This window comes from Thamnophis sirtalis, unplaced genomic scaffold, assembly GCF_051295495.1.
Source record: "Thamnophis sirtalis isolate CommonGarterSnake01/CBP01778 unplaced genomic scaffold, rThaSir2_p1.2 scaffold_2, whole genome shotgun sequence".
Classification (NCBI taxonomy): domain Eukaryota; kingdom Metazoa; phylum Chordata; class Lepidosauria; order Squamata; family Natricidae; genus Thamnophis; species Thamnophis sirtalis.
Genome location: NW_028261382.1, coordinates 18,084,124 through 18,156,212, shown reverse-complemented (window position 1 = coordinate 18,156,212; position 72,089 = coordinate 18,084,124).

Here is a 72,089-nt window from a genome sequence, read left to right as displayed (position 1 = left end):
TCTCTGTCTCTCTCTGACTGTCTCTCTCTCTCTTTCTCTCTCTCTCTGTGTGTCTGTCTGTCTGTGTTTGTATGTGTGTGTGTCTGTCTCTCTGTCTCTCTCTGTCTCTCTCTCTCTCTGTGTCTGTCTGTCTGTCTGTGTTTGTATGTGTGTGTGTCTGTCTCTCTGTCTCTCTCTGCCTTTGTCTCTGTCTCTGTCTCTGTCTCTCTCTGTCTCTGTCTCTGTCTCTCTCTCTCTCTCTCTCTGTCTCTCTCTGTCTCTCTCTCTCTCTCTCTCTCTCTTGGTGTGTGGGTGTGAGAGAGAGGGGGGTCAGACAGAGTGTGGAGAGGATGGAGGGAAAGACACATAGGAGGGAAAAGGCTGCAACAAGCTCTATAGCAGATGTATAACATTTTATGCTCAACCTGGCAAACACAATAACTCAAAAACAAAGGACTTGAATTACAGAATAGCATTCAAATGCATGTTTTCCAAAAAGCCCAGACAAGAGTCTGGGTACCCTTCTTGAGACAAAAATGTGGGAGAGAAAAGGTGCTAAAGAAAGCAAGCAAAATGAGTTAACAGGAGGGGAATGGACAAATGCACAGAAGGAAGGAAGGAAGGAAGGAAGGAAGGAAGGAAGGAAGGAAGGAAGGAAGGAAGGAAGGAAGGAAGGAAGGAAAGAAGGAAGATGTTATTGTTATGTATGTATGTATGTATGTATGTATGTATGTATGTATGTATGTATGTATATTTGGGGATAGTCAAAGTGGCAAACATCCTGTATCCAATATTCCCTTCTCCTATTTGCCCACAACTACCCTGTGAAATGGGTTGGGTTGAGATAAATGGACTGGCCCAAACTAACCCAACTACCTTTCATGCCTAAGGTGCCTAGGCTAGCACCTTCACCACAACACCAAGCTAGTTTTAATGAGTCAAATGGTCCATCTAATGGGATAGACCCAAAACGTTTCTCAAATGGATGGATATTTTAACCATTAATAACATAATATAACAAAATAATATGGCGTATAAAGGGCCCATAGTCTATATATTTAAAAGATACCTTGCTTTTTCTATGCTTATTAAAGCCTTTTCTCCTAAAAGTAGAATATCATCAGAAACACTCCTCCTCTTTCTCTTCCCTTCCTTTCTCCTCCTTCTTCCCTTTCCTTCTTTTTCCCTTCCCTTCCCTTCTTTTTCCCTTTCCTTTCTTTCTTCTTACCCTCCCCTCTGCTCTGTGCATCTAGTATTTTTCAGCAGATTACATATCTATTATCATTTTTTTTTCTGATCTGCACCACACAAGGATTTTACAACGTAAAATCCTTGTGTGGTGCACTTGTTTGTGCAAATGCTGCTCTGGAGCATTTCGTTCTCATCCAGGCAATCTGTCCTCAAAAGTTGGCTTTCACTTGCTGTGTTCAAGCCATTGAGTTAACCAGGTTAACTGAACTGAGAGACTGCAATTATACAATGTACTAAACTGGATTAATTCCAGTCTTGTTTTGTTTTGTCTGCGGTTGACATATTCCACAGCCCAAGTCTGTAGGGTTACTTTATGGAGTGAAATCAAGAAATTGATAAGTGGGTTAAGTAGGTGATGTCAATACCAACCAGGGAATCAATATGTTCATTTGGCTTCAGGGGTGGATTTGCGAGTTTGTTCATTTGTACATTCGTGAGATATTTTTATTTAGTGTGACATACTGGGATGTCTTCCATGGTCTACAGGCTGCATTACACAGGAATTAATCAGTTCAGTAATAAACCTGGTTAGTTTATGGATCAATATGCTTCTCAAACCCCCAAAATGAATTCCTTGGGTTAAGCATATTTGTAAGAGATTTAACAGATTAACAGAGTTGGAAGGGACCTTGTAGGTCATCTAGTCCACCAGCACCACCCTGCCCAAACAGGAGACCCTACACCATTTCTGACAGATGGCAGTCCAGTCTCTCCTTGAAAGCCTCCAGTGATGAAGCTCCCACAACTTCTGAAGGCAACTTCTGTTCCATTTCTCCTTATTTCTAGGTTTAATCCCTCCTTGTTCAGTTTCCATCCATTGTTCCTTGCTTGACATTGGAGTCCCTTGGAAAATAGCTTGACCCCCTCCTCTATGTGGCAGCCCCTCAAACATTGGAAGTCTGCTATCAAACAGCAAATGAGATGCTTAAAATTTGGTACATTTCCTTCACTGCCTTCTTTTTTCTGGTCACAGTATGGAAAAGTCAAGAACATCTGAATGTAATATCTAGATCTGACACACACACACACACACACACACACACACAAACACACACACACAGTGCAGTTGCAAAGTCATATCTGACCCATCACAACCCCCATGGATCCCATGGTTCCTCCAGACTTTCCTGTCCTCAACCATCCCTGGTTGAGGACAGAAGCTGGAAGGTGATGGCCTTCCAGCTTCAACGGGCCTTGGAGGAAGCTAGCTATCTTGACCCCTTCCAGTCCGGCTTCAGACCCAGTTACAGCACTGAAACCGCTTTGGTCGCATTGACCAATGATCTCTGGAGGGCCAGAGATGGAGGCCATGCGTCCATCCTGGTTCTCCTTGACCTCTCAGCGGCTTTCAATACCATCGACCATGGTATCCTTCTGTGATGACTGTGGGAGGTGGGGGTGGGAGGCACTGTTTTGCAGTGGTTCTCCTCCTACCTCTCGGACAGGTCGCAGTCGGTGTTGGTCGGGGGGCAGAGATCGTCCCTGAGTCCCCTAACATATGGGGTGCCGCAGGGTTCGGTCTTATCCCCCCTACTATTTAACATTTACATGAAACCGCTGGGCGAGATCATCCGGAGGCACGGGATAAAATGCCATCAATATGCGGATGATACGCAACTGTATCTGTCCGCCCCGTGCCAACTCAATGAAGCGGTGGACGTGATGAACCAGGGCCTTGAGACCGTTAAGAACTGGATGAGCGCTAACAAACTGGTACTCAACCCGGACAAGACCGAGTGGCTGTTGTGTTTCCCTCCCAACAATTTGGCCGACATTCCAACACTCAGGCTGGGGGGTCAAATTTTATACCCCTCAGATAGGGTCCGTAATCTAGGAGTCCTCCTGGATCCACAGCTGACTTTTGACCATCAGTTGTCGGCTGTGACCAGGGGGGCATTTGCCCAGGTTCGCCTGGTCCGCCAGTTACGGCCCTACCTGAACCGGGAGGCTCTCACAACAGTCACTCGAGCCCTTGTGATCTCTAGGCTGGAATACTGCAATGGGCTCTACATGGGGTTGCCCTTGAAGTGCATCCGGCGACTGCAGTTAGTCCAGAATGCAGCCGCGCGAGTGATAGTGGGCGCACCTCGGTTCGCCCACATTACACCCATCCTCCACGAGCTGCACTGGCTACCTGTCGATCTCTGGGTGCGCTTCAGGGTATTGATGACCACCTTTAAAGCACTCCATGGTAGTGGATCTGGGTACTTGAGAGACCGCCTTCTGCCGATTACCTCCCTCTGACCGATTAGATCGCACAGATTGGGCCTCCTCCGGATCCCATCTGCCAGTCAATGTCGACTGGCGACTACACGGAGGAGAGCCTTTTCTGTTGCAGCTCCGACCCTGTGGAACGATCTCCCCGTTGAGATTCGTACCCTCACCACCATCCAGACCTTCCGCACGGCCCTTAAGACCTGGCTCTCCCAGCAGGCCTGGGGATAAGTTCTTAAATTACCCGCCCGAGTGTTGACTGTTGAATGCAAGTTGGTGTTTTATTATTTATCTTGTTTACTCACTGTTTGTCTTGTATTATTGCACCCCTTCCCATGATTGTAAGCCGCCCTGAGTCCCCTCAGGGAGAAGGGCGGCCTATAAATCTTAATAAATGTATAAATGTAAATGTATCCCCTGGAGTCCATTGAAGCTCACGCCTCCTGCTTCGGTGACTCCAGCCAGCCACCTCGTTCTCTTTCGTTCCCTTCTTCTTTTGCCCTCAGTCTTTCCCAGCATGAGGCTCTTCTCCAGTGAGTCCTTCCTTCTCATTAGGTGGCCAAAGTACTTGAGTTCCTCTTCAGGCTCTGGCCTTCTAAAGAGCAGTCAGGGTTGATCTCCTCTAGGACTGATCAGTTGGATGGCCTTGCAATCCAAGGGACTCGCAGGAGTCTTCTCCAGCACTAGAGTTCAAAGACCTCCATTCTTTGGTGCTCAGCCTTCCTTATGGTCATGTAACATACAACATATAGAATCTATCTATATACTATATGTGTATGTAATATATGGTATATATGCTATGTATGTGATGTATGCTATATGTGTATGTAATGTAGCATATAGAATCTATCAAAAAATAAAATCCAAAACGCTTTGGTAACCTAAAAAACCCCAGTATTTTATAACAACAACAACGATGCCATCTCTTTTATAAATAATCTTATTGCATATGACTTCAAGGTATTTGCATGCTTTGCCTGGTGATCCAACACAAGACACACAACGTGTGCCTACTGATGCCTATACACACTCCTGGCAATGGATAAAATAGATTCATTAGCTTTGATTAACCTTTTCTTTTTTTAAAAAAAAAAGAGAGAGACTTTAAAAACCTACTGCAGAAGGCTATTGCTACCGAGACAGCAAGATGGTTTATCATGTTTAAGACCCAATTACTGTTGTCCCAAATAAGGATAAAACATCACAGTAAAAATGTGGCCCACACGTTGTGTTCAAGCACACAGCAAATAATCATTAATTTATAATTCCGACTTTTACTCTTCCTGTAGTTTTATTAATGGCTGCAGTTTGAGTTGAAAACAATGTCACGTAAGACTGAACAGCTAGGGAAATCATTTGGTTTTGTGGCTGTTTCCTGGTTCTCTCCTTCCTTCCTTCCTTCCTTCCTTCCTTCCTTCCTTCCTTCCTTCTTTCCTTCTTTTTTTCCTTCATTCCTTCCCCTTTCTGTTCTTCCCTCCCTCTTTCTATTCCTTCCTTCCTTCCTCTTTCTGTTCCTTTCTCCCTCTCTCCCTCTTTCTATTCCTTCCTTCTTTCTTTCCTCTCTCCCTTCTCCTTCTTTCCTTCCTTCTTTCCTTCCTTCCTTCCCTCCTCTTTCTATCCCTCCATCCCTTCTTCTTTGTATTCCTTCCTTCTTTCCTTCTTCTTTGTGTCCCTTTCTCCGTGTCTCAATCTTTCTATTTCTTCCTTTCTTTTTTCCTCCCTCCCTCCCTCCCTTTTCCTTCCTTCTTTTCTACCTTCCTTCCTCTTTTTGTCCCCCCCTCTTTCTAGTCCTTTCTCCTTCCCTCCCGCTCTCCCTTTTCCTTCATTCCTTCCTCCTTACCTCTCTCCCATACTTCTCTTCTTGTTTTAAATATTGTATGTTACATAAGTTGAATGGCTACACCTGAGATCACATCCTCACTCCTATAAGATATATTGTCTCAAATCTGATTTTAGAAGATTATGGGAAATTAGAGTTTTGCTTTCCTTTTATCCAATATTGGAGGGGAAACATAAACAAATAATGGCACTCATAACTATTGTTTGTTTTATATCAGAATGAAATGAAATCTGGAGAAGAGTTTAGCCAACATAGTAGTAGGAAAAGTGATGCCTGTCAAATTTCATAGAAACAGTACAGTTGAACGGTTTAATCCAAGTTATAAAAGTGCCCTTAACAAGTTTTCTTTGCTTTTCTTTTTTGCTTTTCTAAATGAAACGGCAAAATTGGTGGAAAACTGGATCATCAAGAGAGGACAAAGCCTGCTAGATTTTGTTAAGAATCAGTGCTGAAGTCAAGGTACATAGTTTGTCTTATACTAGCTCACACCACTTTGGCAATATTGTCAGTAATCCTTTGTCAGCACAATTTGACGGAGGCATTGCCACTATGTCTGTCTTCAGCCTTTTCAATCTCTCCAATGGCATTACAATATTAACACACACAACACACACACACACACACAGAGGGGGGGAGAGGGAGAGGGGTAGGTAGGTATTAATGCAACCAAAACAGGACATAACTCACCACTTAGAAGGACAAAAGGCAGAAAGATACAGGCATAACAATACATTATTTACAATTAATTGCAAAACTTTTTAATATGCATGTATGTATTGTATGTATGTATGTATGTATATAAGTAATAGTACGTTATGGGTGATATGTAGGGAGGGTAAAGGAATGAGGGAGAAGGAATATTAACAGTAAACAAAATAAATTTTTGGGAAAGAACAGGAGGAAACAAAGATTGAGGAAGGAGGAGCAAGCAAATGGAAGGAGGATCAACCAACAATAAATTAGAAGATACTGACAATATAAATCAGATTTTTTTATATAGAGAGAGCGAGAACAGCCTGATGCAACTTCAATTCCTAAATCAAATATTCATCCTTTCTCAAGTTATACAGTGACTAAGTGGAAACATTTACAAAAAGAGCTGCTTTTATTGCTGATGTTCCCTTTCTTTTTTTTTCTCCCTTTATTTTGGGTATGTTGAAACTTTGAATTGGAGAGAGTGAATTAAATATTAGTCAGACTAGAATGAGTACAACAACTATTAGATCACATCCTGTTCAACACGAAACCATATTTTGGAAATGACTATTATGGGGATGCAGTGAAACTAAATACTTTATTGAAATATATTCTTTCATTTTGATAAGAAGAAATTACAATTTGAGATTTATCTCCATCGCTGGGTAGCAGGACAGGGAAAATGAATTGACGCGTAAAAAATGATAAATGAAATGATATAATCAAAAGATTTATTGTTCGACATCAGAAACACAAATATATGGCTCTAACTATTTAGTGGGTTGTAGAATTAATTAATATACATCAACCATGGATGACTGCAATGAATCATGGCTTCAAATTTTTCAATATATGGGTATTTATACAAATGTGCTTGGTACATAGTTGTCTCCTTTTTCCTTTTTTTATTCTTTTCTTATTTTTTTAATTTAGTTATTTTTTTTAAAAAAGTAAACATAAATGAGGACAAGAACCATCTCCCTCACTGAACCAAATGGTCCCATGATGCCTATGATAAGAACCTAATCAGAATACAACTGGAAGGGTCCTTGGAGGTCTTCTAGCTCAACCCTCTGCTGAAGCAGGAGACCCTATATCATTCCAGACAAGTGGCTGTCCAGTCTCTTCTTGAAAGCCTCCAGTAATGAAGCACCCATAACTTCTGAAGGCAACGCAATTAACATGAATTTGGGCAAATTCTGGGAGACAGATAGGAGATGTGTGATATGATGATCCATTGGATTGTGAAGAGTTGGACACAACTTAGCAACAGAACAACAACCACAAATAATGTACTTGTCAAATTATGTGAGGAAAAATGCCTCATCTTTCTCAGTATACATCAGAGGTATATGAATATCTGATGCTTTACTGTGTTCAATACTTGTCAGCTACTGCTCCCATGTTCTTAATCAATCCCAGGAGAATATCCCCAACAGAAACTTTTCCCAGGTGACTTTTTCAATTGTGGGACCATGGTTCTGGCCTTGGAAAATGACTGAGTATTTTTTTTTCCTTCTGAGATTACTTGAGAAAGCCTACCACCCAATTTTCTCTGTCCCACAAGTGAATAGAAACATTAAAATGGTCATAGGCATCCAATTTTGAATAACTTTTGCACTTATCCTATAACAATAGCTTTGTATAAACTATTGAACTTATCCACTTATATTGGAATAAAAGAGGAAGGCAGGAAGGAGAAGGGGAAGGGAGGAAGGAAGGAAAGAAGGGAGGAAAGAAGGGAGGAAAGAAGGAAAGGAGGAAGGACAAGGGGAAGAGACGAGAAAAGGAAGGAAAAAGAGAAGGAAGAAAAAGAGGAAGGGAATGGAGGGAGGGAGGAAAAGAAAGAAAAAAGAAAGAAAATTAGTTTGACTTTTTGTTCTTTAGAAAATGTTTAAACCTTGAAACATCTTCATAAGTTATTTAAATTATGTTTTCCACATATGTTTCAACACTGGCATCTTGCTCAAGAAGAAGAAAGGCAGCACAAATCCCTTGACTGCAATTTTTGGATGCAGGTGTGATCTTAAACAAGAAAACTAGACACTTTACCCTTTACAGCCCGTGAGAAATATCAGGGCATCCCTTGTTTACCTCTTGTGCCATGCTGTATAGTTAAGGGGGTCTGGGAGGCAGAAGAACAGGATTTATTTGGGTTTGAGCGGAATGGGAACAATACGCAGTGAAGTGCTGCAGCTCTCAGGCAAAACAGAGGAACGACAATTAAAATGAACGAAAATTCTTATGCTGAAAAGAGGCAATTTCAGCCGGGAAGCTGATTTAGGCCACTTGCTATTTTGGGGAAGAGATAATGGCACTTAAATCTGCTCACTAGAACTCGCTCTGATTTTCATTTTCAGGCAAAATCTCAGAAAGGACAAGGACAGTTAAACACATTTGAGAAGATTATTAAAAAAAAATAACACAAAATTGAGAAAAGTTTAGAATTGGTTAATTACCGGTTGATACGCCAGTTGGAAAATGCAGCAGAATTTTATACACATTTTGTGGTCAAAGGGTAACTTATTTTCGCCAGTGTCATATGTTAGGGTTGGTTTCGTAATCAGCCAGATGTTCAGACTGGAGTTGGCATTTTTTTGTGCAACTTAGTGGGTCCTTCCCAAGAACCTGGGATGGGCAGATGTTGTTGCTTAATAATAGGGCTTGAGCAGGGGGCTGGACTAGATGACCTACAAGGTCCCTCCCAGCTCTGCTGTTCTACTCTGTACAAAAAGCATTGTCTCAGGATGTAAGTTGTCTCAAGTAAAGCTGCTTTTGCAATTGACTGATGGGGATTTTGTGAATTGTGATGGTGTTTTGTTTGTTAGTATTATGATTAGAGCCGTGGTGGCGCAGTGGTTAGAATGCGGTATTGCAGGCTAATTCTGCTGTCTGCCGATTGCTAGCAGTTCGTCAGTTCAACTCTCACCAGATTGACTCAGACTTCCATCCTTCCAAAGTCAGTAAAACGAGGACCCAGATTGTTGGGGGAGGGGGGAATAGGCTGACTCTGTAAATTGCCCAGAGAGGGCTGTGAAGCACCGTGAAGCGGTATATAAGTCTAAGTGTGATTGCTTTCCAAGGGTGCCTTAAAGTCAGCGTTGACTTCTAGTGATTGCCTGGATAAGTCCCTGCAGTTCAAAGGTGCTTTGAAAACAGTTTGCTCTTTTATTTTCCCCCTAGAGGTGTGTGAGAGAATGACAATGTTCTGACCTGGCTCCCAAGCACGACAAACCCTCTGTAGTTAAATCAATGGTTCCTTTACTATGAGCGCCAGCAGCCCCGGCAAAAAGTCTCTCTCTCACACACACAGCAGGCTAACAAGTCTGATGAATAGTTGTCTGCCACATCTATTCATCTCTGCCCTCTGCCTTTCATCCCCAGAGCTAGGGTGAGGCTTCACTAGCAGCGATGGCTTTTCCGTCCCAAGGATCAGCCCATAGATTTCCACTGTTCTCCTCTCCTCTGCCTTCTGCACATCCATGCATCCGGCACTGCATCCAGCGGTTCCTCCTCTTCCTCATCATCCACCTCCAGACCTGGAGGGTTTGACTGTCCATCTGAGGGCTGATGGACAGCCCAGGCTCTGCCTCTCCCTCCCTCCCTCCCTCCCTCCCTGCCTCCCTCCCTCTCTCTGACAGCTCAATTCCCTCTTATTCCTTGGAGCTCTCAGATTGCCTTGATGCTGCCTCTGATTCCCATGCCACCTTCTCGTCTAATGCGGCCGCTGGAGGGGCCAGCAGCTGACAGGTCATAACAGGCAGGTCCAACTTCATCCTCTTCATTTTGTATGTAAGGTGGAACTAGAACTCCTGGTTTCTAGTCTGATGCTTCAACCACTAGAGCAAATTTGTTGCGGCCTGCCAGCAGCCAGCAGAGCTGGCAGCAGATTTGGACAGTGAGGAGGTTGGGGAGGAAAATGGGCCAGTCCTGGAGTCTGGGGAAGGCTCTGATGAGGGCTCTGTGTCAGAGGCAAAGAGGGGGCCAGGGCCATATGCCAGTTATTAGCTGTCTTCAGAGTCAGACATCAGTGAGGCAGATGAACAGCTGGAGCCTGTTCCCAGTGTGCCCGTGCGCAGAGTTGCCAGACGAAGGGAACAGCTAAAGAACAGGGGTCAACTTGGGAGTAAGGCCACAAGTGGATGATGAATGGCCCCCTCCCAGAGGGAATAAAAGAGGAGCGAAAGGGGCGTGAGTTTGCAGGAGACAATTAGTTCACTTAATTGGCTCATGACTCTCCGAGATTCCTGGCCAAGTTTTGTAGATATCGGCCTGGCAGCTCTCCAAGCCAGATAAGTTCTGTGACTATAAATCCTCCCTTGAAAGACTTTGCTGGAGGTGAATGAGCAGAATTCACAGTCAATTAATCAAAGGGGTTTTTGTCGGGCAAGGAGTTTGTTTCATGCTTTTGGGCAGCCTAGGTCAGAACGAAACTTACTTCCTTGTATCTTGCAATGATTGTATATTATGGTAGTTGCAATAAACTCTGCCTTCATCCCTGCGAACCATGGAAGCTCATTAGCTTTGGCAATAAGACGGTGCCAAGAAACACTGTGCTGCAGAATGTTCAGAAAATATACGTTGACAACGCCAGACTGCTGTGAAAACATCTTCAAAAGAAGACGGATTTAGTGTTTCATTGATGCGGCTGATAGAAAAATTTGCAAAACATCAAACAAATACTAATACCGATACCTTTGGAAAGCAAATTAGGAAAATTGATGCTGACAAATATTCCCACCGACATAACAGTGGGCGTTGGTGAGCCTTTGTTTACAATACCCCATTATGAAAAACACCATAAATGCCTCAAAGAAATATGTTTATTCATTTAAACGGTACTTTCATCTTTGGTTTTGGTGACATACAGAACATGTTCTCCTTGAAGCTTATTATCTTTTTCTTTTCCCCTGAAGAGGAAAAACAACTTTTCATACACAGGGTGAAGACCTGAAAATGGTGTAGAGGCCATGATGGTGCACGATGTGAGCTACTATTGAAATCAAATGCCTTTAGACTTAATTATGCTATGCTAAGGTTGAGGTTTTTTTTTTTTTTTTTTTTTTTTTTTGCAATTTAAGTCATTGTAATTTCGACAGAATGCAAAGATCAGAAACAAGAGGCAGGGTTACATAAGCATGTCTTTCCAGATGGGAAAATACTGGGAGAATAATGGTTAGGGTGGTTAGAAATAGCGGACTCCCCAAATTCAATATTCTTTATTTTTTTTTCTTGTTTTACTCCCTGTACCTTTTCTTCAGCTGATGCTGCCACTGAAGAAGACGAAGGATCTTCTGAACTTGGATATCCTGACAGTTGGGTCAAGGCTAACCCAGAAGACGCCAAACATCCAGAGATGATTTATAAGGAAGGTCTTCAGAAGAGGCTCTGAAGAAACCCTTGGATTGAGAGGCTCCTCTCAGCCCTTGGGATCAAGGGTGGGCTTCAAAAGTTTTAGCAGTGGGTTCTCTACCCAGTTGCTGGGTGGGCGTGGCCATGGTGGGTCTGGCCTAGTTGGACTCCTGCACCATGGAGGGGGGATGTTTTCGCCCTCCCCAAGCTCCGGAGGCTCTCTGGAGTTTTTCTGGAACTTCTAGGAGGCCCATTTTCCGCCCTCCCTGGAGGCTTTCCTCGAGCCTCTGGAAGAATGAAAAAGGATTCCCTGGGGCTCTGGAGGCTGGAAATGGGCCAGAGGTGGGTTCCTACCACTTCGCACTTATTCGGTAGAACCGGTTCATCAAATCTACCAAACCAGTTAGAAGAGGTTCCACCAGTGGACCCGGAAAGCAGGCCACACCTACAGAAGAGGTTCCAAACTTTTTTGAAACCCAGCACTGGTCCTTGGATATGATTATTCTACACTATCATGCTCCTATTTATAAAACTCAGTGCCTCTGTGAAAGGTAAGGATGACTACTGCGTTTGTGCTGCAATCAGAACATTGCGTGTGTTGAAGTTGTTTTAACGCAAACCAAAGATGCCTTTTAAAAAACAAGTTTACATCATATTCTTATGCATGCCAGTCCTGTGTGTGAAGTAATTTAAGGTGGTTCTGACAAGTGTCGTCGGCATCTTCATGTCCGGTCACATGGGTGGCAAGCCACTCCCATCTGGTCACACGGGTGGTAAGCCACTCCCACAAAGGAGGCCACACCCACAGAGTCGGTTCGAACAATTTTTGAAACCCACCACTGAAATGGGCCCATTTCCGGTTTTTTGGATCCTCCGGGAGGCCAAATTTTCACCTCCCACAACCTCTGCATGGGCCCTGCACTTACCTGACATCCAAAATGGGCTGCATGGAGACTCCTGGGAGGGGCAGGGTGGGTGGGGCCAGCCAGGAGTGGGATTTCATTTTTTAAAATAAATAAATAAATGTATTGAATGTTTTAATCTTTAAAAACAGAAAGAAAAACACAAGAAAAAAACAAAACACAAAACATACATAACAATATAAAGTAATTATACAGCCTTCTGTATCAGAAGGAGTAGGATTTAGGAGTGGGATTTCAAACCGCGCAGTTCGCCAAACCGCACAGAATCTTCCCTAAAGGGTCGCCCAAACCCAGGCAAATCCACAGCAGCTCACGCTTGCTGGGAATATATATTAGAAGGTGCAAATGTGGATAGACATTTGGTTCTGAAAGGAAATATCAAAGATTCAAAAATAAGACAAAAATAAGGTTCTTATTAAGAAGCTGAAAAACAGAAAGGATCTACTGCAGCTGAACCATGGGTAAAGTAGAGCTGTGCTCTCTCTACAAAATTCTGTAGCCTTAGTAGTAGACAAACAGTGTTTTTAGATAGCTCCTGGTTTATTTGTTTCGAAGTCTCCTGATCTCCCATCTCTTCCTGAATATTCTGATTTGAGATGGACACTCAATGCCCAGGCCAGGATAATGAAATTTATTTATTTATTTATTTGGAGTTTTTATATGCCGCCCAATCCCAAAGGACTCCGGGCGGCTTACAGAAATATAAAAAAACACATAACAACAAAACAATTTAAAACAGCAGACACCCCTCATACGTTCATTCTAGTTGGGGCCGGACCTCAACAGTGAGGTCAACAGCCCCAGGCCTGCCGGAACAGCCAAGTTTTTACAGCTTTCCTGAAGGCCATCAGAGTGGGTATGCTCCGGATTTCCAGGGGGAGCTGGTTCCAAAGAGTCAGAGCAGCCACCAAGAAGGCTCTCCTTCGAGGGCCCGCCAGCCAACATTGTTTGACCAACGGCATCTGAAGGAGGCCCAATCTATGGGATCTTACTGGCCGCTGGGAGGTATGTGTCAGCAGGCGGTCTCGAAGGTATCCTGGCCCTAAGCCATGTAGGGCTTTAAAGGTAATAACCAACACCTTGAATTGAGTCTGGAGACCAATAAGTAGCCAGTGCAGCTCACGGAGGATAGGTGTAACGTCAGCACACCCAATATCGCCCGCGCGGCCACATTCTGTACTAACTGCAGTCTCCGAACGCTTTTCAAGAGTAGCCCCATGTAAAGCGTGTTACAATAATCCAGCCTCGAGGTGACAAGGGCATGAGTGACCGTTAGAAGTGCATCCCGGTCCAAATAGGGCTGCAATTGGTGCACCAGACGAACTTGGGCAAAGGCCCCCCTGGTCACAGCCGACAGATGATGTTCCAATTTCAGCTGCGAATCCAGGAGGACTCCCAAATTGCGAGCCCTTTCTGAGGGGCGTAAATTTATTCCCCCCTGTGTTAGGGATGGACTGTCCAAACAGTCCTTCGGGGGCAACATCCAAAGCCACTCAATCTGTAGACAAGGTCACAAACACCTGTCTGAACAAGAAAAGGAGTATCAGCAATGCTTAACAAAAACCAAACAATAAAGATTTGGGGTTACCCAAGAAAGACAATCAAGGAAACCAAAAAGAGGAACATATTGGGAGAATTAAGAATATAAATTTAAGAATATATTTGCATGACAGCTGTTCCCCCCCCTCAAAAAAAACCCCTATAATACATTAAAGGTTTGAAGCCCTGAGTCAGGTAGGAAAAAGCTATCTCTGCCTTTAGAAGTCAGGCCTCTGGTAACAGTGATGGGCTTCGTCTTGGCCAAAATAAATACAATGACTTGACTTTCCAGTCTTTTCAAAATTAGAAGGAACATGTGTCTTGTGGTCGTATGGAGGCAGGGGTGGGATTCTACCAGTTCAGACCAGTTTGGGTGAACCGGTAGCTCTGATGATCAGCTGGGCCCACCCACCGGCCCCTGCTATAGCCTGTCCTTTATTTCCTGCTCATCTCATTCGCGTGGCACAGTTGATTCCATCCCCAGCTGTTTTACTTAGTCTTGCTGACTTGGAAGGTAAACACCTGAGCTTCTAAATGCTCCATTTTCAGCACTGTGTGCACGCACTCATCAAACCAGTTGTTAAATGGGCAGCATTCCACCACTGTATGGCGGTAGGCTAGTAATTCAGTTCCAAAAATCTGCCCATTTCAAACATAGAGGACAGAACATTAAACTTTTTTATGTTGGTCAATGGCCATAGTGAAGATTTGTTTCAGTTGATGTTGATAAACCGCTCCACCGTGCTTTACAGCCCTCTCTAAGCAGTTTACAGAATCAACATATGCCCCCCCCCCCAATAATCTGGGTCCTCATTTTAATATCCTTGGAAAGATGGAAGGATGAGTCAACCTCGAGCTCAAACTCTGGCAGTGGGCAGAGTTAGTTTGCAATACTGCATTCTAACCACTGGGAGAGAGGGAGGAAGGAAGCAATAGGACTTATATACTGCTCCATACTGCTTTACAACCCTCTGCAGTGTTTTTCAACCTTGGCGACTTTAAGTCCTGTGGACTTCAACTCCCAGAATTCCCCAGCCAGCTGTGCTGAATGAAGTTGAAGTCCACAGGACTTAAAGTCGCCAAGGTTGAAAAACACTGGTTTAGAGAGTCAGTGTATTGCCCCCAACCATCTGGGTCCTCATTTTATTGACCTTGGAAGGATGGAAGGCTGAGTCAACCTTGAGCTGGTCAGGATCAAACTCCTGCAACACTTCATTCTAACCATGTGCCATACCGACTCATTTTTGATGGGAAAAAGGGGGGAATTTTTTTCTTTTTTTCTTTAATTTATGCATATATTTTTATTACAATTTTATGCTGCCCCTCTTCCCTGTAAGGTGACCTGGGTGGTGAACATATTCTGAAGTACTGTCTGCAAAATTGCCTTGGCATTCACTGTAATGCAGCTAGGAGCTAAAGAGAAGATACAGTGGGATACAGTTATTCAAAAATAAATCGAAAGAAATGTTGACCCATCCAGTTGAAAAATCCCACAAATCATATTCATCTGAAGTACATGTTGTTCCTTCTTATGCTATTAAATAATTGTACATATATGCAGCTTCTCTCTTGAGATTCTAGCTAGATTCTTTGTATTTATTTTTTTACTTCCTGAAAATGAAAGTTTCCTCCCTAAATGTTTGGTTACCAGAGCTATTTTATCATGCTTGGGTTTTTGTAACTATGTATGGGTTATGTGTAGGGGAAAGATATCCACCATTAACTTTAATATCCATCATAAGGGAAGCTACTTTAGTTAGTATTTATTTAGGGAGCACCTTGAAAAAATGCTATGCCTGAATTTATTGCTATGAGACATGGCTCAACCAGGTTGCAAACCTCCCTGGTAGATATTTGTTCCTTTCCAAACAAGGAGAAATGGGAAACACAAGGATGGTTGCATGCCAAAGGCCTAAACAAACAAAAAGAGTTGATAAAATGTCCCGTCAAACTTTGTTGGTTAAGATAGGAAGCTGTGTCAAAGGAGCTTTTTCTCCAAGAGGCAACTGGACTTTCTTGTTTTTCTTTGAAGACATTTCACTTCTCATCCAAGAAGCTTCTTCAGCTTGGATGAGAAGCGAAACGTCTTCAAAGAAAAACAAGAAAGTCCAGTTGTCTCTTGAAAAAGCATCTTTGGGACAATCATGATGTGGATGATTGAGAATTTCCATAGACAAGTGGGGAGTAACAACAGCAAAAGGCCTTGTTGGGGGAAAGGGAGGGAGGAAGGGAGGGAAGAAGGAAGGAAGGAAGGAAGGAAGGAAGGAAGGAAGGAAGGAAGGAAGGAAGGAAGGAAGGAAGGAAGGAAGGAAAGTCCTAGCAAAAATCTAAGAGATGTAAATAAGTATTTCTTGGACAGAATATGCAAAGCTATATAACTGGTCCGTCAAGATTACAATGATAAAGACAAGTCAACACTCCAATGTGTCAAGCCAGATGTTTTTCAGTAATGCAAAACCTTTCATCTGGGGAAAAAGCCAAGGCCTTCTAAATCCAAACTATCAAATGATTTTCTCTACTCTTTCCCCCCTAATGCTCCGTCAAAACCTGCCTTGATATTTCTCCTGTTTTCATTTTTTTTTGTTTTTCTCCAGTTTTTCTAGATTATTCTCAAATTGCTTAATCATTCCATTCTATTTTCTTTTGCTTCAGTTTTTGCATTTCCAAAGGGAATGGAGGTGATCATCATCATCACCATCACCATCACCATCACCTTTGTTTAACGACCCTATAATCCCTTGCGGGGTGAGGTCTGGGCAACAGCAGAATGTTTTAATGGCCAGATGCCCTTCCTGTTGACAATGAGGAGTTTTGTTCAGCAGATATATTCTCATTGTGCCCAGAGAGAGAAATATCTGCCTCTACCTGGGATCAAACTCACAGCTTACTGATTGTGAGGTGGAAGCTCCACCTCTAGGCCAGTGGTGGGTTTCAAAAATTGTTCGAATCTACTCTGTGGGTGTGGCCTCCTTTGTGGGAGTGGCTTGCCGCCCATGTGACCGGATGGGAGTGGCTTGCCGCCCATGTGACCGGATATGAAGATGCCGACGACACTTGTCAGAACCACCTTAAATTACCTCACACACAGCACTGGCATGCATAAGAATATGATGTAAACTTGTTTTTTGAAAGGCATCTTTGGTTTGCGTTAAAACAACTTCAACACACGCAATGTTCTGATTGCACCACAAACGCAGTAGTCATCCTTACCTTTCACAGAGGCACTGAGTTTTATAAATATGAGCATGATAGTGTAGAATAATCATATCCAAGGACCAGTGGTGGGTTTCAAAAAAATTTGGAACCTCTTCTGTAGGTGTGGCCTGCTTTCCGGGTCCACTGGTGGAACCTCTTCTAACCGGTTCGGTAGATTTGATGAACCGGTTCTACCAAATAGGTGCGAACTGGTAGGAACCCACCTCTGCTCTAGGCCACCGCACCACTCCTTCTAAAGGGAATGAAGGTTATGGTGATGAATTTGGCAGGGCATTTTTCCATCATTATAAAACCTCCCTTCCAAAACTCGGGGACAAAATCTATGGAAGAAATTTCTTTTCCTGGAACCAACAAGATTTGTTGTACGCTTGGGAAGCTGGGATGCAGTGGCTCAGTGGCTAAGACTCTGAGCTTGTCGATCAGAAAGGTCGGCAGTTCAGCAATTCAAATCCCTTAGTGCCGTGTAACGGAGTAAGCTCCCATGATTTGTCCCGAATCTGAAAGCTTCCAGTTGTTCCACACCTAAAGTAAAGTCAAAGTCCCTTCCCCTGCAGCCACATGTCCATCACATGATCCAATCAGGTCCCCAACACAACTGGAGTTGTTTCCCAGTCACACCTCTCCAGGTGCAGGCTGAACGTCCTTGACTCCCAGGAAAAAGAACGTTGTTATGGCTGTCTCATTCCCATATCATCCCATCTCCATCCAACCCTCCTCCCATTTCCCACAGCATGCCCATCCACCGAGTGTGGCAGCCCTGAAGACCCCAAGTAAAAGATGGCCCCCAGGGCTGACATAATCCCTAAAGCAGTGTTTCTCAACGTTGGCAATTTGAAGATGTCCGGACTTCAACTCCCAGAATTCCCCAGCCAGCATTCGCTGGCTGGGGAATTCTGGGAGTTGAAGTCCGGACATCTTCAAGTTGCCAACATTGAGAAACACTGCCCTAAAGCAATGCTTATCGCCACCAAATCTATGTCAATATCCTGTCCAATCCAGTCACCATTAACAGCTGACAAAGTTACAATGGAGGCCACCATAAGATGAGGGCAGATTCGGTGTAACATACAACTTGATTGGCAATTCATTCCGCGTGATATTTCCTCACTTATACAGAGATGTGTTGTAGCTGTTGTGTTTTATGTTATTATTTCAATATTGGTCAGTGGCAATAATAAAAAGATGACAATGAAGAATGCTTCTACAGCCTGTTGGCATTATTAGAAAATAATAACACTTTTTAAAAAAAATTTAGAATGATCCATTATCTGTTCAGGATTTCTTTTTTTTAAAAAAAAGGAGAAAAAATAAAACTGAGCTATAAAAGACAGCAAAAAGGAGTGTCATCACCAGTTTGTTTCCGTTAAGTGACCATTTTATGACTACAGGTATTCCTTGACTTACAAACGTTGGTTTAGTGACTATTCGAAGTTACAACGGCATGGGGAGGAAGTGACTTATGACTGTTTTTCACACTTATGACTGTTGCCGCATCCCAATGGTCATGTGATCATTCAGACACATGGCAATTGATTCATATTTATGACGGTTGCAATGTCCCCGGGTCATGGGATCTCTATTTGCAACCTCCTGGCAAGCCAAGTCAATGGGGAAGCCGGATTCACTTAACAACCGTGTTACCAACTAAACAACTGCAATGATTCACTTAACAATGGTAGCAAGAAAGGCCGTAAAACAGAGCAAAATTCACTTAACTATGTCTCACTTAGCAACAGAAATGTTGGGCTCAGTTGTGGTCATAAATTGAGGACTACCTGGCATCATGACAGCAATTTTTGTGTGTGTTTAGATACCCCAATGATGGGAGTTGTGGTTGGAGAAAACTATCTATTACCATTTTCTTCCCTATTTCTCCCCTTCTTCGTCCCTTTTCTACTTAATGATGTATCGTCTGGGTTCCAGATCTTCCACTTACTTTCTTTTTTGTATGTCTTTCTCTAACCATTCATAAGATCTTCCCCGTGTCTTGAAGTACATTGATTCCTCTTTATCCTTCATTTTCAAAGTCAATCTGTTCATCTCTGCACAGTCTATATTTTTTTTCTATAATCTCCTCTTCTGTTGGTACCTTATTTAATTTCCAATTTTGAGCAAATACAATTCTTGCTGCTTTAGTTACATGTATAATCAAATAGGTGTCTTTTTTCTTATATTTTTCTGGGAGGAGACCCAGTAAGAATGTCTCTAGTCTGGGCTCTACCTTCTAATGTAATATTTCCTCTAATCATGTTCCTATTTTGGTCCAATAATTCCTTGCTTCTGCACATGTCCATCACGTATGATAGTATGAACCTGTTGATTGTTGACACTTCCAACATTTTGCTGATTTATCTTTAAACATCTTAGCTACTTTTTCCGGTGTCATGTGCCACCTATAAAATATTTTATATAGGTTTTTTTTATAGGCTGTTGACATGGTTAGTTTATAGTTTCTTTCACATAGTTGCTGCCATATTTCTAGCTCAACCGTGTAAGCAAAATTCTTTTATGAGTTTCCTTGACCACTTCTTCGTCTAATCTAATTCTTAATAAACAACTATACAATTTCTCAACCAGCTCAGGAAATTCCAAATGTTGATCATAGATAAAAGAGAATTGGGACTATCGTAACTGAGTTCCTTAGAAAGTGCTCAACAATTACTCAACTCAAGCTGCTGGCCAGCTTCTCAAACTTTCTTAGTCAAACTACTTGAAGTTAATAGAGATGCTGAAGATCTGGAGATTTTTCATCTCTACTATTGATTGGAGTAGTACTTCCCCATTCAAGAGTAGTGTGCAATTTGGGGTTTAATCTTAGTTTCACAATTCTTGTTCAGTTAACCGGTGGCCAAGATAATTTAATGCACAGCTCCATCCGGAAACACAATGGTGTGTCTTCCTGGATCAGAACATCCCTCAAGTAGTAATCCATGACCTAATCATTCCACCCTATGTGGGATTGCCCTTGAAAAACACATGGGACTTTCAGATGCCCCCCTCCCTAAAAAATGCAGCAACACAGTCAGTGTTGGACATGCCTGTTTCCCCATGTGGCGACCCTTCTCTATGAGCTGCATTGGTTACAATTCTGTGTCAGTGGTGGGATTCAGCCATTTCGCACCTTGCTGGGAGAACCGGATGTTAACTTTCTAAGCAGTTCAGAGAACCGGTTGTTGGGAAAAAATCCCCTTTTATCTTTTTTCCACTTTACAGGGCTAATCCTGTAAGGAAGGCAGGAAGGAAACATTCTGGTGTTGCTTCTAGCCTGCAACACCTGCTTGACAGAAACTGCCTCTCCGGTTAACCCTTATTACATTGTAACAGCTAAGGCCAAGCGCCCATCGACGTGAGTGATGTTGAGTTGGCCATGCCCACCCGGTCACATGACCACCAAGCTACACCTACCAAACTGGTCATTAGGGCAGGGAACTGGTTGTTATAATATTTGTATCCCACCACTGTTCTGTATGCTGTTTTCTTGCTGCATATTTTTTATTGTCTGCTCTATCGTGGGCCAGCCAAAGCCAGTCCAGTGTCCTGCGGGGCCTAAATTGAATAAATTCATAAATGAATCAGATTGAATGTGTGATATTTGATGTGGAATGTTGCGCTCCACAGGTGGGAAATCTGTACTGCCTATAGATAGAAATATCTATAATAAGCTAAACCGAATCGGTACCTTTGGAAAGGAGTTAAACAAAGCATACCCACGTAACTCTCGAACTAAGTGTGGCCCAGATGATTAATAACCGTGTTGAAAAAAATGTGTAGGGTTTGTATTTACTTTAACAAATCAATGGGATTTGTATTTTCTAGAGTAAGAGGCGCCATGCAGTTAGACTTTATTATTAGAATAATTTTATTTTAAATGTACACTAATCGGCATATATTCAAATGAAATTTCATTGCATACACCTCTTAAAGGGTCACTACCTACACTACCCACTACATAAACATGACAAAATAAACAAACAAATAAAAAACAAATACATACATACATAGGTAAAGGTTCCCCTTGCACATATGTGCTAGTCGTTCCTGACTCTAGGGGTTGGTGCTCATATCTGTTTCAAAGCTGTCTGAAGACGTCTCCGTGGTCATGTGGCCGGCATGACTCAACATCGAAGGCGCATGGAATGCCGTTACCTTCCCACCAAAGATGGCTCCTATTTTTCTCCTTGCATTTTTATATGCTTTCGAGCTGCTAGGTTGACAGAAACTAGGACAAGTAATGGGAGCTCACTCTGTTACATGGCACTAGGGATTCAAACTGCTGAATTGCTGACCTTTCTGATTGACAAGCTCTGCCTCTTAGCCACTGAGCCACCACGTCCCACATACATACATACATACATACATACATACATACATACATACATACATACCATTATCTAAAGTTCAACTATATACACAGAGACAGAAAAGACACAATTGGAGCCCTGGTTTTAAGCTGTTCAGCCAAACTGCTTGAAGTATTGTGTTTGTAGAAAATTAGCATCCAGCCCTCTCCTAGAAGAATGAAATATTTTAGCAAATATTAAAAAGGCAGAATATTTCCCCTAAAAGAGAAATACAAGCATCTATTTGGATACATTGATGAACTTAAAGTCCACATAGAGGGAGGGTATATTTTCTTTTAAGCACTTGGCCTTATTTTTGGGGAGGTCTTATTATTTTTGAGATGCAGGAAATGGCTAGTGTGGTCACTTCATGGCTGCAGCTGTGTTGCAATATTTTCAGGGGAGGGCTTATTTTAGCGCATGTGCTCAAAAACTCAACTGGTCTTATTATCCAGGAAGGTCTTATTTGGGGGGAAACAGGGTATATGATACAGAGAAACAACACAACTATCTTCTGGACTGTGCCTTGCTCTGAATTTTGTAATAAAAAAAAGGTTTGTACTGCAAAGGTACTTTTACAGTCCGTTCCTTTCCTTTTAGTTTTATTGCATTGCATTGATTTTTATCATGCACTTTAATTGTTGTCTTATGAACTACTAGGAGGAATTTCCGTAGAGATGCTGAAGCTTGAAAGTGCGACCTTTGTTGGGGTTGCACAGGAATCTCTCTCTCTCTCCCTTTCAAGTGCCCAAGGGTGCTGCCTCAATATCTTCCTGTCTCGGAACAAACTGTGCATTTTATATTATTATCAGTTTGATGCTAAAGAATTCTCCAGGTTTGATGTAAGGAACTATATACGGTCAGATTGATAGCTTTCTCCAGTAAGTCATAAAGTAGACATAACCAGTTCTCAGATTTCATACTGGGGAGAGGTTCAAATGCTTGCAGGAGAACCTCTCTGTGGTCTTTAAGTTCATCAATGTATCCAAATAGGTTCCCAGGCTTTTAGTAGCTGGACATATGAGGCATATCCAGGTGAAAGTAAAGGTTCCCCTTGCACATATGTGCTAGTCGTTCCTGACTCTAGGGGGCAGTGCTCATCTCCGTTTCAAAGCCGAAGAGCCAGGGCTGTCCAATGACATTTGTATTTATTTATTTATTTATTTTATTTATTAGACTTATATACCGCTTCATAGGGCTTTCAGCCCTCTCTAAGCGGTTTACAGATTTTTAGCAAATTGAGTCAGCAAATTGCCCCCACAGTCTGGGTCCTCATTTCACCCACCTCGGAAGGATGGAAGGCTGAGTCGACCTTGAGCCGGTGAGATTTGAACCGCTGAACTGCAGATCACAGTCAGCTGAAGTGGCCTGCAGTACTGCACCCTAACCACTGAGCCACCTCGGCTCCTTTTCCCTTTTAGGGGCAATATTCTGCCTTTTTAATATTTCCTAAAATATTTCATTCTTCTAGGAGAGGGGTGGATGCTAACTTTCTACAAACAAAATAATTCAAGCAGTTTGGCTGAACAGCTTAAAACCAGGGCTCCAATTGTGTCTTTTCTGCTTCTGTGGGAGTATATAGTTGAACTTTAGATAACGGTATGCAAGCTCCTGAAATATTAAAATTATTCTTAATGCATCCGTGTTTAGCTGAGGAGGAATGTTATGGAACTCCATACAATTAGCTTGTAAACATTCAAATTAGGACTGAAATCTACCTGATATGACAAGCCCCAAAACTCACAAATGCCATAAGCAATCGCTTCATTTGCAGGAATGCTTTTGTAAAACATGATCTTGTAATTTTACAAATGCAGAGAGAGAAAAAAGAGGAAACCTCTATCATTCTGGGAGAGATAATAGAAAATGCTAAAAGCAATTCGCAGCGAAGATTTCAAGACACTTTAAGAAGTGTGAATACATCTGATAATGAACAATTATGTATAAATTAAGTGTGAAGCACTCTTCGCTAACTGAAATTAAATCTCATGAGAATGCAAACTAAGAAAGGATGAAGGAATGGGAGCAATTACTTCTACCATAAACATGTGAAGGCCACTACATATGAGAGAAGAACTAAGAAGACAATGGGATTGGTATCATTTTAAGCCTCAAACCCCAAATTCAGATAGCAAAGAAGACAAATGAAGAACTAAACTATTCAAGCTGAAAGAACCTCCAAATCTCTAAATCTGTGATGTAGAGAAAGTGAAGGTATTATCCATGAAGTCCCCATATTGTTAGTAGCTGAAGAGGGCATTCCATAAGTCACGTGAAGTATTAGTACCACTTTATAAAGAGTAACATCACACCTGGAATAGTGCCATCAATTTTGGTCACCACATTACAAAAAAGATGTTGAGACGTTGGAAAAAGTTTAGTGAAGAGCAACTAAGATAATCAAAGGCCTGAAGACTAAAACATATGAAGAATGGCTGCAGGATTTGGGTTTGGCTAGTCTAGAGAAAAGAAGAACTAGGGGTGACATGATAGCACTATCCCAATATTTGAAAGGCTGTCACAGAGAGAAAATGAGGTCAAGCTATTCTCCAATGCACCTATGGCAGGAGAAGAAACAAAGATGAAAACTATTCAAGGAGAGAAGCAACCTAGAACTAAGGCGAAACTTCCTAACAGTGAGGACAATTAACCAGTGGAACAGCTGGCCTTCAGAAGTTCATCACTGGAGGTCTTTTTTAAAAAAAAGACTGGACAACCACTTGTCTGAAATAGTATAGAGTCTGGAATAGAAGACTTCCAAAGGTCTTCTTCCAACTCTATTCTATGCTATTCTTGCAACAAAGAGCAGGGAAATTGAATAATGCAAGAGAATACCAAGGATTAGCTGATTTTGAGTGAAAAATTGTTAACTGAGACATCAACAGTGTCAAAAATTATCAATTTTATAAAAATACCGAAGGGGCTGCCACAAAGAAGAGGGCCACAAAGCCATTGATGGAAACTATTCAAGAGCCAACTTAGAACTAAGGAGAAATTTCCTGACAGAACAATTCATCAGTGACAAAGACAAATTCCTTGTGTGTCCAATCACAGTTGGCCAATAAAGAATTCTATTCTATAAGTAGATATTTCAGATTGGCTGAGTTTTGGGTGGTGATTGGCACAAAGGACGGGAAGGAACAAGATTTTTTCCCCATTCCTTTTAAGAACTAAACAGAACTACTGTGTGAATCTTCCCCTACATTTATCAGTCCCAAGACTTCTGCTAGCAATGTCTTGCCAATTAATGTTGACCTTTGGGAGAAACAAAATATATCAAGGGATGGAAAATGAATTCCATTTCAGAAAGGTAGCCAAGTTGCCGAAGACTTCCAGCTGCTGTACTTTAATAAAAAAAAGGAGTCCGAAGGGAGGAGAAATTCCAGTAAAACACAGTCTGGGAAAGGGGTAGTAAAATTAGCTGAGAAATATTTGAAGATCCGTTTCCATCCAGCTTTAATTATTTCGCCCCCTGTGAAAAAATGAAATAAGTCTGTTGAAAGCTTAATCTGAAGATCTCACTGAGCAACAGTCTTTTGGGTGGGATTTATTTTAGTTTAGTTTTAGTTTGCTATGGAGGAGGAAGAAGAGGAGGAGGAGGAGGAGGAGGAGGAGGAGGAGGAGGAGGAGGGGGGAGGGGGAGAAGGACTAGACAAATCCAGTTTGAACAGATAGGTGGATCACATCATGAAGGAAAGAATGACTGCACTTGCACAAAACAGAAGCCAGATGGCTTCTTTTGTTCTAAGTTTGCTAGTGACTTATTTTGCTTTTCTGTTTTGAAAAACAAACTTTGTTTTCATTTTTGTGTTTCTCATCAAGTAAGCATGGCTTCATTTATTGACTTAAAAGGTGAAGTCTTCAAGTTAAGCTCTACTCTGGGTGACTAAATGGAATGCACCCAAGTGTTCTCTTGATGATAAAATGAAAAGGGTTGATTATCGCTGCCTTTTGCAATTTATTTATCCACATGCCACTGTAACCTAAGCCTAAATCTTGAATTCCTCTCATTCAAGCAATGAGCCTGTCCAGTTCTGCTTTGCTCTATTAAGAGTAGCCAGGGCATAGGTGCTGTAAGCTGTTGTTTTATATACCATATTTATATAGATTACAGGGTCATAAAAATTGAGTTATTTATGTAGATATTTAAGACTTCTTTCAATAATGTCTTTCTCGAAGGAAAAGGGGGAAGGAAAGGGGAAATGGAGAGGAGAGATGGCAGGGGAGGGGGAGGGAGGAAGGAGGGGAGAGGGGAGAAGGATAGAGAGGGGGAGAAGGAGAGGGAAAGGAAGGAGGGGAGGAGAAAAGGGGAAATGGGAAGTAGAGAGGAGAGAGAGGGGAGAGGAGAGGGAGAGGAAGGAGAGGAGAGGGGATGAGAGAAAAAGGGGAGAGGGAAAGGAATAGAGAGGGAGTGGGAGGAAATAAGAGGAGGGGAGGGGAGAGGGAGGAGGGGAGAGGAAGGGGAGAGGAGAGGAGAGAGGAAAAATATTCTGGCAATCACTTATACAAATACTAACTAGGTCTTACCTTCGTTAACATTGCCATGACCAGCCAAAATCAGCTAAGGGTTACACTCTTACTTTTCTGCATAAGGGAAACTAATTAATAAACAATCCAAAAACCTTTCCATCATAAGAGCTTTTCTTATCAGCATCCTGAATTAAACTGGTTTTTTTTAAAAAAAAAATCTCTGTATACGTACTATCCAGAAAATGACGGATGCTGGACAGCATAAAAATGCAATGCAAATGCAGTTAATAAAGTATATTCCCCATTACAGTGGAAACCAAGACCGGAGAGATGCACATTCCTCACACAAACAAAAGCCGTACAGCTACTTTGTTATACGTGTTAATCTAATGTGGCAGTGCTAATGTTAGGATGACTTTTATTAATGGTCTCTTATAACTTCAGGAATATAAAGTAACACATGGGGAGGGTCAAGAATAAATCTTGACAGAAAGCTGGATGTTGGCTTTCTAAGAAAGGAGAGAAATTGCTGATTGGGAAGATCCATTTAATCGAAGAGGGATGCTTGCGAGAGATTACTTAATTCACTCAATTGCTGCAGGTTAATAACACTCAAACAACAAAAGGAATAACTAACTCTCAGACAACAAGAAACTGAGAATATTATCTGCCAAATATCTCCTGCAAAATATATTGTTATTTAGCACTTCTATTTCTTTTAGATACAAATAGCTGATGGGCTGTGATCTTATGCCGCGATAGTAAGCATAATATTGGGATGTTAGATACTTATCTGATAGATAATATATTGGTAGATACTTATCCATTTTAGTCTTGCCTCTGAAAACAAACAACCAGAACATTTTAAAAGGTTTATTCCATCTCCTCTACAGAAAGACCATAAAAGGAAAAGAAAGCAATAAGGAATACAAGAAACCAACAAAGGATCTGTGCTATTTAAACTGGAAAACAATAAATGTAATTTGTATGTTTACTATCATAACTCTGCTCCTCATCATCTTGAATCAAGAAGACAGGGGCTATTGAAAAAGAGTGAGGAGGAAAGCAAAGAAAAAGAAAAGGAAGGGAAGGGAAGGGAAGGAAAGGAAAGGAAAGGAAGTTTGAATCCAGTCTTTGGGAACAAAGGTGAAATAGTCTGAATCAAAGAAATAAGGAACACCAATAAATTTATTATTCCATTTTTATTTTTAAAATTGGATATAGTTTTGACTTTCAATGAGTGCCTAGATAATAGGTAGGTAGGTAGGTAGGTAGGTAGGTAGGTAGGTAGGTAGGTAGGTAGGTAGGTAGGTAGGTAGGTAGGTAGGTAGGTAGGTACATAGATACATAGATACATAGATACATAGATACTGTAGATAGATATATAGATACTGTAGATAGATAGATGAGAGAGAGAGAGAGAGAGAGAGAGAGAGAAATAGATGAGATAGATAGATAGATAGATAGATAGATGATAGATAGATAGATAGATAGATAGATAGATAGATAGATAGATAGATAGATAGATAGACAGACAGACAGACAGACAGATGATAGAAATAGAGATAGTGATAGATAGATAGATAGATAGATAGATAGATAGATAGATAGATAGATAGATAGATAGATAGATAGATATGTATATATGTGTATGTGTATATGTATATGTATATGCATATGTATATTCATTGTATATGTGTGTATATGTATGTTAGAACTGTATTTCCCTTTTTAAATAAATTTGAATATATATTTATAATTACATACATACATGCATACATGCATACACTCAACAGGGAAAAGTGATATTTTATTAAAAACATTGCTTGCAAAATGCATTGGTAGAAATGTGTTAAAAATGCAAACTTATGTTCATATAGACTTTTTTTTAAAAAAAAAATAGTAGTCAGCTGTGGAACGATTCAAAACTTTCAGAGAATCAAATCCCTACAGAAAGGGGAAACCTGATGGAAATGAAAATTGATAGATTTGTCAACCCACAGTCAGCTCAGGGCTGAAAAAAGCCCCAGAATTAACGTCATTATAACACAATTCCCAGGAGTCCAAACTTTACAGCTTCAGTTTCTGGATAAATGTTATTTTGGTGTATAATCAAAATATATATTTGGTTATATTTTATTATATTTTATTATATTATTATTTGGTTACATTGGTGTATATTTGGTGTATAACCTATTTTGTTGTATTTAAGTACAATGACAATAAAGATTACACTTATTTCTTCCTTGCACCGATATTTTACGCAGTTGGAAACATTATGCAAGACTACAGCAGGGTTAAAAAAAATAGACCAGTTCCATAGCAAATGAACACAAAGGAAGACAAATGCATACGGTTTTTTGTTACCAGTTTTTTTTTAGAAGATTTTGCTTTTTTTAAAAAAAAATGGTGAAAGTTATTAAGCACTTTCTTTCTTGGGTTCAGAAGTTTGGGGAGGGTTCACAGGTAACTGCTGGGAAGAAGACCCTCTGCAGAGGTCCATGCTATTTATCAGCAACCGGATCAGGCAGAGCAAGGAAAGGTCAAGAGACTCTGAATTCATTAAGGCAGGTAGAACAATCCTGAATCCTGCTTCCTGTTATGCCAAACAAACCCCACCAAAAGTTCTTTCAGGGGCTGCAAGAAAGTGTCTTTTGTCCTGGCCGCTGATTGAATGTAGCCCCATCGCTTCTTTTGATGGGGAAAGCATATAAGGTGGCACTCCCGATACAAGCCTGAAGTGACTCTGGTATTAGGTTATGCAGACCCATGAAGAAAAGGATGCTTAGAGAAAGCGGCTGACATTCCATCCATAACTTTTGCTACCTTTTGGGTTGCATCGCACCTCAAACACAAGGTTGAACTAAGCCTCAGGCCATGCCACACCGTAACTCAGGGGGATCCATTTCAGTAACTACAATCCATTTCCTTCATCCGTCCCAGCTCTCAGTTCATGTAACCTTCTGTTGCTTTCAGCCAAAACCTGAGTCAAAAGGGTGCATTAGCACATGTCATTTAAGCGCACAGGTGGGATCTTAAAGAGCGTCTCTCCTGCATTGTTGAACCCCAACTATCAACAGCTTTTAGCATGCATGGCCAACAGGAAGAGTAGGGAATATTTTGAAGCTTAGCTTCTATCATCAGCACATCTTTCCTTTGTTGTTGTTAGTTAGTTGTGAAGTCATATCCGACCCATCACGACCACATGGACAACATTCCTCCAGGCCTCTACCATCCTTTGGATGCTGCTTTGGTGACTCCATCCAGCCACCTCAGTCTGTGTTGTCCCTTTCTTTTCTTGCCCTCAATCTTTCCCAGCATTTAGGCTCTTCTCCAGTGAGTCCTTCCTTCTCATTAGGTGGCCAAAGTATTTGAGTTTCATCTTCAGGATCTCACCTTCTAAAGAGCAGTCAGGGTTGATCTCCTCTAGGACTGACCAGTTGGATCGCCTTGCGGTCCAAGGGACTCACAGGAGTCTTCTCCAGCACCAGAGTTCAAAGGCCTCAATTCTTTGGTGTTCAACCTTTCTTATGGTCCAACTTTCACAGCCACCCATTGCAACTGGGAAAACTGTAGCCTTGACCATACACACTTTTGTTGGCAGGGTGATGTCTCTGTTTTTTAGTATGCTGTCTAGATTTGCCATAGCTTTCTTCCCCAGGAGCAAGCATCTTCTAATTTCTTGGCTGCAGTCCCCATCTGTGGTGATCCTTAGGAATGGCCAAAGAATTGCAAGGATGAGACCTCTTAGTTCACAAAACGACATGCAGAACTGCTCAGGTTTAACTCCTGGTTGGGAAAAGTTTAAAAACGTATTCACTCATTCACTCATTCATTCATTCACTCATTCATTTTTATTTATGCACATTTTAGTGAGGGGTTTGGTTTTTTTTTTTTTTGGTACCATCTCTTTTGGCTTTGGCTGAGTCACTTTACTCTTTTTGGCACTACTAGTACTAGCCTGCTGCTCTTCTCCAGTAGCATATAGGACACCTTCTGACCTGAGGAGCTCATCTCCCAGAGTCATATCTTTTTGCCTCTTGGTAGTGTCCATGGGGCTTTCATGGCAAAGATACTGGAGTGGGTTGCCAATTTCCTTCTCCAGTGGATCATGTTTTGTCAGAGCTCTCTGCTATGACCTGTCCATCTTTGGTGGCCCTGCATGGCATGGCTCATAGCTATGAGCTACGCAAACCCTTCGCCATGACAAGGCAGTAATCCATGAAGAGGTTCCTAGGAATAGAATTGTGATTTCCTGGTTCACAACGACATGCAGAAGTGTTCAAGTTTAACTCCTAGTTGGGAAGAGTCAAAAAATGTATTTATTTATTATTATTTATTTATGCAAAGAATTGCAAGGATGCCTCCTCCTGGTTCACAAAACAACATGCAGAACTGCTCAGCTTTAACTCCAGGTTCGGGATGAGTTTTAAAAATGCATTTATTTATTTATGCAAATTTTAGTGAGTTTCTTTTTAAAGCTTAGCTGCTGTAACCCTTTAGAACAAAATTGAATACTTTAAATTTCCTGTTCAGTCATTCCCGAAAGAAGAAATTGAACAATGCCATCTACAAAGAACTAAACATTCTTTGTATAACTAATAACTAAACGTTATGTTTTTTTTAAATAAAAAAAAACAAGTCCACAATACAACGCCATTAAAAGCTTTGTATGATGTCAAAATAGTTATATTTATGTGTTAGGTTGCCAGTTGATTTTTTTTAAAAAAAAAAAAATACAACCGTCAAAAAAACCTAGAGGATACAAAAATCGCAGGAAGCAGAGCTCCCTGAAATCTAATATAGCTATTAACTGACTGAAGCATCTTGCTGTTGGATGGAAAGGTGATAAGCATTAAATAAACCTTTGTCAATATGAAGCTACATGGATCAACATTCCCATTTGGCCTATGCTGGCTGGTTTCCTTTCTTTCACGGTGGTTATTTTCCCCACTGCTGAGTTGAAAGCATGTTTGATATTTCTGTAAACTTTTTTGAGCATGCTTCCAAATGTTATCATGGGATCTATCAAAGAGGGAGCTTAAAAGCACAGGCGGCGGAGTGAAGTTAGCCGAACGTCAGGATCGAATAGTGCAGCCTCCACTTCTGAATGCTGCACTGGGTGATTTCTCAAATACTTTTTCATTGTGGTGCTTTGTAGGAGCCCCACACCTGAGGGAGTCTTGTGAAGACCCAGGCAGGGGCGGGGGGGGTGTCACACTATTCTCCAAAGCACCAGAAGGCAAGACAAGAAACAATGGCCAGAAACTCATCAAGGAGAGAAGCAACCAAAACTCAAGAGCAATTTCTTGACAGTGAGAACAATTAACCAGTAGAATGCCGTGCCTTCAGAACTTGCGGGTGCTCCATCACTGGAGGCTTTCAAAAATAGACTGGTTAACCATTTGTTTGAAATGTATACTGCTTGAGCAGGGGTTAGACTAGAAGACCTCCAAGGTCCCTCCCAACTCTATTATTCTATATTCTGTGTTCCACCTCTGAATCTCATCCACTGGCTGCAAACTTTCTTCCATTTCAGATGAAAGTTGATTCATTTTTCCCCAGGGAATGTAGAATGTTTAGCTTGGTGGACTCTACACTTAAAATGCAGCTAAGTCAGCTTCTTTTGTTGTGATGTGATATTGTTACTGTTGCAAAATGCCTTCTCTTCTTACCAGCCGTGGGACAACTCAACATGGGACACCTCAAGAGAGGGAAAAGAAGAACTTCAGCTCGCCCCAGCTTCCAGGGCTTCTAATTTGAGAAGGTTCAAATCTAAAGCAAGACAAGGCCTGCTGCAATTCAATTGTCCCTCTGTTGAGTTATCTGGAGTTGAATTGTCCCACAGTGAATTAGATTGCAGCAAGTTGTCCAAAGTAAGATGGCCAAGATGATTCAGCTGTGGTGAGCTATCCTAGAGAAATCTTGGGTGACCTTTTCACTCACTTCTCTTGCTTTTCATCCAGATTTCCCACCCAGTCAATTGAGTTTTTCTCTCTCTGACTTCCCTCCTCCCTCCCTCTTTCTTTCTTTCTCTCTCTTTCTCCTTCCTTCCTCTTTCTTTCTTCCTCCTTCTTCCTCTTTATTCTTCTTCCTTCCTTTCTCTCTCTCTCTCGCCTTCCTTCCTCTTTCTTTTTACTTTGTTTCTATCTTTCTCTCTCTCCTTCCTTCCTTCCTTCCTTCCTCTTTCTTTCTTTATTTCTCTCTCTTCTTCCTTCCTTCCTCTTTTTTCTTTTTCTTTCTTTCTCCTTCCTTCCATTTTCTTTCTCTCTTTCCTTCCTTCCTCTTTTCTTTCTTTCTTTCTTTCTTTCTTTCTTTCTTTCTTTCTTTCTTTCTTTCTTTCTTTCTTTCTTTCTTTCTTAGACATACATTTAGCAAGAACCTCCCTCTGAAGGAGACTTGGCTAACAGAAGAGTGAGAACAGCTGATTAGTGAGAAAGCTTGCCTCTCTGTTCTGTAGATGCTTCATCACTGGAGATTTTCAAAAATAGACTGGGCAACCATTTGATTGAATGGTATAAGGTCCCCTGCTTGAGCACGGGGTTGGACTAGAAGACCTCCAAGGTCCTTTCCAGTCCTATGATTCTATGTTCAACTTGGAGGGGGGGGAGGCAGGAAGAGAAAATTGACAATCTTCTGGTTAATAACACAACAACATGCATTTTGTGCATGGTTAGGTTTGTACATGCATGAGAGTGTGTTTGATTATGTGTTTGCACAGAGGAAAGAAAAACACGGATGCTACCTATTTTTTTAAAAAAGGGATTCCATGTTATTTTTTACCTCCCTCTAGCTGCCAAGAAAACAAGGCATCAGTTGATCGCCTTGATAAATCTGTCATGTTTGCATGCTTCTAATTTGATTAGCAGCTGCTATGGGTCTGGGTGCTGGAATGTTTCTGTTTATTAAAAGGAATTGTTCCCTTGAAAAGCAGGTGCTGGATGCTTGCTTCTGTGTATGAAAATTTCCCTTGCTACCCAATGTAAACCAACAGTGTGTGTGTGTGTGTGAGAGAGAGAGAGAGAGAGAGAGGGAGGGAGGGAGGGAGGGAGGGAGGGAGGGAGGGAGGGAGGGAGAAAGAGAGAACAGTGAAAACAGTAAGGGGTGTATGATTCTCAAATCAAGTCGAACTGATAATAATCAGGGTTGCTGTCAGCTGTGCAAATTAAGAGCTCCAAGCAAATGTCTGCATCTCTGGAGCCAAAGGGAAGCACTCCCTCTGCTGTTAAACCAACTGAAAATTGGAACCAAAGATATTTTTTCCCCTCTGTGGAATTTTAGAATCTTTTTTTCTGCCTTTCTCTCTTTCTTTGTACGTGTGTATAAGTGTGTTCTTATCCGATTGAGGGGAAGATGCTTCACTGTAGTACTTAAACTCATTACAATTTAATAACCACCTGCATATTGTCTTAAAACAATGGGAGCGTGCACAATACTGGCCACAAGATCTGCGCTGCAGAGATCCAGAAGGCCACTAGAGGACAGAGAAGCGCTAGAATGTTCTGTATGGCTTAGATGCCCTCTAGTGGATCTCTGGATTTTTGTAGCTCAGATCAGAAGGTCTAATCTTTAACAGATTAACCGAGTTGGATTTCCTCCTTATTTCCAGATTGAATCTCTCTAGAGATTCAACTAGCCATGCCCAGTTCCTGCAATCGTTATTCATTTGTTTTAGTCTCCAGTGCCCTAATCATCTTGGTTGCTCTTCTCTGCACTTTTTTCTAGAGTCTCCACATCTTTTTATAGTGTGGTGACCAAAACTTGATGCAGTACTCTAGGTGTAGCTTTACTAAGGCTTTATAGAGTGGTATTAGTACCTCCCTTGATCTTGATTGTAACCCTCTGTTAATGCAATTTAGGATTGCACTGGCTTTTTTGGCTGCCACTGCACATTGCTGGCTCACTGGTTGTTCACTAAGCCTCTTGGAGGCTTAGTGAACAACCAGTGAATTAAGCCTGGTTTCACCCAGTTTATGTGTCACATATTTAACCAACGTTGTTCTGTAATCAAGAATTAACTTTCTTTTAAAAAAAGTAGTCCAATAGAACTTCAATCTTGGTGTAATTGGAAATCATATAAAGGCAGGACTCCCTCCAATCAGAAAACATCTTAGGGAAGCATTCCATCCCATGATGAAATTCCAAAGTTTCAAGGATAAAGTGTGGGGGTCTTGCACTTATTTCTTTATTTAGTGTGTAGATTTTTGAGATCAGTCAAGACTGTTGCTCTCTGCAGAAGCTATGTAGCTTCAATTTCCTGTTCTCTTTTTGTTTTGTTTTTAAAGGAATAACAGTCATTAGCTGACTTTTTTTTTTTTTTTCATCCTGGTGGTCTTGCAAATTGTTGGCAAATTCTTCCTTTGGTAACTTCTTTCTTATCAATGACATCTCTCCAAGGCTACATACAATCTAACTTTGGGCAACTCTTCTTTTTTCCCGATGTTTGCCTGACTTTCCTCTGATCTAGGCAGTGATGTGCGGTGAGGTTTATGGCTGGTGAGGCAAGCGGGCAAAAGCCGCCCTATGTCGGACACAGCGCCGGGGCTCTCGGAAGGGCTCTATCACACCAAGGGAGAACCCATATTTCTCCCCTCTCCTACAAAACAGCATCAGAAGGAGAAAGGGGCAGATTATATTAATGAAGACACCCCACACTTAAAGTGGTTCCCCTTAGACAGGAAATGGAAAATGATTATAAACATGCCTGCTGAATGGTCAGCCTCCTCGTTTTGGGTTGCCAAAACATAAAAAAAAAGTGCCAGCCCGCGCGCCAGCAGAGGGAGGTAAAACACACACACACACACAAATTACTTACAATAATACAATTACTTACAAATTACATTAATTTTGGATTCCTCCCCCTCCCTCCAACCCACATACCTTTTCCAGCTGTTTCACAGAGGATTTCAACTCTGCTCTTGTCTGCCATGATGAAAATGTAAAAATGTAAAAGGAAAAAGGCAAGAGCTGCTGAGGTCAAGCTGGGTTATCTGCTGCCAGAGTCTCCAATGGATGACCCTGCTTAACTATTTTAAAAAGTCTCTTTAAAAAGTGCCCTCTACAGGAGGAGGTGAGAGAACCACGTGCCTCATCTACATAAGGAATTTTTCAGCTTTTAACCCTTGCTTAACTCTGCTCGAGTGATCATAAAGATAGAGTAAAGAGGCACGTGGTTCTCCTGCCTCCTCCTGTAGAGGGCATTTTTTAGGGGCTTTTTTAAACAGTTAAGCACTAAGCAGAGTCATCCATTATGACTCTGGCAGCAACTACCTCAGCCTTTTTCCTTTAACATTTTTTTTTCTTTTCATGATGACAGTGGTGAGGCCCTGCCACCCCTGACTGCATGTCCCTGGATCTAGGCTACTACTCTAGATGGAATTACTGGATGGGAAATGTTATGGAATAAGGGAAAATGAATCCAATTGATGTCTAACTAGGACTTGCCTTAGTTAAGTAGTTAGGTTAAAATCTTAATCGTGCCCTTGTGACCTCTAGACTGGACTACTGCAATGTGCTCTACATGGGGCAGCCCTTGAAGAGCATTCGGAGACTTCAGCTTGTCCAGAATGCAGCCACGCGAGCGATCATGGGTGCACCTCGGTTCACCCACGTAACACCTATCCTCCGCGAGCTGCACTGGCTGCCTATTGGTCTTCGGATACGCTTCAAGGCGCTAGTCGTCACTTATAAAGCCCTTCATGGTATTGGACCTGGGTACTTGAGAGACCGCCTGCTGCCAATTACCTCCAATAGACCGATCAGATCCCACAGATTAGGCCTCCTCCGAATTCCATGCGCCGGCCAATGCCGACTGGCGACTACCCGGAGGAGAGCCTTCTCTGTGGCTGCTCCGACCCTCTGGAATGAGCTCTCCGTGGGGATTCGAACCCTCACCACCCTCCAGGCCTTCTGCAAAGCCCTTAAAACCTGGCTGTTCCGACAGGCCTGGGGCTAAAGAGTTTTTGCCCCCCTTCTCGAATGGTATGGTTGTTGTGTGTTTTTAAATTTTGTATTGTTATGTCTCGTCTTTTTATTCCTCTGTCTGTACCCCCTTCCCTGATTGAATTGTTAGCCGCCCTGAGTCTCCTTCGGGGAAAAGGGCGGCATATAAATGAAATAAATCCAATCCAATCCAATATAGAGTAGAGTAGAGTAGAGTAGAGTAGAGTAGAGTAGAGTAGAGTAGAGTAGAGTAGAGTAGAGTAGAGTAGAGTAGAGTGGAAGGGACTTTAGAAGTCTTCTAGTTCAGCCCCCTGCTTAGGCAGGTAACCTTACACCACTTGAGACAAATGGTTAACGTCCATGTTGGAGCATTCACAACTTCTGAAGGCAAGTTGTTCCACTGGTTAATTGTTTTAACTGTCAGGAAATTTCTCCTTAGTTCTAGGTTGCTTCTCTCCCTGATTAGTTTCCACCCATTGCTTCTTGTCCTGCCTTCAGCTGCTTTGGTGAATAGTTTGACTCCCTCTTCTTTATGGCAGCCTCTGAGATATGTTTAGAAGGAACAGAGATGTTTATAATTATAAAACATTTATTACTTTATTTCAAGGGATGAAAACGTCTTCATCCAATTATCTTTCAACTCCATCAGATACTTCTTGGTTTGTTTATTACTTTAAGGGAACTGGAAGATAAAACATAAGAAAAACGGTTGCAGGAATTGCGTATGCCTAGTTTAATAAAAAAAAAGAAGGACTAGGGGTGACATGATAGCAGTCTTCCCTTCCAATTCTGGTCACTTCCATCTCTGTAATTCGGTTAATCGAGCAAAATGGAAAAGGTTTGAAGATGAGCAAGACAGACAAGAAAGGGACCAGAAACTAAGATCCATGAAGAGAGATAAAAAGAAGTGTGTTTCATTTTCAAGAAAAAGATTGAAGAAGTTATAAGAGCTCTCCAAGTGGTATCGTACAACCTAATCTCCAAAGCAACTGAACACAGGACAAGAAGTAAATGAATGGAAGCTAATCAAGGACAGAAGGGCCTTAAAATTAAGGAGAAATTTCTTGACAGTGAGAACAGTTAATCAGTGGAACAACTTGCCTTCAGAAGTTGTAGGTGCTCCAATACTGGAGGTTTTCAAGAAGAGATTGGACGACCATTTGTCTGAAATGGTATAGGGTTTTCCTGCCTGAGCAGGGGGTTGGATTAGAAGACCTCCAAGATCCCTTCCAACTCTTATTCTGTTCTGTTCTGTTTCCCCAAAAATAATTTAAGAGGAACAATTTTCTGCCACTGATGCTTAAAAAAAAAAAGGACTTAGTTTCAAGATAATCAAAACCAAAATCTGTATTTGCCAAACTAGCAGAAGAACAACTTGGCATTTGAGCACAGCCTAAGTCATTTTTAAGCCTAGCAACTATGGAATAAGTTTAAACAGTTTTTTTTTTAATCTGGAGGCCATCAAGGTGAACTGAAGCCACAACTTCCAGGATGTCTCAACAACAAAAAGCAGCTTTGATTATAGATTGTTCACAGGTGAGCTCCAAGATTGGTTGACAAAATCACAAATGAGGAGGTAATAAGCTGCCTAGGAAAGCCAAGGGAAATCATCAAAAAAAAACCAAAAAGCGAAAGTTGGAATATTTTGGATATGTGATGCGACACCCAGAAAAATATGGCATCCTTCACTTAATCGTCCAAGATAAGATTGAAGGCAAAACGAGATCCAGGCAGAAGAAAAACCTCATGGCTTCAAAATCTAAGGGATTGGTTTGGACAAAACTCAACAGCACTTTTTCATGCAGCTGTTGATAAAAATAGGATCACCAACATGACCGCCAATGCCCAATGATGGATATGGAAGAAAAAGGAGGAAGAGGAGAGAGAGGAGGAGGATCGGAAGGAGGAGGAGGAGGAGGAGGAGGAGGAGGAGGAGGAAGAAGAAGAAGAAGAAGAAGAAGAAGAAGAAGAAGAAGAAGAAGAAGAAGAAGAAGAAGAAGAAGAAGAAGAAGAAGGCGGAGGAGGAGGAGGAGGATGCAAGACTTCCCCAAGACCTATGTCAATATGGCTGGGGAACCTGGGAGTTGTGGTCTGAACACATCTGCAAGAGATGCAGTTAGGAATAGCTGAACTATGGGAACATTTTGAACACCATAGAGAAGAATTGTAAATATTTATTTAACAAGACATATGGTAAATAAACCACATGGATGCCAGCACTTGTTTGAGATCCATTCTCATGCATGACAAAAGATCTGTTTGTTCAACCAAATTAACTATATTTCCAGTAAGGGATCAATAAGAAGTAATGGCTTAAGGTTATTCTGTCATGCCTTGTAGATTTTATCCACCCTTGCAGTTCTCTTTGTTAACTCCCATAGACAAGAATATTGGAATGGCTTCTTCAAGAATCCATCTATTTTATGTTGAGATAAACTAAGAGATGATCTAGCCCAAGGCTGCTTAAACCAAGAGGATGTGATTCCTCTGGCAGAGGACTATATTTAATTGAAAGGAGGAGAGACTTTTGGGAATCAAAGGAGCATTACAGTAATATAATGGAAAGCTGACAGCCTGGGTTTGAGATTGAGTGCCACGTGACCGGGTGAGCTCCCGTTCCTGCCTACTTAGCAGTTTGAAAGCGTGCAAATGCAAGCAGATAAATAGGTACCACTTTGGTGGGATGGTAAACAGCATTCCATGTGCTTTGCCATATAGCCATGCTGGTGCATGAGTATGAAAATGTCTTCAGACAATGCTGGCTCTCTCGGCCAAGAAATGGAGATGAGCACCCCTCCCTAGAGTCAGACATGACTGGACAGGGGAAACTTTTATCTTTATAAGAAAGGGGAGGAGCCAACCATATTGGCCTGCTTGGATTGGTTTGGGAATTTGCTCAAATTATTTCTAGTCCTTCACCAGCTTGCCTTTAGAAATCATGGGTGATCCATCACTGGAAGTTTTAAAGAAGAGACTAGACAGTCATTTGTCTGAGATGGTATAGAGCTTGAGCAGGGAGCTGGACTAGGAGATCTCCAAGGTCCTTTCCAGCTCTATTCTATTCTATTCTATTCTATTCTTATTCCCATTCTCATTCCCATTCCCATTCTATTCCATTTTATTCATTTCTAATTCTATTCTATTCTATTCTATTCTATTCTAAATTACTGCATCTTTTTCATCTTAACCTCTATGATGTCATGAACAGCCTGTAGATTAGAAACCAGTACATCAATGACAGGAAGTGAGGATGAGGAACTGGGAAAGAACAAGCAATGATAACCATTTTCGAGAATGAATGGGATCTGTTGGGTCAAGGAATGCAAGAAATCATTGTAAGTAAATTCAGCAAGGAGTAGGAGTTGGGACCTATTGTTTTGTTGTTGGCTCATTCCATCTCTCTATCTGGCTCAAGAGAGAAAGTGATGGACAGGGGTAGCTTCACTTCCAGGAAGCTAAACAGGGTTTTTCAGAACTAGGAGGGGAACTGGATACCCCAAACTGAGACAACTCACAGATCAGTGCTGGTGTTGTGGCCCACCAGCAGCCAGTGCAGCTGGCAGTAGAGTCGGACAGTGAGGAGGTTGGGGAGGAGCATGGACTAGCCCTGGAGGCTGGGGAAGGCTCAGATGAGGGTTCTGCATCAGGGGCAGAGATGGGGCTGAGGCCATAAGGTGGTGATCAGCTGCCTACAGAGTTAGGCAGCAGTGAGGCAGAGGAACAGTTAAAGCCTGTCCCCAGTGTGCGCATGCGCAGAACTGCCAGAAGAAAAGAACAACTCAGAAATCAGGGTAGACTTGGGAGTAAAGTCACAGGTAGAAGGTGATTGGCCCCTCCCATAGGAAAAAAAAGAGGAGTGAAAGTGGAGTGGGCTTTTGCAGGAAACAATTTGTTCAGTCAGTCGTTCTATTCGTTTCAGGAGTGTGAAGATCTGTCTGTGAATCTCAGAGACTCTGTCCCCAGTCTTTCCTTGCACAGCACCTCCATTTGAAAAATATTTACATGGCAGCTTTCCAAGATAGATAAGGTGTGTAGTCATAAATATTCCTTTGAAAGACTGTTTGCCAGGCCTTGCTGAATGTGAATGAGAAGAATTCACATTCATTTAATAAAAGGGGTTTTGCCGGGACCAGGACTCTGCCTCATGCTTTTTGAGGAAGCCTAGGTCAGAACAGCTGGCTGAGAAATGACCTGGGAGGGCCAGTGTTTGATTTGATAGTGGTCGGATCGGCAGGCACAATCCTCAATGGTGGTGTGGTGCGTCAACAGCCTGTGGAGCAGGCAGCAGAGTTGGACAGCAAGGAGGTTGAGAAGGAACATGGGCCAGTCCTGGAGTCTTGGGAAGGCTCGGATGAGGGCTCTGAGTCGGAGGTAGAGAGGGAGCCAGGGGCATCTGAGAGTTATGTGCTGCCTCCAGAGCCTCCAGAATCAGACAGCAGCAATGCAGAGGAACAGGCTCCTCCTGTTCCCAGTGTGTGCATGTGCTGAGCTACCAGAAGCCAAGAACAGTTAGATAGAAGGGATAACTCGGGAATAAGGCTTGGAGGTGATTGGCCCCTCCCATAGGACATAAAGGAGGAGCAAAGGCACAGGAGCCTTTGCAAGAAGCAACTTGGTTCATGCTGGTCAGTGTATCTTCTGAAGCTCTGTTTTGACTCTTTGCTCCGTATGGCCTTGCCGAGCTAATTGCCAATTAAGTTTTTGGCAGTGTTTCAAGGAAGATAAAGGTGGGTGCTTATCAGCCTTATTTGGAAGGATTTTGGCAGCCTAGTGTAGGACTCTTTACAGCTATTTGGGACTCATTATGGGCTGTGAATGAACATAAGTCACAACCTTTGAAATAAAAATAGGGTTTAGGGGACTAAACATGTGCTTTTTACTGTATCAGGAAGCCTAGGTCAGAACAAATGGGAACAGATCCACTCTCAATGGAGCTTGGCTCCGAGACCCCCACCTTCTGAGAACATTCCAAGAGATTTCAATTAGTATTATCTGGAATTCCAACAATGGCATTCAAAGTGGTCAGCTTTTGAGTTCCCTTTGAATGTAAGACATTCTAAAGCGTAATGCCTGAGATAGATGTCAGTTGCACTGAAAATATACTTTGACTTTTAATGGTTCTTTTATGACTGCAGAGCCAGAAGTTAGATGAATCACTTCCTGCCAAGTGCATTTTTGTATCGAGGAACTTGAGAGCCTATTAAAGAATAAAATCATTTTCTCTACTGTTGTTGCTGTTCCTCTACATGGGAAGCTTTTTTATCAATGGACTAGAATGGAGATAGATACAGTTGGGCTTTGAGGGAATGCAAACGAAGAGACAGTTGGCAGCGCCTAGAGGGGAGATGTAACAATGGAGAAAGGGTCTGCCATTTCATTTTTTGCAAGTCTAACCATCCTTAATAGTGCCGGAATCTAATTTTCATCTAGAAGTGGGAAATCTGAATTTGGACGAATGCCCTGTGGAAACGTGCTACAGTGTTTCTCGAAAGATTTTTCCTTTTGTCATGGAGACTTCAGTTTTGATAGTTTATGCTTGAGAACCTCTTTCAAATTTATCTGGGCGAAGCTTCTATTTCTATCGATTAATCGATTTTTGTCCATTTAGATACTACCCCAATCCTAATTAACTTGCAGAAAGTGTTCAAAGAGCAATAGAAGCTTCAGTGCTGTGATTTACTACTTCTCCTTTATTTACTTGAAGGATTTAGTCTATGCAAATGTATAAAAACGATGAACTGAAGTTAAGCTTTCCAGCTATTAAGCATTAAACACTGAAATGAAGAGAGGACACACATAGAACAGAAAATGAATACGGCTAGAGGTGGTATTCAGGCAGTTCTTTGGACAATGCTGGTTCCTTGGCTGAGGAACCAGCATTGCCCAAAGACAATTTCTGTGGTTATGTGGCCAGCCAAAGGCGTCTGTTACCTTCCTACCAAAGTGGTACCTATTAATCTAGCTGTCAGGCCTGCAATTATATTCCTTTTAGAATTTTGGCCTGCCACACTTTCTCTTATTTCATTATGCTGTTTCTTTAGTATAGTCAATGGGAGGGGGGAATAGAAGGAGTAGGATTGTGGAATGTATTATTTTCATTCTTTACTAGAAGTCAAGGTCATCCTTTGTCTCCGCACTTTCACACCTGACCGGAAGCAGTTGGGCATAGACGCCAGCGTGGAAGAAGAGGATTGGACCATGTGATGGATTGTGGGTGTGGGGACAAGATCATGAACTTTTAACTGGGTGGGATTCTGATGTAACTTCCAGTGTTGGAATCCCACAGCACGATGCCAACATGCCTGCCTTATTAAATTGGAACTTTAAGCATAGTTTTGCCTTTGACTCTGATTTAATTCTGCATGGTATTTGGAACACTGACACTAGTTGCATGCTTCCAAACTGCTAGCTGGGCAGGAGTTGAGAGGATGGGCGCTCACCCTATTGCGTGACACTCAGGTCTCGAACCTGGACTGTTAGGTCTCAAATAGAGGTGGTATTCAGCCAGTTCTGACCAGTTCTGGAGAACTGGTAGTGGAAAGTTTGAGTTGTTTGGAGAACCGTCAAATAGGCTGGCCCCACCCCTGCTTTCCTCCCAGCTGATCTTCTTTTGTTGCCCTGAACAGGAGAACAGAGGTGGAAAGCAGGTTAGTATGGTGGGGAGGGAATGGGGATTTTGCCATATCCTTCCCCTGCCACTCCCACAAAGCCAGGCACACAAAACCGGTAGTAAAAATGTTTGAATCCCACCACTGAATTCGGCATGTATAGTTTGAAGGAGGAGGACAAGAATACACGTATTTGCATTTTCATATGCATTTCATGGGTAAAGCCATGCAGAACTGACAGAACTATCTCCCTCAGGAAATAAATGGTTCTACAGAATGGATGCTTCCCTTTTGGTATCCCTTCTAAATTCTTCCTTTGCATATATGTATGGGGGAACTGAAACATCTACTATAGGCAATTATTTTTATTCTTTTATGATTTCAAGTTTATCCTTTCTACAACAAAGTTGTGTCTATTCTTAAATAACAGACTTCAGACTTGAGAGAGAAATGAAGATGGCTATTTACTACCTCTAGTGATCCGTGGAGTTAATTCCCTCCTCCCTCAATGATTTTAGTAACCAACAGGATAGGAAAATGATTACCGTATTTTTCGCACTATAAGACCATAAGATGCACATTAGCTTTAGAAGAGGAAAACAAGAAAAAAAAATTCTGCCTCTGCCTCCCAGCATCCATCTGGCTAGCGTCCTTGCAACTTCAGCATATTATCGCAGCCCCAGCAAGTGACTTGTCAGGGCTCCTATCTGTTGTGCCCACCACTGGTCAACTGAGCTGAGCCACTGCCCCTGCCGTCAGGGAATGCTCTAGACTTTGCTGCTGAGCAGCTGATTGGCGGTTGGATTGTCCTCCTGAAATGCTGCCATTCAGCTGTTCTAGACAGTGGGGATCGCCTCCAGCATTCAACAACAACAACAACACTGTTTGATGACAATGCTGTTCGATAACAACAATCGCCGCCACCGCCAAGACATTCCTTGAAGACATTTTGCTTCTCATCCAAGAAGCTTCTTCAGTTCTGAAAAAAACGTATTGGATGAGAAGCGAAACATCTTCAAGAAAAAAACAAAGAAAGTCCAGTTGCCTTTTGGGGGGAAAAAAGTACCTTTGGGTCCATAAAGGTAAAGGTAAAGGTTCCCCTTGCATACATGTGCTATTCATTCCTGACACTAAAGGCAGTGCTCATCTCCGTTTCAAAGCCAAAGAGCCAGTGCTGTCCGAAGATGTCTCCATGGTCATGTGGCTGGCATGACTAAATGCAGAAGGCACACGGAAGGCTGTTACTTTCCCACCAATGGTGGTTCCTAATTTTCTACTTGCATTTTTTATGTGCTTTCGAACTGCTAGGTTGGCAGAAGCTGGGACAAGTAATGGGAGCTCACTCTGTTACGCAGCACTAGGGATTTGAACTGATGAACTGCCGACCTTTCTGATCGACAAGCTCAGCATCTTAGTCACTGAGCCTCTGTGTCCCACATTTGGGTCCATGCAAAGTTCTAATTGATAACTTCCTCCTTTCATTTCCAGTCAGATCCAGGTCCTTGGAAGCAAGTCAGTCTGGAGAATTCCAAGAGTGGCACGCTGAACTCAATAACGAAACCATTTACTGTCATGATTTGAAATCCATAACCATTGATTTCCAACAAAACCACTGGGAGACAATTTAACTGTCTCTCCCTCACCCACAATGAGGGATGTAGCCCGGTGGACCACTTGTGCTTCTCCTTGATTGCTTTCCATTACAAATGTTGCTGCTGATCCAGAGAGAATCAATGGAGCTGCCACTAATTTTCAAATCGCAGTAGGCAGGAAGGCACTCTTGTACCTGTGTTTTATCGCCAGCCTTCTAACTACTCAAACTATTTGGTGGGTCTCGTGTATCATTTTTTTTTGTCTTTTAATCCCTTGCATCGGGGTGGAGTCTGGGCAACTGAATGGAGTGGAATGTTTACTGGCCGGATGCTGTTCCCTGTCGCCAATGTGGAGTTTTGTTCAGCAGATATATTCTCATTGTGCCCTGAGAGAGAGAGAAATATCTGCCTCTACCTAGGATTGAACTCACAGCCTCCTCATTGTGAGGCGAGAGCTCTACCTCTAGGCCACCGCACCACTTGTCTTATGTTTCCCTGACCCTCCCAAGTTCCCAAGGTCACATTTGTCCAGCAAAATCCAATGCATTTCACCAATATTTCCAGGGGAAGAAACATTCTCCGACAATTTTGCCAAGAAATGAGTTTTACCGTTAGTAACAGCACCAATGAAGCCCCTCCATCCTTTCTTCCCATTTCTTTCTGTTCTTTCTTCTATATCTTTCCATCCTCTTTCCCTCTCTCCCTTTCTTCTTTGTTTTCTTTCTTTTCTCCTTTCTTTTCTATTTCGGTTCTTCCTCCCTCTCGCACGAAATTAGAAATTTGGATCCAATCTTCGTTCCACCCAGTAGATTGGGTGATGGCACAGGAGCAAAGTGTAATTTGCCATGAGGGAGACAATTTAGTAGCTACAAGTAGTTTATGCTTATCTGATTCGTGGAGAACCTTTTTTTTAAAATAATAATAATCTGTGGATCAATGCGGTGCTCTCCAAGTATGTGCAGTTTACTTCTGGGAATGACAAATATGACATCATAAGGAATATTTTTCAAGGTACTCCAGGAAATGCACCAGTAGAAATTTAAGTAGTATTCTGTAGAGTAATTGAAAGCCCCAGAGTGATTCCCTTTCCTGCCCTTTCCCCTCTCCTTCCTTCCCCTTCCTCTCTTTCCCTCCTGTTCCCCTTTTCTTCCATTTCCCTCCCTCCTTCCCCTTCCCTTCCTTTCTTCCCTTCTCTTCTCTTCTTTTCCTCTTCTCTTTCCCTTTCCTTATCACCCTTTCCTCTCTTCCCTTCCCTGCCATTTCCCTTCCACTTCCCCTCCTTTTCCTCTCTTTCTTTCCCTTTCCCTCCCTCCTTTCTCTTCCCCTTCCCCTTCCCTTCCTCTCTTCCCTTCTTTTCCTCTTCTCTTCCCCTTCCCTTATCCCCCTTCCTCTTTTCCCTTCCCTTTTTTCAGTCTCTTCTCTTCCCCTCCCCTTTCTCGCTTCCCCTCTTCCCATTCCCCTTCCCTTCTCCCTCCCCTTCCCTTTAAAATCACCCCTCTCCATTAAGTCTTCTTTAATGCAAAAGGGTAAATATGGCAACTGGAAGTTCCCCGTCTGTACATTCAGACTTGACATATCAACCAATACAACAACAAAAAATTCACAATGTTCATCCCAGCTATCCTCCATCCGTCTGAATTGGCCACTTGAGGTCTCAAAGGGGGCATTCTCTGAATCTGGGATGAATCGAGATAGTTCCAAGCCATCGTCTTCATCAATTGCCATGCAAGACAAGTTACAAACTTGCAAATGCAAATAACGCAGGATATAATCATCCAAACCCACCAGCAGTGGTACAAATAACAATTACCTTGGGGAAGGAAAGGCACCGTTTGATCGCCCGTTCGTTGTCATTGTCTTTCTTTCTTTTCTTTTTTTTAGGATGTTCTCTTACCTCCAAATGGGCACATGAACGATCAAAGTCGCTTTTCCTTTTACAACTTTTCCTGATAGGCCATTCACCACTCGTTTATTACCTACAATGTGAAGAAGGGATTTACAAACGTCTGTTCTAAACCTGTTTTAATTTCCATTTATGCTCCTTTGTCCTAGAATCAATTCGTAGCTGAAATTAGAAGCAAGCTACCTTGCATCTCTTCAGGCTATAAACCCTGATAGTGTTTTTCCCTCTACCTTTCCCTCCCATGTTGCAATCGACACATCCAGGCAGTGAAGAAAACAGCTTGCCAAAAAAGAAAAGCCACTTTTTAAAAGAGAGAGGAAAAAAGTCTCCTACCGTACTGCTTGCTGGGTAAACAGCATTTTCATGACATTGCTGCATACACACAAAGATCTTTATTGTTTTTAATAATAACTAATAGAAACTAATAATTAAGGTAGAGAAAAAGAAAGAAAAAGTAAGAAAGAGAGAGAGAGAGATGAAAGCCAATAGTGAGGAAGGAAGCAAGTGAGGAAAGGAGGGAGAGAGGATAAAAAGGAAGGAAGGAAGGAAGGAAGGAAGGAAGGAAGGAAGGAAGGAAGGAAGGAAGGAAGGAAGGAAGGAGGAGGAAGGGAAAGAGAGGATGGAGGGAAGAGAAAAAGGAAGGAAGGGAGGAAGGAATGGAAAGAGAGAAAGGAGGGTGGAGAGGAAGGAAGGAAGGGGGGACGGAAAGTGAGAAGGGAGGGAAGAGAAAAAGGAAAGAAGGAAGAAATGGCTTCTGAGTTTCTTTCATAGAAGGTATACTTAAAGGCCAACATTCCTCTACTTAAAAGTCTAATCCAACAATAACAGTGATAATAATATAGTAGGAGTGAACTATGTTAAAATCTTCCTTTTACGAGTGGCCGACAACAGCCGGATGTCTCCCAGCTGCTTCATGAGAACATCTGCTTTCATTGTTTCCCTGCCATCATTTTTAACAGTGATTTCATGCCAGCCATTATTCCAAACAGGTTTTTCCTTGCTTTCAGGTGGAGGAGATGTGGTTGTGATTAATAAGCGAGGCAGAATGAAGGATGCATTCAAAACCAGCTTTCCAAACTGTCTTGTTCTTTCCCCCCCTCTTTTCCTCCCCTTTTTGCTCAATGTTGGTTATAATCCCCCCTTACCCCTATTCTCTTGGTAACAAGTCCAACACAGTTGTGCTAGATCACACTAAACCAAATAACATCTTGGGGAGATATTTACAGCTCGACACAATGGTCAGATATGGGAGATTCCATTCCATATCCTACAATGAGCATCTCTGCATTTGCGGAGCAGCAGAGATAGAAGACCTGGCTCACATCCTATTAGATTGTTGCTTGTATAAGGTGGTGAGAGGCAGGTACCTTGGTCTATATACCGAACGAAGGACCCATTGGGATCCCCATATCAAAATAACTAACTTTATGTGTGGCCAGAGCCTGAAAATAACATTGAACACAGCACAGTACTTAAACAAAATGGTTCGGTTGAGATCTGCATACGTGGGGTAGATTGTAAGTGTGGCACCGAAATATAATTTGATGGTGTTTTATTCGATTTAACATATTTATGTACTAAATTATAATGTATCTTATCTGATAACTATTGTATTTTACCCTACTCTTATTATATATTGTTTTTATAGGATTTTATTGGTGATATGTGTTTGAACCTTGTGCTTTGATATGGCCTATAGGCTAATCAATAAAGATTATAATTATTGGGTGGTTAATCTTTGGTGAGATTCACAGCCTTTGGGGCTAGTTCGTAGCTCAACAGCTCGACTCCTAACCAAGGACCTAGGAACTGTTAAGGTAATGTCGGAGGATATAAGCTGTTCCAAGTAGGGTGGTTTTTTGTAGAATCAGAATGTTCAAGTCTGATAAATTTAAAATTTCCAAAGAGCAGGTAGCCCTTTGGGTATTGCTCCAAGGGCTCCAATTACAATCAGGACAACAGATGATTTCTTTTTCCACAGTCGCTCAACTTCAAATTGCAAGTCCCGGTACTTTGTGATTTTTTCTTGCTGTTTATCTTCAATCCGTGCATCTCCAGGTATTGCAATGTCAATGAACCATACTTTTTTTCTTTTCAACTATTGTTATGTCAGGTGTGTTGTGGGCCAAGTGCCTGTCAGTCTGGATTCTGAAGTCCCACAAGATCTTGACTTTCTCATTCTCTAAAACCTTCTCAACCTGATGATCCCAGTGGTTTTTGCTGTACTCAAAACTTTTGGTACAATTTCCAGTGAATGATCTTAGCAACGCGGTCATGGTGTTGTAGGTAGTCAGTTTGTGAAATTTTGCTGCACCCACTGATCAAGCGATCGACTGTCTTGTCTTTCTCATTACAGAGGCAACATTTGCTGTTGGTAGTAACATGTTGAATTTTTGCCTTCATGTATTTTGTGGGTAAGGCTTGTTCTTGAGCTGCCAAAATAAAGCCTTCTGTTTCTTTTTTCAATGCTCCTGATCTTAACCAGTTCCAAGTTAGCTTTTGGTCAGCTTTGCCTTCAATACTTTTCAAGTATTGGCTATGCATAGCTTTGTTTTTCCAATTTTCAGCTCGCTTCTCAATTACTTCTTTCTTATATTCAGCTTTTGACTTAGTTGTCTTTAAAAGGCCTCCTTTATTTACTTCCTTAATTGGTTCTTCACTTTTCTGGATGTAATCATTCAAGCTGTGTTTTTCTTCTTCCACAGTCTGTTTTACTTGTAGGAGTCCTCGACCACCCTCTGGTCTTGGTAGATGTAATCGGTTAACATCACTTTTAGGGTGCAAAACATGATTCATTGTAATAAGCTTCCTTGTTTTTCTGTCAAAATTGTCCAACTCCATCTGGGTCCAGTCAATTATTCCTGCAGAGTATCGAATCACAGGTATAGCCCAGGTATTTATGTCTTTTATGATGTTTCCTCCATTCAATTTGGACTTTAATATCTTGTGAATTCATCAAATATAGTTGGCTGAAGTTAATTCCTTGACTTTATTATGCATTAAGTCAGAGGCCTCTAAAATCCCCAAGTACTTATAGTGGCAGCCCCTTAAGTATTGAAAGACTGCTATCCTGTCCCCTAGTCCTTCTCTTCACTAGACTAGCCATGCCCAGTTCCTGCAACCGTTCATCATATGTTTTAGTCTCCAGTCCCCTAATCATCGTGGTTGCCCTTCTCTGCACTTTTTCTAGAATCTCAACATCTTTTTTCTAGTGTGGGGACCAAAACTGGATGCAGTATTCTAGATTTATATAGTGGTCTTAGTACCTCCCTTGATCTTGATTCTATCCCTCTGTTGATGCAATTTAGGATTACATTGGCTTTTTTGACTGCCGCTGCACATTGCTGACTCATATTTAGCTGGTTGTCCACTAAGACTCCAAGATCCCCCTCACAGGCACTGCTATTAAGCCTGGTCTCACCCAGTTTGGTTACTGTAGAATTCAGATTTTAAAAAAAACAACAACCAGCAAACTGTAATTGTACAATGAATGATGTTCATTCACGTTCACACAGATCATTTTGTCAGTACCTTTATTTATTTTTTAATAGTAACCAATTTCGCTATCACCTCTTTTCAAACTGTAGAACACATCACGACCAGCTGTAAGCTGAGGGCATATGCCAGTCCAGTATCTGATTTTAAATATTATATATTTATATATAATATTTATACATTTATACATTTATATATATAAATGATGCTGCACTTCAATGGTTAGATGGCCTAGACATTGGTATTTGAACATAGATCTTTTTAACATTTATATTTTATTATGCTTTACTAATCTAGGTGAAATGTTAATATATATTGCTAGTCCATGTACGATATGCCATACGCTAAATAAATAAATGAATAGATAATTGCCACTTTCATCAATAATTCTGTTCTGTTCCTTCATTAATCTAAGACTTAAAGTCCTTAACATTTAAATTAAATTTATTGGAATGTAATTAGAAACAGAAAATTGAATTAAAAGCAATTAAATACTTAAAAATAAATTAAGGATAGGGAAAAACTGTGCTTGGTTTTCATTTTAAATAAACCAACCAATTAGCAATTCCTGATCTAAATTATGTTCTGGATTGCACTCCTCTTTAAGAGAAAATCAAAGCTGAAGAAAAGCCATGTCAAAATGGGTAAGCTGGGGAAAATTGCACAAAAATTGGCACATCGATGTAATTAAGTTGCATAGTTACATATTTGTGTAATATAACTAATGTGGATTTTCATTATTTTTCCTTTTAATTGTCGTAGTGGTGCAGATATTGAACAATACGAAATTACGATGGGATGCAGGCAAAACTGTTATAAAACAGAAATGTACAGATTTATGGATCCCTAATTTAAATGCAATTTTCTTGAAGGGTTAAATTCAATGAAGATGATCTCTCTAGTTGCCCAACTCATTTAATAAATCTACATTAACAGCAGCAGATGAAGAATAAATATGGGTTTCAATTAATTTGAATTTCACACTATACGGAAACTTATTCTGGGTCAGATAATAATAGAACTGTTTTACCTGGAGTCCTTTTGCTAAGTGAATTAATCTTAGATGAAACAGCCATTGAGATCATCTGCCTTATATCAAATTGCTTAGGTCTTAGGTGGTATCTGTTTTTGGAGTCTTTTAAACTTTGAAATATTTAGCTGATGAAGGGGAGCTTTCTGCCTCAACATACCTTCTGGTATAGGATCTCCTGTTTGAGATGGGAGTTGGACTAGAAGACCTCCAAGGTCTCTTCCAATGCTAGTATTCTATGTTCTATGATACATATCAGACATTAATACAATTGAGAGAGTCCAGAGGTATTTCACGAGAAGAGTCCTCCACACCTCTGCTCACAATAGAATACCTTATGCCACCAGGCTTAAAGTTTTGGATCTGGACAAGCTAGAACTATGCCAATTAAAGTCTGGCCTAAGCATAGTACATAAAATTGTCTCCTACAATGTCCTACCTATCAAGGACTACTTCAGCTTCAACTGCAATAATACACAGGCAAACAATAGATACAAACTCAAGGTAAACCGCTCCAAATTCGATTTCAGAAAATATGACTTCAGCAACAGAGTGGTCAATGCCTGGAATGCTCTATCTGATTCCGTTGTTACACCCACTAACCCGCACAGTTTCAACCTTAAACTGTCTACCGAGGACCTCACCCCATTCCTAAGAGGTCCATCAAGGGGGCGTGTTTAAGCACACCAGCATGCCTAACGTTCCTATCCTACTGTCCCCATTTATTTGTACTCATTTCTTTTGTTCATCTCCATGTTCATACTTATACCTGTTATCTCGTACATGTTTGACAAACTAAATAAATAAAATAAAATAAAATAAATAAAAAATAAATAAAATAAATAATAAATAAAATAAATAAAAAATAAATAAAATAAATAAAAAATAAATAAAATAAATAAAAAATAAATAAAATAAATAAAATAAATAAAATAAATAAAATAAATAAAATAAATAAAATAAATAAAATAAATAAAATAAATAAAATAAATAAAATAAATAAAATAAATAAAATAAATAAAATAAATAAAATAATAAATAAAATAAATAAAATAATAAATAAAATAAATAAAATTAAATTAAAGTCCCAGCCAAGTCTACTCAAAGAGATTGTGATATGGAAGAATTAGAGATAACCTTGATGAAAGTATGCAGTTGCCATTTTAAAATCTGGGAGAGGGAAGGAAACTCAGAATAACCTTGCCATGATTTAGTTTTAGGTCTGACCTATTGTCATCCCTGAAAGACATACTAGAGGAGAAAATTGTAAAGGTTCAAGGCTACATTTATTGTAAAGCTGAAGTGACAGACTCTTGTAAGTCTAAATGTGCTTTCTTAAAGTTTGAATGAACCAGGGAGGGGCGTAGGAGATGACCAGGCTGAGCCTGAAGGACGGGTCACATCATTAGTCATGAATCTCTTCATGCCTGCAAGAGATCTAAGTCCAGTCCACCATGAATTCCTTATCTACCGCCAAATTGCTTTCACCATTAGTAGGTCAGATTCTTGTAGAGAGCTTAAGCTTTCAATAAATCTTTATATTCATGTGAACTGCCTGAATCTCCTGATTTCCCTTGTGGTTGTCTAAGATGTTTCTTCTCACATTATTTTCTTGACTTAGGAGGACATTTTCCCCTGTTGACTAAATGATGTTGGTTTTTAAACTTGTATAAAGGAGCACCTTTTTTAGGAAAAAGTGATGGTGTGAGGAGACATCCAGGGGCAATCTTGAAATTAACACAATTGCTCTTGAGAAAGCTTTCTAAACTTGTATACACTTTGGAGAGCTTCCTTAAATAGATTGATTTATTTTATTTGCATCCCACTTTTATTATTTTTTTTATAAATGCCTCAAGGCAACACACATACCTAATACTCCTTCCTCCTGCTATTTTTCCCACAACAATCACCCTGTGAGGTGGGTTGGGTTGAGAAAGAGGGATTGGTCCAAAGTTACTGAGTTAGCTCTCCTGGTTAAGGCAGAACTAGAACTCACAGTCTTCTAGTGAGTTCCCCAAAATCAAGCTTTCATACCTAAGGCAGGACTAGAACTCAGTTCTCCTGATGATTGGTCCAAAGTCACCCAGCTGGCCTTCATGTCTAAGGCAGAACTAGAACTCACCATCTCCTGGTGATTGACACACAGTCACCCAGTTGGCTTTCATGCCTAAGGTGGCACCAGAATTTGCAAGTCTCCTGGTTTCTAACCTGGTGTCTTAACCATTAAACCAAATTCATTTAGTTTATCTATTGCTCCTTTGAATTAAGCATTGCTTTCAGTTAAAGTCTGGGGATTTCCAGGCCAACAAATATGTTTGTGAGAATAACACAAACATTATAGTTTCCTTTGTTGTTGTTGTTGTTAGTTGTGAAGTTGTGTCTGACCCATCACGACCACATGGACAATGTTCCTCCAGACCTTCCTGACCTCTACTATTCTCTAGGGTCCATTGAAGCTCACACAGACTACTTTGGTAACTCCATCCAGCCAACTCATTCTCTCTTGTCCAGTTCTTCTTTTGCCCTCAATCATTCCTAGCATGAGGCTCTTCTCCAGGGAGTCCTTCCTTCTTATTAGGTGGCCAAAATACTTGAATTTCCTCTTCAGGATCTGGCCTTCTAAAGAGCAGTCAGGGTTGATCTCCTCTAGGACTGACCAGTTGGATCACCTTGCAGGGAAAGGGACTTGCAGGAGTCTTTTCCAGCACCATAGTTCAAAGATTTTTTGGAGCTCAGCCTTCCCTATGGTCCAACTTTCACAGCCATATATTGCAACTTGGAAAACCATAGTCTTGACTACACACACTTTTGTTGGCAGGGTGTTTCCTTATTTATTCCTATTCATTGTAGCTACAATTCAAATTCATGGAGTAACGTCTGCCGTGTATCAAGCTTCATTTTACTTTAAATCTGTTTTAAATGCGCCAATGAAGTTTATATTTGAATGGCAAGATCAGGTTTTATACTATAAAAGGTTGTCAGACTGTATTATAAAGGACTGAGAGTAATTTAAAGATGTATTAATCTCTCCAGCATAGCCAAATTCCATTTGATTGCATTAATTCTTGTAGTCTGCATCCTTGAAAAATCGCTTTTATTTTTCATGCTGCTTGGCAGTCGGTTATGTTAGCCCAGATTTGTTCATCATTATTGTGCTTTTATTTCCAGAATGGGAGACTTCCTCCTCTTCCTTTCCATTCTAAAATCTGTGTTTCTAATTCTGTGAGTGCAATAAATTGTATCCTTAGGCAGGAGTCTGGAGGGTTGCATGATATGAAAACGATCAGTAGTTACCATATTTTTCGGAGTATAAAATGCACTGGAGCATAAGGCGCACCAAGGTTTTGAAGAGGCACTCTGGAAAGCTCCCCAAAATGGCCTTTTTTTTCCCTTCCAAAAACGGGTCCTTTTTTAAAAAGTGGGGCATGAATAGTCCTTAGGAGACTTGTAGAGTGTTCCGGGGGGGAGGGGGGAATAAGCAAAAAACCACCTTTTTTGAAAAATGGGCCTTTTTTGTAAAAAAAAAGGGGGGGCATTGGGAAGCTTATAGAGTGCTCCTGGGGTGCTGTGGGGAGCAAAATTGAGCAAAAAATTGTCTTTTTTGCTCATTTCTGCCGTCTCCAGCCCCCAGGAGCTCTCTAAGTGCTATGGACGGTCATTTTGGTGAAGGGGGGGGGGGGTTCAGGAGGTAAAAATATTGTATTCAGTGTATAAGACACACCCAGATTTTCAGCCTCTTTTTTCTTACACTCTGAAAAATACGGTATGTCTTCAGATTTGATCTGCCTGAGCTAATATTATATTGCATATCAATATTGCTCCTATTATGTATTATTTCATGCATTCTTCTAGGTCCCATCAGGTCAATGGTGGGTTCCTACCGGTTTGGACCAGTCCAGCTGAACCGGAAGTAGTTTGTCCAGCTGCGACCCAGGCCTTTCACGACCCTGAACTGGTTCTCTCCATGCCACCATCTTGTTTTTCGCTTCTGCACATGCCCAGAACATTTTTTATTTTTTTATTATCTTATCTCTCTCTCTCTCTCTCTCTCCCTCCCTCCCTCCCTCCTTCTCACATAGATATACTCTGTCTGTCTCTCTCTCTCTCTCCCCTCCCTCCCTCCCTCTCTCTCGCTTAGATACCCTCTGTCTGTCTGTCTCTCTCTCTCTGTCCCTCTGTCTTGCATAGATACAGTCTGTCTGTCTATCTGTCTTTCTCTCTCCCTCCCTCTCACATAGATACACTCTGTATCCCTCTCTCCTCCTCCCTCCCTCTCTCTCGCATACATACACTCTGTCTGCCTGTCTCTCTCTCTCTCCCTTTCCCTCTCTCTCACATAGATACATACACACTCTCTCTCTCCGCTCCCACCCTCTCTCTTGCTTAGATACACTCTGTCTGTCTCTCTCTCCCTGCCATCTCTTGCATAGACACTCTCTCTCCCTCTCTCTCCCCTCCCTCCCTCTCTCTTGCATGGATACACTCTGTCTGTCTGTCTATCTCTCTCTCTCACACACTCTCTCTCGCATAGATACACACTCTCCCTCCCTCTCTCTCCCCTCCCTCTCTCTCCCCTCCCTCCCTCTCTCTCTCTCTCTCGCTTAGATACACTCTGTCTGTCTCTCTCCCCTTCCCTCCCTCTCTCTTGCATAGATACACTCTGTCTCTCTGTCTCTCTGTCTCTCTCTCTCTCGCTCTCTCTCTCGCTCTCTCTTACACACACACACACACACACTTTTGGACTCATCTCATCACCACTGTTGTATTACACTTTTAACAAAAAAAAAGAGTTGGAAGGGACCTTGGAGGCCTTCTAGTCAAATCCCCTGCTCAAGCAGGAGACCATTCCAGACAAATGGCTGCTCAGTCTCTTCTTAAAAGCCTTCAGTGATGGAGCATCCACAAGGTCTGGTTTATTGGTTTGGTTTATTGGTTTATTAGCATTTGTAGGCCGCCCTTTTCCCTGAGGGGACTCAGGGCGGCTCACAGGAAACCAGGGAGGGGGGAATACAACATTAAGACAACAACATATAATAAAATAGTAAACAACATACATTCATCATTCGGGCGGGGTAGCGATCCTTATCCCCAGGCCTGACGGGCGAGCCAGTTCTTCAAGGCTATGCGGAAGGCTTGGACGGTGGAGAGGGTACGAATCTCCACGGGGAGCTCGTTCCAAAGTCTGGAGGGAAGTTGTTCCACTGGTTAACTATTCTCACTATCAGGCAATCTCTCCTCAGTTCTAGGTTGGGTCTCTCTTTGATAAGTTCTCAAATGTTACTTCTTGTCCTGCCCTCAGCTGCTTTGGAGACTAGTTCGACCACCACCTCCTCTTTGTGGCAGTCCCTCAGGTATTGGAAGACAGAGGCAGTCCTTCAAATAACGTAAAGGTTCTCCTTGCACACATGTGCTATTCATTCCTGATACTAAGGGCATTGCTCATCTCCATTTCAAAGCCAAAGAGCCAGTGTTGTCCGAAGATGTCTCCATGGTCATGTGGCCAGCATGACTAAATGCCAAAGGCGCATGGAATGCTGTTACCTTCCCACCAAAAGTGGTTCCTATTTTTCTACTTGCATTTTTACATGCTTTCGAACTGCTAGGTTGGCAGAAGCTGGGACAAGTAACGGGAGCTCACTCCGTTACGCAGCGCTAGGGATTCGAACCACCAAACTGCCGACCTTTGTGATTGACAAGCTCAGCATCTGAGCGACTGAGCCACTGCATCCCTTTAGTCTTTCAAATACCCCCAACTCATGTTCTGCCCTCTGATCTAAGAATCTGTGAGGAGTCTCGTCTCCTTTGACAGAAATTGGCCGACACTATTTCTTTTTCAACCGAACCGAATGAGAAGTGACCATGCCAAAGGATTTTCATTTCTTTCCTGAATGGCGCACTGTGAATCTGCCCAACGCATAAGCTCTCCCTTGCCTTTTTGGGGGCTTTTCCATTTGGAAAACAGATGGTTCCTCAGCACTGACATTTCTTCACAGTTTTGCAAATGAGCTTGTGGTAGCAAAGAGCCCAGATGTATAATCCAGAGTGATGTGGTTTTTGAGCCAGGATTATAATTAACAGCAGCTCAGTGAAGATTAATAGGGCAAGTTACAAATGTCCAAATCTGCCTACTTCCCTCTTCTCTGAATCTTTTACCTCCCCCCAATCCAGAAATCTATGCAGGCTAATTGTCCTCTATGCCAACTTTGCTTTATCTCCAGCTTGTGCCTCTAAGAACCAATAATTAAAAAGGAAAATGAAGTTTGAAAGAAAAGAGGGACACTTAATCTCCTATAATGTTTCTTTTAAGTGTCCCCTCGTACCAAAGGAGAGTTACTGGGTGTCTCATCACCAAGCAGGTCCTGACCCACAGATCGGGAAGCAGGGCTGTTACCTGACCCTCTCTGCCAGGTGTGTACCTGCAGGTCATGAGGTTAAGAAAACAGAAGACAGCAAATGCTATTTCCAAAAGGCTGCCATGCTGTTAACTCTTTCAAGCCCTGTCCGGCCTTCCTAGCAGAGAAATCAATGCAACAGTCCCTTTAAAACTGTTGCAAATATCTTGAATTCTCCACCTGATGTTGGATTCAGGTTCGGCTCTATATTTAGGCAAGAAAAACCAAATTCACAGGTATGGTATAGATGGTTCATGTCTCAATAGCAGTAACTGTGAGAGGGATCTTAGGGTCTTAGTGGACAACCACTTAAATATGAGCCAGTAGTGTGCTGCAGCTTCCAAAAAATGCCAATGCATTCCTAAATTGCATTAACAGAGGAATACAATCAAGATCACATGAATTACTATAAAAATACATTAGAAGAATCCAAGATCTGCAAAATTTTGACTAACTCATTAAAAAAAAAATCACTACTAGCATCACTCATGGTAAACTCCTTATTCAAGAAATACTGATTCTTTTTTCATTCCACAGTAAACATACAATTAAATGGTACTCTTCAAGTGTATTTCCTTTTTCTACAAAGATCTGGAGGACACCTTGCTATTTCCTTTGTTCCAATCTGCAACTTGACTTCACCATCCCATCCTAAAAGCTGCATGTAAAAGCAAGAAAGCTCTTAAGTTTGCTCTTGCCTTATTTTGACGACCTTCCTTGCCACAGTTGTTAAGTGAATCGCTGCAGTTGTTGAGCTAGTAACAACTGTTGTTAAGTGAATCGGGCTTCCCCATTAACTTTGCCTGTCAGAAGGTCGCAAAGTGGGATGACCTGACCCTGGAACTCTGCCAACCAAGGTGGCACAGTGGTTAGGGTGCAGTACTGCAGACCACTTTAGCTGACTGTGATCTGCAGTTCAGCGGTTCAAATCTCACCGGCTCAAGGTCGACTCAGCCTTCCATCCTTCTGAGGTGGGTGAAATGAGGACCCGGACTGTGGGGGCAAGTTGCTGACTCAATTTGCTAAAAATTTGTAAACCGCTTAGAGAGGGCTGAAAGCCCTATGAAGCGGTATATAAGTCTAATTAATAAATTAATAAATAAATAAACTTTCATCAATACGAATTGGTTGCCAGGCATCCGAAATTTGATTGTGTGACCACGGGGATGCTGCAATTGGTGTAAAAAGTTTGAAAAACAGAGATAAAACACTTTTTTTGAGGTTGTAATTTTTTTTGAAAGTTTTTATTTTTAGACAGACATAGACAAACAAGACATAAAACATAAAACCATCTTCCATTACATACAATGTGTCGATTAGTTACAAGATTTTTGTGCATCCTTTCCATAGTCATCACTTACAATTTATATGAATTCCCACATTATCAAATCAAATATGTTTGTATGCATTATTATCATTGTACCTCATTTATTTGACTATCACTATTATTCCTTAATTTTAAATGATATATACCGTATTTATCGGCGTATAACACGCACCGGCGTATAACACGCATCCCCCATTTTAACACAAAAATTTGAGTAAAATTTTTTTTCATTAAAAATAAATGACTTGGAAGCTCGGAACTTAATGTTGGATTAAAATTTATAACATTAGAACATGAATTATAACATTAACTCCTCTTAAAAGGCAAATATGAAATGAAAAAACACCTCTTTGAGCAAAAAGTTATTTCCATTTTCTTCCTTATATAATATTTTCTGTTTCAACATAAAGTGCCTTCCTTCCTTCCCTCCCTCCCATCCCTTTCTTTATGTTTTCTTCATGCTTTCTTTTCTTTTTCCTCTGCTCTTTTTAAATCCCCCCCCTTCTTCTCCTCCTCTACATTTAGGTTGGATTAGTTTGTACAACGGTCATCAAACTTCTGAAGTAAAAATAAATAAATAAATCATATTTAAGAAGAAGAAGAAAAAGGAAGACGTTTTTAGTTAAGTCAAACGTTTTAATAAAAGTTTCATCTTTTAAGATTTGTCCAACACATCCAATTGTAACCTTAACAGTAAAGAATATCACCCCAGCTGCTAAAGGTTCAACCAGTCTGAGAACCATTGAAAAGACAACAGTGCAAAATCCAAAAGACACAACTTCCTCACCGCCATTGCTTTGGTACCAAATCTTTGAGGAAGGGGCTCCAGAAAGAAGGAGGAGGAGGAGGAGGAGGAGGAGGAGGAGGGAACCAAAGAGAGCTTTTACCGAGTCTGCGCCCCACAGCCAGGACCGTCCTTGCGCCTCCAGCCGCGTTTCTTCCTGCAAAGCCATTCGGGCAACCCGAGAGTTCCGCTTGACGCCAGAAGGGCTTTGCAGGAAGAAACGCGGCGTTTCTTGTGTGTGTGTGTGTGTGTGTGTGTCTGTCTGTCTCCGCCATCCCCAACCTCTACACCTTGCAGGACTGCTGCGCCTTTGAGAAGCCGGGGTGGGGGGGAGAGGGGGACGGGAACGACGCCTAACCCCCACCCACACAACCCGGTCCCCGGGAATGCCGCTCCCGCCGTTCAGAAACCGAGGGGGAGAAAAGTTCAAAAGCCGCCGGAGCCAGCTGGAAAAGGAGCGACTTTCCCCATTAGCCGGCGCCCTCCGCCAATCCGCAACGGCCTCGCAAATTAAAAACCGAAGGAAGGCGGCGAGCTCAGCCAAGCGCGGCCAGGCAGCCAGCGGCGCGCACCGGCTTCCCAGCGCAGGGAACTTCTCCGGCGGCTGGGGGGAGGCCGTCAAGCGGAACTCTCGGGTTGCCGAGAGTTCCGCTTGACGCCAGAAGGGCTTTGCAGGAAGAAACGCCGCGTTTCTTCCTGCAAAGCCCTTCGGGCAACCCGAGAGTTCCGCTTGACGGCCTCCCCCCAGCCGCCGGAGAAGTTCCCTGCGCTGGGAAGCCGGTGCGCGCCGCTGGCTGCCTGGCCGCGCTTGGCTGAGCTCGCCGCCTTCCTTCGGTTTTTAATTTGCGAGGCCGTTGCGGATTGGCGGAGGGCGCCGGCTAATGGGGAAAGTCGCTCCTTTTCCAGCTGGCTCCGGCGGCTTTTGAACTTTTCTCCCCCTCGGTTTCTGAACGGCGGGAGCGGCATTCCCGGGGACCGGGTTGTGTGGGTGGGGGTTAGGCGTCGTTCCCGTCCCCCTCTCCCCCCCACCCCGGCTTCTCAAAGGCGCAGCAGTCCTGCAAGGTGTAGAGGTTGGGGATGGCGGAGACAGACAGACACACACACACACACACACACACACACAAGAAACGCCGCGTTTCTTCCTGCAAAGCCCTTCTGGCGTCAAGCGGAACTCTCGGGTTGCCCGAATGGCTTTGCAGGAAGAAACGCGGCTGGAGGCGCCAGGACGGTCCTGGCTGTGGGGCGCAGACTCGGTAAAAGCTCTCTTTGGTTCCCTCCTTCTCCCCCTCCTTCCACAGTCTGTGTGACGCTGCCGCCAGGCTGAGATCGGCGTATAACACGCAGGCAGGGTTTAAGCTTCCAATTTTAGTTTTAAAACTGCGTGTTATACGCCGATAAATACGGTACTCGATATGGGGTTCATTTATATTATAACAATTCATTACATCATCTTAAATCTATCCAATAATAATATATTTTTATGTTATATTCTGTGCCATTCTATTCTACTGTATTCCATTCTATTATTCTTGTATTAACAACATTCTCTAGTATCTTTCATTTCCATGTTTTTTTTATCTAACCACTGATAAAATAAATCCCATGTCTTATAAAATTGTTTATCTTCTTGTTCTCTAATTTCAAATGTCAATTTACTCATTTCAGCACATTCCATTATTTTGTGAATAACGTTCTCTTGTGTTGGTATTTTCTCATTTTTCCAATTTTTAGCAAATACAATTCTAGCTGCTGTTAACACATTTACAATCAAATATTTCAATTCTCTATTGTATGTTTCCTGTATAATTCCCAATAAAAAGATTTCTGGTTTAAAGTCTATATATTTTTGTATCATTTTTTTCAAAATTCAGGTTGTAATTTTGAACAATCATTAAACCAATTGTTGTAAGACTAGAATCACCTGTATTACATCATGGCATGATGGTTCATGCCATGGTTTGAATGATGGTTTGAATCATGATTTGAATCATGGCATGATGGCATCCATCCCTCTCAATTCCTGGCAAATAGATGGGGAAGAAATGGAGGTAGTGACAGATTTTATTTTCCTGGGCTCCAAGATCACTGCAGATGGGGTCTGCAGCCAAGAAATTAAAAAAACACTTGCTCCTGGGGAGGAAAGCTATGGGAAATCTAGACAGCATTCTAAGAAGCAGAGACATCACACTGCCAACAAAAGTGTGTATAGCAGGGGTGGGTTTCTCGCCCCGTTCCAACCGAACCGGTTGGAATGGGGCCGGCAGCGTCCTTGTGCACGCGCGCAGCGCACGCATGCATACTAGCGTCTGTGCGATGCTCCAGCTGCTCCTGGAGGATCGCGCAGGCGCTGTATGCGTCCTGCGCATGCGTGGAAGCGCAGAACTTGTCAAAACCGGGTAAGGAGCGTGGGCGGGTGGGTGGGCCCTTCGCTGTTCCCGGAAGTTACTTACTTCCAGGTTCGCTGACCAACCGGTTCGCGGGGACCGCTGCGAACTGGTTGAAACCCACCCCTGGTGTATAGTCAATGCTATGGTTTTCCCAGTTGCAATGGATGGCTGTGAAAGTTGGACCATAAGGAAGGCTGAGCGCCAAAGAAAGGAGGCCTTTGAACTCTGGTGCTGGAGAAGACTCCTGTGAGACCCTTGGACTACAAGGCGATCCAATCAGTCAGTCCTAGAGGAGATCAACCCTGACTAATCTTTAGAAGGCCAGATCCTGAAGAGGAAACTCAGATTCTTTGGCCACCTAATGAGAAGGAAGGACTCACTGGAGAAGATCCCAATGCTGGGAATGATGGAGGGCAAAGGATGAAGGGGACAGCAGAGAAGAAGGTGCCTGGATGGAGTCACCAAAGCAGTCGGTGTGAGCTTAAGTGGACTCTGCGGGATGGTAGAGGAGAGGAAGGCCTAGAGGAATGTTGTCCATGTGGTTACGATGGACCGGACACAACTTGACAACTGACAACAACCTGTATTACTGAGTACAACTGATCTTACAACTGTTTGTCTGGTGTACAAGCCTAATCCAGTTGGTCTACTTAGCTCCCTATCAATTTATGTTGCAAGCTTATACCATCCTTCCATCAAGAAGCTGGAAAGCAATTTAACACCCCTCTCGGTGGAGTGCTGGATGTGTATATTGATGAAAGATCAGCCATGCTGTTCATTCATGTTTCCTTTTTATCAGCCGCTATAAAAATCCATTTTCGGCTAATGCAGGGGAAAGCAAATTTACCAAACCGAGCTCGGTCAGTTGGATAGGAAACAGCGTTTACATGTTGCATTGCTCTTAGCTTCCAAAACCAGCATGGGGTTGTCTACCAGGATTGTCAAGGCCAGTGTGTGATTTGTCCTGAAACATACAGTCGATGAAGCTGTAACTGCTTCTAGCTGGGATCCCATCAGGACCAGAAACAAGACAGGGTCAGGAAAGGTCAGGATGCGGGGAGAACAATGGAAACATGAAAACAAAATGCGAAAGGGAAGCAAAAACACTTTGTCTGCAGAGACACAAGTGGAAGAAAAGGGTGTTTTTTTAAAAAATAAAATAAAATATCAGGGTTTTTTTTTTTTTTTTTTTTTGCAAAATCCACTCTTCCTGGTCTACAGCAGGGTTGCAATGTTCTGGGTGGATTTTTAAATGTTTATAATAAAATATGCAAGTTGTCCTTGACCACCATGGAGTCCAAAGGTTCTGCTGCTGAGCATGACAGTTATTAAGTGAGTTTTACACCCATGTTATGAGTCCATTGTTAAGGCAATCACTGCACTTGTTAAGCTAGTAATATACTGTATTTCCCGGAGTATAAAATGCACTGGAGTATAAGATGCGCCAAGATTTTGAAGAGGTAAATTTTTTAAAAAAGTTTTTTTTCACTCTGCAGTCTCCCAAACCCTCTGCACGTCTCATTTTTTTGTGAAAAACGGGGTATGCAGAGAGTTTGAGAGGCCTGCAAAGTGCTCCTGGGAGCTGGGGGGGGCTCAAAAACAAGCAAAAAACAGCCCATTTTTCATGAAAACAAGCCAATTTTTTGCCAAAAAAACCCAACAACAAGGCCTTCATAGGCTTTGGGAGGCTTTTAGAGTGCTCCTGGGGGCTGGGGCTGTGGACAAACATGAGCAAAAGACAGCCCATTTTTTGTGAAAATAGGCCCATTTTTGCAAAAAAAACCAGGGCATGCATAGGCTTTGGGAGGCTTGTAGAGTGCTCCTGAGAGCTGGGAAGGGGGGAGGCAAAAATTAGCAAAAAAACCCGACCAATTTTTCACTAATTTTTGTCCTCCCCAGCCCCCAAAATCACTTTGCAGGCCTCCCAAACCCTCTGAACATCCATTTTTGTGAAGGGGGCGGGGTTTCAGGAGGCCAAAAATGCTGTATTCAGTGTATAAGACACACCCAGATTTTTACCCTCCTTTTGGGGGGGAAAGGTGCATCTTATACTCTGAAAAATACGGTAGTCATTAAGTGAATCCTCATTGACTTTGCTGGTCAGAAGGTCTGCTGCTAGATGGTAGAGGGCTAATCCAGGAGTGGGATTGAAAACAGTTTAGCAACCGGTTCTCTGCCCGGTTGATGGAAGGCGTGGCCATGGGGGGCATGACCTACTCAGCCTCCTCATGGCAGGTGGGAATTTTGTCCTCCCCAGGCTCCAGAGGTTTTCCTCAAATCTCCAGGAGGGAGAAAACGGCCTCCCCTGAGCTCCAGAGACCCTCCAGAAACCAGAAACGGGTCCATTTCTGGACTTCCAGAACTCCCGATTGACCCATTTTTTGTCCTCCCCAGGCTACGGAGGCTTTTCCCGAGCCTCCTGGAGGATGAAAACAGCCTCCCAGCCTGTTTTTCGACCTCCCAGAGCCTCCATGTGGGCCCTGTACTTACCTTGCATGTTGAATGGGCTGCGTGGTGACTCCTGGGAGGGGTGGGAGGAGTGGGCTGGGCGTGGCCAGCCAGTCCTTGCAACAACTGGTTAGGCGAACTAGATGCAAAATTAGCATCTGGTTCGCCTGAACCAGTCCAAACCGGCTGAATCCCACCCCTGGGATTCCTATTATGTCCTGGAGGGGTCGTGTCTTAATCCCATCACCCTGGAGCTGAAAATCTTTTGTTTTGTAGAGAGGCTGGCTCAGTCCTTCTCAATGGGTACCAAATATCTGCTGGGGACAGGGAGCTGTTTTCGTTCTTTAAAACATGTTTCTTCTTTTGGGAAAATATAATATTCTGCATTCTTAATATTTTCTACAATATTTCATTCTTCTAAGAGGGGTGGGCATTCACTTTCTACACTAGGCAAATGGGGTTATTTTTTTTTTAAAAAAATACTCAGTTCTTGAGCAACGAGATTTGGGATTGTCCTTTTTGCCTGAAATAAACTTTGGAGATAAATTATCTTTCTGAAGATTAGCTTCTGGATTTTGGGTTATTGGCTTTCAAGACTGGTCACTGTGGTACCATTTTCAAAACAGAGAGGCTGTTTCTTTGGGCTAACAATTTATTCCAAGGATCCTTCGCATCTTTCTCTCTTTTCTCAAATCGGCTGCACTTCATCAGGAGAATAAGAGCTGCTTTAGAGGTATTTTCTGCTTGCAGAAAAGCACATTAAAACACTTTGGAGTCCATCTGGCTAAACAATGCTCTACATAAATGAAAGATTGTTATCATCAGAAGCTTATTCATCCTGATATTTTTGTCATTCTATTTACTTATTCCAAGGAACTACTTTTTTATGTAGAAGCTTAAAACGTCCTCTTCTGTGTATACTTGTATCAAAATCTGGCCGGTTCCCATCGTGAGGTTTTGTTTTGCTTGCTTTTTTATTTTAGAAAACAACTACTGTAGTTATTGTATTTTTGTTATTGTTATTTTACTCCTCCTGATTAAATTCCATTGACTGATGAAGGGATTTCCTATGGATTTCTTTATCAAACATTTCCATGTTTCCTTGCAGCACTGATGGTGTTACCTAGTTGGGTCATGAAACATCTGCAAGCAAACAACCAAATTGAGAGAACCAAGGACCCTACAATAATCCTCCTTCTCCTCCTCCATAAAATGGAGGAAAATTCACTTAACAAATGTCTCACTTAGCAACCAAACTTTTGGGCCTCAATTGTGGTCCTAATTTGAGAACTACCTGCATTGCATGTGTTGCTTTTGTGAATTTTATGCATTAATGCTGTAAAACTATGTGGCTCAGTGGTTAGAGTGCAGGCTACTTTTGCTGACTGTTGGCTGCCTGCAATTTAGCAGTTCAAATCCCACCAGGCTCAAGGTTGACTCAGCCTTCCATCCTTCCGAGATGGGTAAAATGAGGAGCCAGATTGTTGGGGACAAGAGGCTGACTCTGTGAACCGCTTAGAGAGGGCTGTAAAGCAGTGTGAAGCGGTACATAAAGTGCTATTGCTGTCTTCCTTCCTTCCTTCCCAGTGGTTAGAATGCAATATTGCAAGCTAACTCTGCCCACTGCCATGAGTTCGAACCTGAGCAGCTTAAGGTTGACTCAGTCTTTCATCCTTTTAAGGTTGGTAAAATGAGGACCCAGATTGTTGTGGGCAAAAGGCTATAAACCACTTAGAGAGGACTTTAAAGCATTGTGAAGCAGTATACAAGTCTAAGTGCTATTGCTATTGCTATTGCTATTGCTATTGCTATTGCTATTCTATTACACCATACGAAATAAATAAAATAAGCCCTTCTTTTGTCTTTGTCATCGGAATTGCCCTTCTCTGAAGATGCTCCCAAGGTGGCCTTAGATAAAGACATTTTTCACAAAATGTGATCTTCTTTTCTCTAACTCTCTCACTCTACCCCACCCCACCCCACCTTATTTCTCCCATAAGAAGTTATTTCCAGAGGAATCTGAAGCACATTCCCTACAATGCAATGAAGGTACATCATTCCTTTGGGGCATTAGCCCTTGAGCAGGATAGTCATTGTTCTCAGAGATGTACACAGCAAAGCTATTGGACTTTGCCCCCCCCCCCCAATAATCCCTTTTTTATTTGTTTGTATGTCATTGTAAAGCCAGAGTAGACCCTCTAGCAGCTTGGAAAGAGACAAGGACATAAAAACTCAAACATGAATTATTGCCTCGCAATGGCTTTAGTATTTTCATCCGCACTCACCATTTTTATGACGTGGTTGAACGCAAATATGAAATATGGCTGAGGCTGCCCTTCTGCAGAGTGTCCTTTTCTTATCACCTTCTCTTTCAAAGAAATTCTCAGTTCCAAAGCAAGCTTTCTGGGAGGCCACAGCACAATTGCAATGGCACAGACTTATATACTGCTTCACAGTGAGATTGAGATTGAGATTGAGATTTGTTTTATTTATATGCCACCCTTTTCCAGGAGGGACTCAGGGCTGCAAACAACTCAAAGGAGGGAAAATGGAACATAGAACACAATACAAGTAGTTAAAATAGCCAAGAGTCACACAACCACACAGGTCGAGAGGGGAGGGGAACTCATCAACCCCAGGCCTGCCGGCACAGCCAGGTTTTGACGACTTTTCGGAAGGCCTGGAGAGAGGTGAGGGTCCGAATCTCTGTGGGGAGTTCGTTCCACAGGGCCGGAGCTGCCACAGAGAAGGCCATCCCCCGGGTAGTAGCCAGATGGCATTGGCTGGTAGACGGAACCCGGAGGAGGCCGACCCTGTGTGATCTAATGGGTCTTTGGGAGGTAATTGGCAGCAGGCGGTCTCTCTTTACAGCCCTCTCTAAGTGGTTTATAGAATCAACATATGGCCCCCAATAATTTGGGTCTTCATTTTAACGACCTCGGAAGGATGGAAGGCTGAGTCAACCTTGAGCTGGTCAGGCTCGAACTCCTGGCAGTGGGCAGAGTTAGCTTGCAATACTGCATTCTAACCACTGGGAAGGAGGAAGGAAGGAAGGAAGGAAGGAAGGAAGGAAGGAAGGAAGGAAGGAAGGAAGGAAGGAAGGAAGGAAGACAGCAATAGCACAGATTTATATACTGTTTCACAGTGCTTTAACAGCCTTCTCTAAGCAGTTTACAGAGTCAGCATATTGCCCTCAACAGTCTGGGTCCTCATTTTACCCACCTCAGAAGGATGGAAACCTGAGTCAACTTTGAGCCTGGTGAGAATTGAACTGCCAAATTGCAGGCAACCAGCAGGCAGCAGAAGTAGCCTGCACTACGGTAGTCTAACCACTGCACCACCATGGCTCTAATCCAACACAACACCAGCAATATGCTACACAAAGCAATAGGCAGTAGGCTGATTGGTTTAATATTTGAGCTAACCTGTTGTCTGTTGCTTTTTGTATGATGAATGAAGACAAATATATGTGTCGCAGGATATTGTTGCAGGATCCAATCTGGGTCGGTCACCGCGACCAGAGGCTCAGTCTTCCAAGCTTTCGGACTTATGCTGGAGCCCATCTTCAGGGAACTTCTTTCTAGGAGAGTGTGTGCTGTTCTGTGGCTGGTATTTATATGGTGCCTGTTGTATGTGGCTTTTAAATGTTGGTTGGGGTATAGATATTGGACGTGGCAGCTCAGTGGCTAAGACACTGAGCTTGTCAATCAAAAAGGTCGGCAGTTCAGCAGTTCAAACCCCTAGTGCCGCGTAACAAAGTTGAGCTCCCGTGACTTGTCCCAACTTCTGCCAACCTAGCAGTTTGAAAGCGTGTAAAAATGCAAGTAGAAAAATAGGAACCACCTTTGGTGGGAAGGTAACAGGGTTCTGTGTGCCTTCGGCATTGAGTCACGCTGGCCACATGAGAAGGGAGATGTCTTTGGACAGCACTGGCTCTTAGGCTTTGAAACGGTGATGAGCACCACCCCTAGAGTTGAAAACGACTAGCACATATGTGTGAGGGGAACCTTTACCTTTACCTTACCTTATGGAGTGTGTTGATGACTGGGTTTTAAGTTGTTACCTGTTGTTCCCTTATGTTGCCCAGCCTTCGTCTTCTAAGTACTTTTGTTTAAAATAAAATTTTGTTAATTTTCTACTATAACATTTATTTAGTGCTAAATACAATACAATACAATAGCAGAGTTGGAAGAGACCTTGGAGGTCTTCTAGTTCAACCCTCTGCCTAGGCAGGAAACCCTATACTGTTCCAGACAAATGGCTATCCAGCATCTTCTTAAAGACTTCCAGTGTTGGGGCATTCACAACTTCTGGAGGCAAGCTGTTCCACTGAAATATACAGCATGATGTCTGAGTTATTTTGTTTGCTTAACAATAACAATACAAATTATATTTCTAATCTTTAGCCCTTTTTTTCCAGCCATTGATAAAATAAATTCCATGTTTGATAGTATTCTGTATCTTCTTTCTGTTTGATCTTCAATGTAAGTCTGTCTATTTCTGCACAATAGCTTCCTAATTATCTCATGTAGTATTTCTTCATTGTTCCAATGCTGAGTAAATCCAATCCTCGTTGCTCTTAATACATGCAATATTAAATATGCGTTTCATCAAATTTGTCTTTTTAGATGTTGATTGGAGTGTGTTGATGGCTGATTTTTAATTTGTTAGCTGTTGTTTCCTTGTGTTGTCCAGCCCTCATCTTCTAAGTACTTAATAGGCTGGTGGTAAATCAGCACTTCTGTGGATTGATGAAGGGCCTGTTTCCCAGGATTCAATCACTTCTCTGGCTGTTTTTGTCCTTATTCATCCAACAATCTTAGTTCAGGGATCCAGTACAAATTCTAAAGCTCAGAAGACAAAACCTCTGGTTTCAATGATTGACTCACATTGGATCCTGTTTTTTTTTTTTTGGTTTTTTATTTCTTATGTATATATTAGATGTTGGGTCAATTGGATTATTAAATAGAGACCTCTTCATCTGAAATATTTGTTTATATATTTTTTTGTTAAATAAGGATGAGAAAGTTTATAGCTATTTACAGATTCATTACATAAGAGGAGGAGAATTTATCAGACTTTATTATTATTATTTTATTTTTCATTATTTTATTTTTATCCAGCCAGGATGGATTTTTTTAATGTTTAATGTTGGATGTTTGGGTCATTTTTTTTTCTTTTTGTGTACACATTTTGTTTTTGTTGTTCTTGTCGTTACTGTTGGATGTATGTTTCTTTCTGTTTTGTATTTTATTCTCATTGATAAAACATTACACACACACACACACACACACACACACACACACAATTTTAAGTACCAAGGATAATATTCACATCAAACAGCAAAATTATAGCCTGTTTGGCTTGGTTCACCAGTGTGGATGTGCAGTTTGTAAACCATGATTTGTGTCATAGCTGGGCAACTCATAGCTATCTCTCTCTCTCCCTCCCTCTCCTTCTTTCCTTCCTTCCTTCTATCCTCCCTCCCCCTCCTTTCTCTCTTTCTCCCTATCTATGTCTTCCTACCAATTGTTAGCTTTGTTCAAACTACCCAAATTGGGAGCAAGCTGTTAATATCAGAACACAATTTCCCTCTTCTTAGGATGTTTTGTAAGATAATACACAGATCTTTTGTGACTTCTTTTTTCTCTTTCCAGTAAGTGCTAAGTTTCAAATGTCAACGTTGTACTAAATCTGAGCATGGATTTTATTTTGATTTTTTGTATTGGTAAGATTTTTGAAATATTTTGTAAGCAAATTGCCTTGAAATGCTATTATGTTGTGCAGGTGTTTTTTTTAGTTTTAAAAAAAACACCTGATGTTGTAAGCCACTTGTATTTTGATTGCCATGAAAATGACATGCACCTGAACTGCCAATGTGCGCTGGTGATGTCTATTGTTCACATCAGCGGATATGTAGTGAGGTTGTGAGATGTTGAACTTTCTGAACTGTAGTCCAGAGGAGTCGTGGACATGTATAACTCAATATTCAATTTTCCCATTTCTTGTTTCTCCTATTCACTGTTGCTGGGATAAACTCTGATATTTCTTTTACTTGCTTATTTGTTCTTTCTCTTTCATTTTCTCCTCCCTCTCTTCTCTCTCCCCCCTTCCCTCTTTTCTGTCTCCCTCCCTCATTTCCTTCCTTCCTTCCATTATTCCTCCCTCCCTTCCCTCCTTCCTTTTTTCTTCTATCCTCCCTCCCTCCCTCCCTTTCTTCCCTGTCTCTGAGTCCCACCCTCACAAAGCTTTATACCCTCCCTTCTGTCTACCCCCCTCTCTGCCTGCCTCCCTCCCTTCCTCCCTCCCTCCCTTTCTGCCTCCCTCCCTCCATTCTTTCCTTCCTTCCTTCCCTCCTTCCTTCCCTCTGTCTCTGAGTCCCTCCCTCACAAAGCTTTATACCTTCCCTTCTGCCTACCTCCCTCTTTTCTGCCTCCCACCCTCTCTTCCCTCCTTCCTTCCTTCTATCCTTCCCTCCTTCCTTCTATCCTTCCTTCCTTTCTCCTACCCTTCCTTCCTTCCCTCTGTCTCTGAGTCCTTCCCTTACAAAGCTTTATCAAAGATTTGTTTTAAACTATGGAATAGTATTATGTAACCCTAGCAAATAAATGTTTCTGACTTCAAATTGGCCAACCCCATTAAGCTTCCCAAATCCAGGAGTCCCTTCAGGAATAACACAGCACAAATATCACATTGAAACACCTCTGCTTGCCCTAAAATATCATGTTAATTCAACAATTTGATCCTTAATCGAGGATTTATTATTTCCGAGCAGGAAATGGAAATATTTCATCCTTCTTAAATTTTATCACGTAATTAAAAACAAACAAATATTTTCCTTGGGAGAACCCTTCATGATGTTTTTCCTTTCTTTGTTGTTTTATTAAAAGAGAAAATCCAGTAAATTCTATCGGTAGAGCAGGACTTCATTGGACTGAGCATTTTGCACTTAATTGATTTTATTTTTTAATAGTCTGCTTATAAGCTGTATCAATAACCTCAAATTCTCCTGACGTCTGAACTGTGTTTTCACACACACATTCTCTCTCTCCCTCCCTCCCTCCCTCCCTCCCTTCCCCCCCCTCTCTGTCATTCTCCCTCACACACATTCATTCTGTTTTTATTTATTCCCTGAAAATATATCAGGGAATCAAAATGTTGCTGGTCCTGCTACCGGCACCTCTGGCCCCTGAGTCTCAGCTGACAAAAATGTCACCAAACTGACAGTAAAATATACATAGAAAAATCCCCAAGAAGAAGAACAAAACCCAATCTATTTGTCGAGCTTACAAATGCAACCTAGACCAAGGCTCCTTTCTCTGTTGTGATGCTGGCATCAACATTTTTATTTTTGCAGAATGCAAAGTATGTCAAGATTATTTGGCAAGCGAGAAGCAAGCTTGAATAAATGTTAGGATTTGCTGTACAGACTCCAAACAAACAGACACACACACCCTTCCAATCTTTGTGCTGACCACTGACCAGGAACGGAGAAAGACCTCTCAAGGGCCATCTGCAAGAAAATCAAAGGAGTCAAACTCCTGGCTGGAACAACATGATTGAAACCCTGTTCCTTTTTGACATGCTCAAACTTCAAGCACATGTAGAAAAAGTAAATGGGAAGGGCTTCGATTGCATAATTCACAGCTGATATTTTGATCTGCTGCCCCTGGCATGCAACCTTGCCCTGAAACTACTGATGCAACTGAACATAGAATCAAAGAGCTGGACAGGTCCTTGGAGGTCTTCTAGTTCAACCCCCCCTGCTCAAGGCAGGAGACCTTATACCATCCTGGTCAAATGGTTGTCTAGCCTAATTTTGACAACCTCCAGTGATGGAGCACCCACAGCGCTGGGAGACACACTGTCTCAACTGATTAACAGTTCTCATTCTTGTGCTCACCAAGCCTCCTTCAGAATGGTGTGTCTTAACAAAGCCTTGCCAACTTTGTGTCTCAGCTGGAAAGAGGGAGGGAGGGACAGACGGAGGGAGGGAGGGAGGAAGGATGGAAGAAGAAAGAAGAAAGAAGAAAGAAAGAAAGAAAGAAAGAAAGAAAGAAAGAAAGAAGGAAGGAAGGAAGGAAAGAAGAAGAATGAAAGAAAGAAAAAGAAGGAAGGAAAAAGAAAGGAGAAAGGAAGGAGAGAAAGAAAGAAGAAAGAAAGAAAGAAAGAAAGAAAGAAAGAAAGAAAGAAAGAAAGAGCAGGAAGGAAGGAAAAAGAAAGAAAGAAGAGAGAAAAAAGAAGAAGCCAGCATGGGATGTATGTGTCTTTATGTCTGTGTGTCAAACAAAGCTAGTGGCCCAAACCACAGGATCTGCATCCCATCCCTTCGCATGAGCCTTGACCTACAAAACAGGTTTC